The following is a 72,089-nucleotide window of genomic DNA, read 5'->3' as shown; positions in this document are numbered from 1 at the left end:
GTTTAGCAAAACTACTGTGTGTAGCATGAGTTAATGACATCCATGACATCGCAACATGGCAGTTTCTATTAAAAAAACTCACCAGTGGCTTTTGGGTCCTTGAAACGATCCACGTCACCCTGCGTGATGGGTCGCCGACCATCTGTGAGTGAACAAAAATAAATATGTGTCATTGCATGGCATCCAGAAACGTTACTAAAACATGAGGAACAACATTTCTGTCACAGTAAATACAACATCACTTTGTAGGGACTTGACACATTGTACAAATTACTCTGTGCACTTTGATTGCCATGCACACATGGGCTTGCTAATGCAGTGGTGGAGAAACATAACATTACCGCAGTCATACATGCACATAACAGTTGTGTCATGCAAATTTCTAAGCACCATGTCCACACAGGCATCATGTGTAAGTTGTGCTGCGTATGATGGTAACTATGCATTTATTAAGATGCTGATACGCAGTCCTTTGGGATGTAAAACACTCTGGAGATGTCAAACTCCTGCATTGCATCAGCACCTGCCAAGGATATATCTACACATGACCCATGTACAGGGGCCCTGTAGATACAGTCCTGCTGCTCATGGATTTGAGCATCTGTCACACTGTGTACTGTCCTGCACATAGGTCACACACACACTGGCTCTGCTCTGATATGTACAGTTACACATACAGGACACACACACACCATCCTGCACACAGTCGCTGCTCACATCTCTTTGACTGACTACACCTGTGATGGGCTCATACATGCTAACATCCTCTGTGCCTTGCCACCCTTACTGGCATGTGGTCATTCACCATCACATAGTAATGTCAATGCAAGTGACACACAGGAGACCTCATTCCTATATCTGATCTTCACACTGCAAATATGTGTTCACACCTCAATGATAACGTGACAAAACACTCCAACTGTCAATTCATGGAGCTATACAAATAGGGCCTTTTGCATTGACTACTCACACACCTACTCCACTGTAGCGCACAAAGGGACAGTATTACAGGTAATGGTGCTTTCCACAAAATCAACAGGGAGGCAGGAGTAAATGTGCCCCATGGCCCAACTCGCATGATGAGCTGCATTTCCCATGCTGCGCACCATGGCCCATATGCATCAAGGGTTGTTGCATTCGCAAATGGTGTGAATTGCAAAAATCGGCCGTATGCAAAAGCAAATCCCTTTTTTGGGATGCATTACGGTTTAGGCTTTTTTCTCTAATTAAGAAATCGCAATTCATTAGCGATTTCGTAAATAGCGATAGCATGTAAGAAATCGCAATTCATAGCCGATTTCTTAAATAGCGATAGCATGTAAGAAATCACAATTCATAGCCGATTTCTTAAATAGCGATAGCATGTAAGAAATCACAATTCATAGCCGATTTCGTAAATAGCGATAGCATGTAAGAAATCGCAATGCATTTGCGATTTCGTAAATAGCAATAGCATGTAAGAAATCGCAATGCATTTGCGATTTCGTAAATAGCGATAGCATTTAAGAAATCGCAATGCATTTGCGATTTTGTAAATAGCGATAGCATGTAAGAAATCGCAATTCATGGCCGATTTCTTAAATAGCGATAGCATGTAAGAAATCGCAATGCATTTGCGATTTCTTAAATGCAATGCATGATTTTAAAAAAATAGAGAAATTGCAAATTGGAAGTGGTAAATTACTATAAAGTTAACCTTCATGGTAATGTTCTAAAACTTTCTAAAATGCACAAAAGTGCATATTTGTAAGTTAAATTTGAAATACACGGGCATGTATGTGTGAAAAAAGCACATTAAGGTACATTTCTGGGGTGCAGGGGGGGGTCCTTTGGACCCCCCCCTGCACCATTGAAATTGCATTGTCTATTTGCAAATCATGAATTGCGAATCGCAATATGAGAATGCCTTCAGGTTCATTCCTATGGGCCTGTAGGCCCATAGGAATCGATGGAAAGGGATTCCATAATTGCGAATTGTGAATCGCTATTGAAAATTGAGGAATCGCAAAAAAATTGCGATTATTGAAGTTAAATAATGGCTTTTGGACTTCCCACCCTGTATGCCTGGCCTCACGCCGGTATAATCTAGAAGGTCGGCCTCCCGCGCAGTCATGTCCTGCCAGCAGTGCTTCCACTGGTGCACGGTGCGTGAAATCTTGAAGTAGTGTTCCATTTGGAGCTTCACCCGCTCCCAACGCACATTCCGAACCCCCACAGCATACCCCTGCAGGATCCGCCCCCGCCTCCAAAATAGATGGAAGATAAAATGTAATCAACCACAAAAAAAAAACAATGCCTCCTCACTCATCCTCCCTGACCTCCCAACAGCAGGCATCTCCCTGACCCCGTAACTCACTTAAAACTAATAAATAATAACCCACTAAACTTACTATCTATATGAATATAACAACTAACCCCAAAACAAACTCTACAAAACAGAGGACTGTAGACACACAAACAGTTTACAATACAATAAATACAACCAACAGACACTTCAGACAAAACAGAGGACAGTAGACACACAAACTGTTTAAAATAATAAAAATACAATAAACAGACACTTCAGACAGGACACAGCACGCAGCACCACTTTCAAAATCCAAATCCCAACACAGCAACCACCATACACCTCCTCCTCTCAGCACATGCACCAGCAATGTGCTGAAAAGAGAAAGTGAAAGTAGAAACACCCATGTGATAGGAAGCAGTAATACACCACTTCCTGTGTTTGCTGCAAAAAAATCCGACTTTGCGACAAAATTTATAGCGTTAGCGACGAAAATCGGGTCAGAAATGCGTCGCAATGTGAGACATACGATTGTGATGGGAATGCGGCCCGTTTTTCTGATTAGCGACGGAAAAATACTCGCTAAATATTAATTTTGTAATTCCAAAGTAATCAATTCATGGATATGCATCAATAAAAAGTAAAAAACACAAAAAAAATAGGAAAAAATTAGGAAAATATTAAACCAAATTTTTTTTTTTTTAATCAGATCAATAGGTGGAAACAATAATAACAGTAATAAATATTTCAACAAAAAAAATCTTTTTGGAAATAAAAAAACAGAAAACTAATGTGTACAGAAGAGATAGGGGGCCAGGGAATGTGATCATGCACATATTTCATAAGGGACCAATCTTACAACTGAATGCTACAATGCTGAATAATCATGGCAATGTTGAAAAGTATGCCAGGACGTTCAATGAATCACTTCCTAATGCATTTTAATAGACGTTACTCGTCAATATATTTGTTTTGCCTCTACATGTCATGCATTGCGTGTTACGTCAAATACCAGCATGCAGACGTTGAAAGGCAACACACAATAGGGGAGATCATGACACCACAAACCATACATCATGGTGCAGATTTACAATTCCCTTGCGCCTCTTAAAGTCAGCATCAGCGTCACATTTTGTGGGGCAGCTGTGGTGCAAACCATGTGCTGCAGATGTGGTGCCATGGATGCCCAATGCTGTGGCCTACCCTCAAGGTGTTGCCTCATAAAGATATGTACCGTCACTAAGGGCTGCCACCGGGGGTGGCAGACATGCACAGGAGGTAGTGTCCTGGTGGTGCTACGCGTCATTCCATTGGCTGAAGTAATTCTGATAGATACCAGCCACTCACTCATGGACCAATGCTGCGTCCTATCTCTGCACTTGCTACAACATATGTGAGGCTTCATGCAGGGCGGTTGTGGGGTCACGTGGTGCTTTCATTGATACCCGGGTGCTATTGTACATGTCTTGTGCCTCTGGTGGTGCTGGCTCGCACTGGGCCAGTGTTTGAATGCTGCTGAGGCCTTCTGTATATCCCATGGCTGCTTCGTTTTGCCTGGCCTCTTTCTGCCTTTGGTCCTCCTGAGGATGTCGATGTTCCGGTCACACTGTGATGGTGGTGTGTAATTCCATCTGTTTGCTTTCCCCCCGTTTGCACTGGATTTGTGGATCCTGCTGCAGATAGGACTGGCTCGAGCCTCCTTTGTGGACATGCATCCAGTTTGGTTGGGGTGGGTTTGGCTCCCGCCATTGTGTTTGGCAGTGTGGCCTTGCTGCTGATTGTCGGAGGTCCCTTGTTTCACATCTGTCTGGGGGTGTCATGTCTGCTTGTGGGGTGGCTGTGGTGTGTCTGGACCTCCTAGCGTTGGCCTGTCCTCCTACTGTGGGTGAGTTTGTGTCTGTGTTCGGTAGCCCTTCGCCTCTCGGGCCCCATGCCAGTCATTAGGCAATTTTACCTGGATTGCTGTCCGACACGGGGTGTATCCGCATTTGAAGCCGGGGGGTGTTTAGGATTACGTGGTGTTTGGCTTCAACTAGGGTCGGGCACTGTCCTCCCTGCAAGCTCTGTGTGTGGCAGTATGGCCCTTTGGCGGTTTGTGGGTTGAGCATGTGAGCCCCTTGTTGTCCAGATGGACCTGGAGTTAATTCCTCCCGGGGCAGGTCTTTACTTCCTTTGCTCATTGTCAGAGTATATGGTTCTACTATTGGTCTGTTGTGTACTCCTTTCTGATGTATATGTGCAGGTGCTCTGTTTGGCGTTTGTGCAGCCTCAGGAGGTGTGCCTCCTTCATGCTGTGCCTTTGTTGCAGGGTGGTTATCCCTTTTGGTTCCCATTGGCCTGGCTGGTCATTACCTGTGGTCTTCTGTGGCTACTCTCCATCAGTGGCTGTGTTGGCTGTGGGGCCTGTGTTTGGGCTTGTGGTGTGTTGGCACATCGGTTGTATGGAGATTGCTTGCGTCGGGTTTTGCAGATCATTGTGCTTGCTCCTGGAGGGAATCCCTGGCCATGTTGTGCATGGATGCCGCTATGTGTTCTCAGCACACTTTCATGTCATGTGGTCATAGGGTGATGTGTGTTACTGTGTCTCCTGGCTTTGGGTACGCAGTGTTGTTTTATGCTTGGGTTCTGTAACTTGCTGCTTGTGCTGCTTCAGTCTGTTTCGCTACAGTGGGAATCCAAATCTTGTTTTGCTATCAGCACAATTGTAAGGAGTGGTACATGGAAGCCATATGACTCGGTGGGATTTTTATTAGCATTGAGTAACCGGACAATACTAATCCCCAACTGCATATGTCAACACTCTGCAGGTACTCCCACTTGCGCCAGCGCCTGGCTGACTTGCACTTGCAAACACACTCCAGCAATGCCACACATTTACGGCATAGATGGCACACACATAATGTTAATTTCCGGGCCAGGTTGCACAACATTGTATACGCATCACATCCATGCTGGCTGCGGCGTTGTGCCCAATTACTGTGGCATCCCTGCAGACATGCAGGGAGCCTACAGTTATTAGAATTCTGCACCTTCTTGTCGGACACTGTGGGGCATAGGAGACATGTAGTACGCCATAACGTAATGCAGGCAGCCATGGCATGGGCATTGTGGCTAGCTGGACAGATTGCAACTCCCCTAGTGGAATACTGATTGCAGAATGGTTGGTAGGCTTGGTGGCCAGTGTAAATATGCATCACAGGCCAAATAATCAAGCACTGTGTAAACATACACTCCCCACTCAAAAGGCTATTTCCTTGTGTCAAAGCAGAGCCTTTTTGGTATGTCACATGTTAAATAGGGCACTGTGAGCCCCCCATGTACCACTACTACTTCTCATGTGAAATCTCCTCAGATCATTTGCCATTAGTCAGCCACAAGTCCTCTCCTCAAAACAAGTATGATCAGACGATGTCCTGCTGTATCAAGGTGTAATTGACAAATGCATGATTGGTGTTGGCAAACAGTGATGTAATTCATCTCCCATCTCACATTTCAGAGGCCGAGACTGCACCTCCTGAAGAGCAACCTAGCCTGGCACCCACTGATGACATGAATTGACATCGACGACCTGCAAATCCTGCTCAATGTCATTGCCTCCCCAGCCTCTGGTGCAGGGCAACCCAGTAGCCCTCGGCTAGCCCACCCCCTGCTCACACACCGAGCAGCAGGCATCCACCACCCCAGCCGTTTCCCTGGGGCCGGATCCCGCAACACGCGCATTCCAACAGCGGATCATAGAGCTCCAGGAACGGTTGGGGGATAGGGTGGAGGTGGGCTTCCAGCTCACGGCAGCCGGACTCGCAGGCCTACGTGGGTGTCTTACTGACACCCACAGCTTCTTCCCCTGCTCACACACCGAGCAGCAGGCATCCACCACCCCAGCCATTTCCCTGGGGCCGGATCCCGCAACACGCGCATTCCAACAGCGGATCATAGAGCTCCAGGAACGGTTGGGGGATAGGGTAGAGGTGGGCTTCCAGCTCATGGCAGCCGAACTCGCAGGCCTACGGGGGTGTCTTACTGACACCCACGGCCCCTTCCATGCTCCCCAGCAGTCCATGACTGACATTGCTGGAGTCATGATCCAGAGGCAACATGCTTTGTCTGCTCAGGGTGGTTCCAGGAATGTCAGCAGGGATCTGGGCAACATCAGAAAGATCCTGGAGAGCCAGGGCTGAACACATGCGCCAGGTTACTGGGATATACAATGCCCTGCACCTTCTTGTCACCTCCTTGCTGCCACAGGGTTTGGGGCAGATGGATGCTGCAGCGGCCTCCACATCCTTAGCTCCAACACCAGGGGTGTCAGTGCCTCACATGGCTGCTGCCACAACACCCACTGACACCTGTGAGGCACATGACCCCGATTATGATGGAGATGAGGATGACAACAAAATTCTGCTGAGGAGGAAGCGATAGTATCCCTCTGTTCCAAAGCCCCAGTTTCTTTGGTTTTGCTGCACCCTGAATCGTGTCACCCATGAACTTCTTGCACTAACTTTCACTGTCCCCTGGAACATCTTTGGACTGCCATATGACCCCATTCCTTGCCACTTCAACCAGCCTGTGAAGTGAACTATGCCTCTTCCCTTGGACCTGAAAACATCAATCGTCTCAGTCTGACCATCCAATGGGCACCCTCTGCACTAGCCCCATATCCTCACCACGTGTATATACTGTAAATAAATATAATTTTTTCTGTTGCAGATGTGTTTTGGTCAAATGTTGCAAAGGTACTAACTTGGCATTTAGGGCCCGGAGACTGATACCTTAGAAATGTACAACAATGTCAATACAAGCAGTGTACATGTTGAGACAGATTCAGAGATGGTGGCCAATAATGTAGATATGTGGTGCCACCATTGCACCAATGCAATGCTATGACAGTCACAATCTCAATAGGCCATCATGTAAGGTCATCTATTGGGACATGCCAGTGAGCATTAATTTGCTATATGTGATAGGAGAATGCCCCCTGGTCCATGTTTGGATGCAGCAAGGCAAGTACTACTGTCCTCATGTCTAGTATGCCATGCACTGCTACATACCACTGGTTGACCTCCATATTGTCATCCAAAATTTTAAAGGGTACACACTGTCGGATTCAATATTTGTTCCACTCCTGCATACACTGAGTATTCCCTGCCCTTACACTGTTATGTGTGTAGTCTGTGAATCATGAGAATGTGGCTCTGACGTGCAATGAGCATGGCTTTAATCAACATTAAATTGGGCGGAGGTCTGCAGCAGGTGTGTAGTTGGGCCACCACTCACCAACATGGGCAGCAGCTCGGCTTTCTACATGTGTAGGTACAAGTAGGAAGGTAGCTCCAGGCAGCGGCAAGGCTGTCTGTACTATTTGTACACCACACATGCCACGTCATGTTTTCAATGCTCACAAGTGGTCCATGAGTGATGATAGCCTCGTCTTACATGTGCTACTCAGCCGTGACATAGGGCCATCACTTTCTGTAAACTTCGAGGTGTGTGTACCTGCATGTGTAATGTCAGATGTTTATGTCACGATGTCACGTAGTGATTGATATGCAATGACAGATGTGTCTCACTGGAATCTATGAATGAGCCAGGGGTCAGTGTGTATCCACATATACTTGTCTGTCCAGATGTAGGAGGTGTCTTCACCCAGCCATGTTTTTTATTGTGGATGTTGCTGCTTTGCATGTCTTGGTGATGGTTGTGGTCCATTGGTTCTGCAAAGTAGCTGGTCAGCATAGTGATGTTTGCCCTTGTTGATTTGTAGGCGGTAGTTGTTTCCATGCTGATGTCTTGTGACAGACAGATAAATGTTGTACACTCATTAGACGCAACATCAACGTGTTACTCCAATTTGTCACATAACCCTTAAAGTGGTCTAATATATAGTCCCTTTTCCCTGTTCATATGGTGCCACATTTCACAGGCCATTTCAATATTTCCTGCCATTACATGCCCTATTTGCAGGTCTAACCCCATTCCACACATGCATCTTTGAGGCATTTGTTCAGGAACCTCATTGACAGTATGTCCATCTGTAGAGATATGAACTTGACATTATACAGCAACGATGTGCTTGGTAATATGCAGGATATGTTTCATATACAGGCCCTGGTTATGTATCCTGCACATCCTGTGCATGCTACCATATGAAATGATATAGGCTGACAATCAGGAACATTGTTCACATATTTAGGGACAGTTTACGGCTGCAAAGACTGATATGTTTTGGACAAGTGCCTGGATGACTGGCGCCATTGTGTATTGGGATGTTGCAATGACTATTGGCATCATTTACACCATTTCACACACTCCTAATTTTTGGGATTCACACAACATACACAATCCATCATACATGGATTGGGGCAATGTCGTCAGTATAGGAATGTCATCCTCACCACAAACAGCAGCCTAGTTTGCTAGTATTTGAAGCATGTGACACAACCGTTTGACATAGTGTAGCATACGTAGCACCTTGACAAGTAGGGTGTCACACATTTGACACAGTGCAGGGCATCTCTATACTCCACACACATTCCCAACGCCCATGGATAATTGGTTTCACTAACCACTCATTGGGACACGTAACTGTTTAATGGGTACAGTGCCCGTGGCAAACAGTAACACATAGACATGTCATGTGTTTAGAATATTTTATTGTACTAACAACACGTGTCTGACTCAGTCAAAATAATTGTTGATGATGCGGTTCCTCCATGCCTGTCCTGCAGCATTTGGTGTGGGGTGTACAGCACCAGCCTCTTCTTCTTCCTCATCTTCATCAGGTGGTTCTGGCACTTGGATCCATGGTGCTTTGGTACGGACACATATGTTGTGCAACACACAACATGCCAGGATAATTTGGTTCACCATTTCTGGTCTGTACAGCAGGCTGCCACCTGAGATATCCAAGCACCTGAACCTGGACTTCAAGACACCAAATGTCCGCTCAACAATGGACCGTGTGCGTATGTGTGCCGCATTGTACTGCCTCTGGCCTGGAGTGGTGGGGTTTCGTACTGGTGTCATCATCCATGGTCCCAGTGCATATCCTTGGTCCCCTGTGAAACATAAGGGAAAGCGGAATTAGTCATTGGTTGTGCTGCATTTGTTGTTGATGAGCATGGATTTGTGTGTTGGGATGTATGTCAAGTTGTTAATCAAGTTGGCCATGTGTTGCAGCACAATGCTGTAGTGCATGTTAGCAAGTGATAACGGCTCTCTGCTGTGACTCCATCCAACCTCATGTTTTTGTGCAGATGAGTTGCATGTGTGGCTCTTATACTATCTGCCACTGACAGTGATCCACCTATTGCACTGCACATTACCTCAGCTATGTAGGTGGCATGATAACACACATCACATACTTGACCTTATGTGCAGCAGCATTCAGCAAGCCTTCTGTAGAACACTAAGCATGCTTTTCACGGTCATGGTCTGAACCAAATCACCAGTTAGCTACCCGTTACATGCATGGACCATTGGGGCCTTGTTACGTTCACCAACTACATCAACTTCTGCATGTGCAACACCATCCACTACCTGTACTGTGTGCTCCTTCCTGTTTTGGACTCCAAATCAAATGCCATGAGTGCTCAGCATACATAATCTATGTAGCCATATCACATCAAGTTCAAGTTCAGGTATTTATATAGCGCACTACTCACCCAGAGGGTCTCAAGGCGCTTGGGGAAGGGGGTTCATTTTATGTCGAATAGCCAGGTCTTAAGTTCTTTTCTGAAGGAGATGTGGTTTTGAGTAAGTCGGAGGTGAGTGGGGAGTGAGTTCCAGGTCTTGGCCGCCAGGAAGGAGAAGGATCTGCCACCCATGGTGGATTTTCGGATGCGTGGGACTGCGGTGAGGGCTTGATTGGACGATCTTAGTTGGCGGGAGGGTGTGTAGAAGGACAGTCGAGTGTTGAGGTATTCGGGTCCTAGTTTGTAGAGGGCCTTGTGTGCGTGGGTGAGAAGACGGAACGTAATTCTCTTGTTGACGGGAAGCCAGTGAAGGTCTTTTAGGTGTCCGGTGATGTGATCTTGGCGAGGGATGTCCAATATGAGTCTCGCTGATGCGTTTTGGATGCGTTGGAGATTTTTTTGTAATTTTGCTGTGATTCCGGCGTATAGTGTGTTACCATAGTCCAGTCGACTCGTGACCAGTGCGTGGTGACAGTCTTTCTTGTCTCGAGGGGGATCCAGCGGAAGATCTTTTTGAGAATACGAAGTACGTTGAAGCAGGAGGATGAGACTGCGTTGACTTGTCTGGACATCGAGAGAGAGGAGTCAAGGATGAAGCCAAGGTTACGTGCATGGTCTGTGGGTATGGGTGCTGTGCCCAGAGCGGAAGGCCACCAAGAGTCGTTCCAGGCAGAGGGGGAAGATCCTAGGATGAGCACCTCCGTTTTGTCTGAGTTGAGTTTTAGGCGGCTATGTTTCATCCATTCGGCTACTTCTTTCATGCCTTCGTGAAGATTGGTTTTGGCGGTGGTAGGGTCATTCGGTGAGGGAAAGGATTAACTGGGTGTCGTCGGCATAGGAGATGATGTTGAGGTTGTGTTGGCACGCGATGGATGCAAGTGGGCTCATGTAAACGTTGAAGAGGGTGGGACTGAGTGAAGATCCTTGTGGTACGCCACAGATGACTTCAGTGGCCTCTGAGTTGAATGGGGGAAGTCGGACTCTTTGAGTTCTCCCGGCGAGGAATGAGATGATCCAGCCCAAGGCTTTTCCTTGTATGCCGATGTTGCTGAGGCGTTGTATAAGGGTGCTGTGGCAGACTGTGTCGAAAGCGGCGGAGAGGTCGAGTAGAATGAGGGCCGCTGTTTCTCCGTTATCCAGTAGTGTTCGGATGTCGTCTGTCGCTGCAATGAGGGCTGTTTCGGTGCTGTGTTTGGCTCGAAATCCGGACTGAAAGGGATCGAGGGAGTTGTTGGATTCAAGGAATGCGGCGAGCTGGCTGTTGACGGCTTTCTCAATGACTTTGGTGGGGAAAGGGAGGATGGATATGGGTCGGTAGTTTTTGAGTTCAGAGGGGTCTGCTGTGGGTTTCTTCAAGAGGTCGCTGAGTTCGGCGTGTTTCCAGCTTTCTGGGAAGGTGGCAGAGTTGAACGAGCAGTTGATGACATCACAGAGATGGGGTGCGATGATGGAGTCAGCTTTGTTGAAGATGTGGTGGGGGCAGGGGTCGGTTGGCGAGCCAGAGTGGATTGAGTTCATTAGGCGGATAGTGTCTTCAGTGGTGATTGGGTTCCAGGCGCTGAGGTTGTTAGTTGGCGGTGTAGGATCTGAGGGAGGTGGGGAGGGTTGTTCGCAGGAAGTGTTCTCGAAGCTGTTGTGAATGTCGGCAATTTTGTTGTAGAAGAAGGAGGATAACGCATCGCAGAGGTCTTGGGAGGGAGTGATGTCGTTAGATGCTGCGGTGGGGTTGGTGAATTCTTTGACGATGTTGAAAAGTTCCTTGCTGTTGTGGGCGTTGTTGTCGAGACGATCCTTGAATGCTGATTTCTTGGTGGATCGAATCAATTGGTGGTGTTTGCGGGGTGGCTGCCTTGAGGGTGGCCATGTTGTCGGTGGTTGGGTTTTTTCTCCATGTTTCCTCTAGGGTGCGGCAAAGCTTTTTTGATTTTTTAAGGTCATCATTGAACCAGGGAGCCTTTTTGCTGCTTGATTTGATCTGGTGCTTTTTCAGGGGTGCTAATTCGTCAGCGCTGTGGGTGATCCATTGCTTGAGTTTGGTGGCCGCTTGGTTTGGGTCCAATGAGAGGGTGGGAGGGTTTTGGTTGAGTGATGTGAGGAGTTGGTCGGAGGTGATTTTGTTCCAATTTCTCCGAGGAATAGGTTGTGGGCGGTTGTGGGTCAAGGTAGTTTTGTAGCTGAAGTGAACACAGCTGTGGTCCGTCCAATGGAGAGCTGTGGTGCGATCAAAGGAAATGTGCTTGCTGGAGGTGAAGATAGGGTCGAGCGTGTGTCCGGCTACATGGGTAGGGGTGTCAACAAGTTGTTTGAGTCCGAGATTGGCCAGGTTGTCCAGAAGGGAGGTGGTGTTACTGTCGTGTTTGTTTTCAAGGTGGAAGTTGAGGTCTCCTAACAGAATGTAGTTCTCGGAGGCGAGGGCATGTGAGCTGATGAAGTCAGTGATGTCATCGCTGAATTGAGTACGGGTTCCTGGAGGCCTGAAGATGAGGGTGCCTCTAAGTGTGGTCCTAGGGTCGGTGTGGATCTGGAAGTGGAGATGTTCGGTGGTTGCAAGGGTGTCGTCGGAGCTGTTCGTGATTTTGATGGCGTTCCTATGGATGATGGCGATGCCTCCTCCTGTTTGATTGGTGCGGTCTTTTCGGATGATCTTGTAAGCATCCGGTATGGCTATGGCGATGTCGGGTGCAGATGATGCGTTCATCCAAGTTTCTGTAAGCAAGGCAATGTCCGGTGAAGCAGTGTCTAGTAGGTCCCAGAGTTCAGTGGCGTGTCTGTGGACCGAGCGGGTGTTCAGCAGGATGCACTTCAGGTGGTTAGAGTCGGAGCTGTGTTTGGAGGAAGTGGATTTGGTGTGGGTCCTGAGGCAGGTGAACTTGCAGGAGTGGCAGGCGAATGGACCGTGGGTACGTCCAGGGGTGGCTTCGCAGCATTGTGGTGTGCGTACGGGGTTAAGGGCTAGGAGAGTTGCAGCATCATATGTGAATCTAGTGGGTTGGGTACGGTGGGGGCCAGGGGGTATGGCGCTGGGCGCGGTCCAGGCGCGGACGGGCGTAGACGGGCCTACCTTTGGCGCACCTTCGGCGCGCATGGGGCGCGACCGCTGTGCGTGAACGCTGCGCGGAAAGGCATCTGTCATATGTGGATAGTGGGAGGGGAGGGGCGCGGGAGGGTCAGCTGGGAGGCGGGAGCGGGGAGGAGACACGGGCTGGGAGTGGACACAACAACAACAACAAAATGGCCTCCTAAAAAGAAAAACGAAACGGGGCACAGCCGAGGACCGGCAATCACATCAAAATCCAAATGAAAACAGTATCAGGCACAGAGCAGCGCAAACGTGAACAAAAGCGAGCAGCTTGTTCAATTATGAATCCCCAACAGGCTGGCTATGTAAAATGAAAATGTCAATGTAGCGCAGGAAGGGCACTGATAGCGCTTAGCGGTAACGATACCAGGCGCTGAGGGAGTGCGCTCGATCACGGGTCCAGCAGGGTAGCAGGCAGCAATGAGGTAGGCAATCTGGCAGCAGGTGTGGGAGTGTGGGTGAGCGACCGCTTCGGGGCAAGCCCAGTTGGTCACAACGCTAGGAGGGGAAGAGGGACGGTCTTACTCTGTCTGTGGGCAGGAGGGTCAGCTGGGAGGCGGGAGCGGGGAGGAGACACGGGCTGGGAGTGGACACTACAACAACAACAAAATGGCCTCCTAAATCAAAAAACGAAACGGGGCACAGCCGAGGACTGGCAATCACAACAAAATCCAAATGAAAACAGTATCAGGCACAGAGCAGCGCAAACGTGAACAAAAGCGAGCAGCTTGTTCAATTATGAATCCCCAACAGGCTGGCTATGTAAAATGAAAATGTCAATGTAGCGCAGGAAGGGCACTTATAGCGCTTAGCGGTAACGATACCAGGCGCTGAGGGAGTGCGCTCGATCACGGGTCCAGCAGGGTAGCAGGCAGCAATGAGGTAGGCAATCTGGTAGCAGGCGTGGGAGCGTGGGTGAGCAACCGCTTCGGGGCAAGCCCAGGTGGTCACAGCGCTAGGAGGGGAGGAGGGACGGTCTTACTCTGTCTGTGGGCGGGAGGGTCAGCTGGGAGGCGGGAGCGGGGAGGAGACACAGGCTGGGAGTGGACACAACAACAACAACAAAATGGCCTCCTGAATAGAAAAACGAAACGGGGCAGAGCCGAGGACCGGCAATCACAACAAAATCCAAATGAAAACAGTATCAGGCACAGAGCAGCGCAAACGTGAACAAAAGCGAGCAGCTTGTTCAATTATGAATCCCCAACAGGTTGGCTATGTAAAATGAAAATGTCAATGTAGCGCAGGAAGGGCACTGATAGCGCTTAGCGGTAACGATACCAGGCGCTGAGGGAGTGCGCTCGATCACGGGTCCAGCAGGGTAGCAGGCAGCAATGAGGTAGGCAATCTGGCAGCAGGCGTGGGAGCGTGGGTGAGCGACCGCTTCGGGGCAAGCCCAGGTGGTCACAGCGCTAGGAGGTGAGGAGGGACGGTCTTACTCTGTCTGTGGGCGGGAGGGTCAGCTGGGAGGCGGGAGCGGGGAGGAGACACGGGCTGGGAGTGGAGACACGGGCTGGGAGTGGACACAACAACAACAACAACAAAATGGCCTCCTAAATAGAAAAACGAAACGGGGCACAGCCGAGGACCGGCAATCACAACAAAATCCAAATGAAAACAGTATCAGGCACAGAGCAGCACAAACGTGAACAAAAGCGAGCAGCTTGTTCAATTATGAATGCCCAACAGGCTGGCTATGTAAAATGAAAATGTCAATGTAGCGCAGGAAGGGCACTGATAGCGCTTAGCGGTAACTAAGACTGGACACGTATGCAATAAGTAATTAAGCATATGAACCCCCATCAGTGCTTATGCTATCATGCCCAGCCCATCAATGAACCACAATCGTGCCTGAATACAGGTTCACAATTCATGAACGCCCCATCGTTGGGCCCGCACATTGACCATCAACTCCCATCCCCCCAACCCTGCTGCTGGTGCTGTTGTGTAAAATATAAGTCTTGCAAACATCTATACTAATGTGTGTCATGTACCAATGGGTCAGCGTACGCTCCATAGTAGGATTCTCTATAACCTCCTATGTTGCTAGTCCCTCTCAATCCGAATGGAGCCACTCATGCTTGTCCCACCCCCACTGAGGACACTGAACTCGTATCCTCCTCCCTGTGTAGTATCCATTGTTCCGCCACCAGGGCCTCCCATGCATGTGAAGCTTCCAGCACTTTATCATAATAGGACCTATGAGCCTGCTGCATTCAGATGGAGCTCTCACTCCCCGCCCATTAGAGTATAGCTGCCTTCCACCTAACAAAGCTGGGCCCAGCCGCTGCCTTCCAATGTGACGTTATTTCCCTCTTCTCAAGAATGATGCCCAAATCCACAAACTTAATAGTTGTCATAATTTTCTAGTGTGTGGGTACCAGTGCAGCAGGCACGTCCCCTTGTTCGTATCAATCTGCCATCCAGTCACCTCACAGAGCACCACAGTCACCTCCTCCCAGTAAGTGCCCAGCCCGGGGCAATCCCAGAGCATGTGGTTGAGGTCAGCTCCCTCAGCTCGACATCGGGGGCATATCGCGGTTTTGTTTTGGGAAATATTGATTTATTTTAGCAGGTGTGAGATATGCCCTATGTAACACGAAGAAATGGATCAACTGGAAATTAGCATTCCTAGTACCCTTCCACGCCCTTCGAACGATCTGTGACCAGCCCATCTCCGGGATGTCCCTCCCCAGGTCCTCGGCCCATAGCTCCCTCAATCTTTGTAGCGGGGTAAGTCCATCCCCCAACATCAGTTTCTAGAGGCTGGTAATTGCCTTGTATGTGCCTGCAGCCATCACCACATTTTGACATACTTTGCTCAGCTGGGGTTCTGAAAGACCAGCTACCCTATGTTCTTGCAGAGCGGCACTCAAGACTGCGTGCATCAGTAAGTGGCCTTGCAAAAGTCAAAATGAATCTTGCAGTGCACTGTAGGGAAGCAGTGCTCTGTCTGCGTACAAGTTACCCACCATCTGCAGGCCTAGTTCCTCTCACTCCGCCAGACCAGACCAATCACCCCCATGTGGCAGCACTGTGCACATGCTCAGTGTTATCCCTGGTGCATAAGGCCTCAGCACTCCAATCCTGCAATGGAAATGTTTCCAACATTATCGAAGGGCATTCTCCGGCATGGTAAAATCAGCTATCCCCAGTCTCTGCTGCTGTATCTTGAATGACAACACATGTCGCAGTACATTTGGCACAGTCTCCCTCTCCGGGCCTCTGAACTCCAGCGCTATTGGCTGAGTGAGGGTCTGGAACTGCGCAGCTAGATAGTATGACTCGAAGTCTGGAGTAGCCAGGCCTCCCTCCTTCCGTGGCCTCATCAGCGTCTCCAATGCTACTTTACGCCCACCCTCGCCCAAAATAAATCCTCCCGCCGCTGTACGGAGTTGACGGAAGAATGCCGCCGGTATTCGTATCGGTAATGTCCAAATGAAATACAAATGGCGCATAAGCGCAACCATACTCAGGAGGGCGACCGCCCCATTACCGACGACGGCAGAGACCCACAGATTCACATGCTGCTTCTTAAACCCCTCATCGCTCTCTCAATATTACCCTCAAACAGATCCTCCAGTATATGATACACCTGTGTTACTAAATAAGGCAGGCAACACGGCTCCCACTACAGGTTGGGCGGTAAAACCGGCGGGGCACATGCACTTGATACTGGGGGAAAACATGTCTTTGCCCAGTAGACACTAGCCCCGAAATGTCCCCTATATGGACGAGGAGGTTATGGGCCCTGCTGCGTGCGTCCCCCGCGACATTCTATAACATAATGAGGTCATCTACGTGAAGGGAGATATGGTGTTTGTGGCCTCTGAGCTGAAGGCCCCGGTATGCTCAACCCATCCTCGCATGCGCCGCCAGGTGCTCTATCGCAAGCACGAAGGACAGTGGCCAGAGCGGGCAGTACTGCCTAGTGCCCCGCCCCACAGGATAGGGGGAGGAGAGGGCCCTCCCCACCCGAACTCTAGCGGTCACTGATGAGTTTTGGATTTTAGTCCACTGAACATGACCAGCCCCAAGGCCAAACTCTGTCGTAACAGAGAACAGATAGGGCCACTCCAGGCTATCAAATGCCTTAGAAATATCCACCGAGAGCACCACCGACTGACCTTGGCCTCCACGCCCCGCATCCAAGACCCCCAGCAGCCAATGAACACTACTGGCAGTTTTGGGTGTCGGGATGACACCAGCCTGGTCCGTATGCACCCGCCTCGTCATTAGTGTAAGGAGCCTAGTAGCGAGCACACAGCTCAGTATTTATTCATCTGTGGTCATGTAGAGAGGCCTATACGCTGCCGGGTCAGTCGGCGCCTTTCCGGTTTTAATGAGCGGTACAATGATTGCCTCCTTAGTAGACTCCGGTAACATCCCTGTCTGTTTAGCCTTCCGGTACAGCAGCAGTGATCTCTGAGCCAGTATGGCTATGTAGTCCAGGTTGAATTCAATAGGTGGGCCGTAGCTCCCAGGCGTTTTATTACGTGCTAATTGCCTAAGAGAGCACCGGATCTCATCCAGTGTAAAATCTTGCCCAAGTGCATCCGCCTTGTCCTCCTCTATCGCTGGCAAATCTAAGCCCTCCAGGAACGCCTGCGTTTCTGCGTCACCAGTCTGCAATTGGCTGGTGTATAGGTCTGCTTAACAGGAGCGGAACAACTCATTGATGCTACTTTGTTCATATTCCAGTTGGCCAGCAGGGGAGCCCAATGCCAGAATAGGAACGCATCTAGGGGCGGGGTCCGCTAGGCAAGCCAATGAAGTGCCAATCTTGTTCAGTTCCGCATGTGCACGTACCAGATTGCCTTGTGGTGAAAGCACCGGAGCCGCTCCACCCCTTCCGCTACCACCTCCTTCCGAGCTAGCACGTCCTCACGTATCCCAGAGCTGTCCAAATGGGCCCTTAGAGCTGTGCGCAGGTCCATGTCAGCCTTCTCCATTTCCTGCAGGAGCAGTTTCCTAACCCCCACCCACTGGGCGGGACAGATCCCACGGACCACCACCTTAATAGCATCCCACTCTAGGGCCACGTCAAAGGGGTGCCCGTAGTTTCCGCAAAATAATGCTCTATCCCTTCGCTTATCTCCGCACGGAAGACCGGATCCTCCCACATTTCCCGCCACAGACTCTATTGAGGTATTCTAGGCCATTCCTCCATCCAACAAAAGTTCACCAACAGCTAATTAAGGTCCATTATGGTGTGCGTCAGGTACTCGCTGCTGGCCGCCAGGGAGACCAGACCAGAACTACATTGGACTACGTCTAGCCGAACATTTGTATGTCTACTACCTTTTACCTTTGTGGCCAAACACAGTATGCATATTACTGGGTACAACAACATGCCTTTACGCCTCATGTAGCCATAGTAGACGGGGATGCATGTCCTACCCCACTAGGGAGTGTACTTACACATGTGAACACACATACCCGATAAACAGGAATGAACACAATAGACACCACTGTAGCAGCGTGTCAAGCGAATAGTGAGCGGAATAACAAAGTACCATCATATGAACCTGCCCTCCCCCTGCCATGTCACGCAGCACTGTCCGTTACACAGGAGAAAGGTCCTTTGCAGTCTCTCCGGGAGGTTAGCATTGTGCAGATGGGGGACTTATATCCTGAAGGGCACTACATGACAGACATTGACTTAGGCTGTATACATACGCCCTCTACCCTTTTTCACTATTCCTTATTTTGCCTACAGCGGCCTATACGTGATCAATACCCAGACTTCCCCGCAGAACCACCAACACTACAGGCCCTGCAGTTGCTCCTAGTCTTACCCACAATGCAGTATTTATTTACCTACCTTTAGAAGGCGGTGCAGGAGGAGACAGGCAGGGGGCCAGACAAAGGCTTACACAAATGGAATACCGTATTTTATCGTCCTATATCTGAGGAGGAGTGGGTGTAAGTCAATGAAAATAATTTGTATAGCGCGCTACTCACCAGTTTGGGCCACAAGGCGCTGGGAGGAAGGGGAGCCGCTACTGCTTGGACAGCCAGGTATTGAGTTTTTTCCTGAAGGTGAGATGGTCCTGTGTCAGCCGTAGGTGGGTGGGGAGGGAGTTCCATGTCTTTGCCGCCAGGTAGGAGAAGGATCTTCCTCCAGCGGTGGCTCTGCAATTTTGTGGGACAGTGCCAAGGGCCAGGCTGGCAGATTAGAGCTGGTGGGTGGGTGTGTAGAATGTGAGACGGATGTTGAGGTATTTGGGGCCCATGTGGTGGAGTGCCTTGTGTGCGCGGGTGAGGAGTCTGAACGTGATCCTCTTGCTGACGGGTAGCCAGTGCAGGTCTCTCAGATGGGCAGAGATATGGCTGTGACGGGGGATGTCCAGGATGAGTCGTGCAGAAGCGTTCTGTATGCACAGGAGTTTGGCTGTGGTTCCAGCGTAGAGGGTGTTCCCGTAGTCCAGTCAGCTGGTGACGAGGGCCCGGGTGACCGTCTTCCTGGTTTGGGGGGGGATCCACCGGAAGATGTTTAGGAGCATGCGCAGGGTGTTTAATCAGGATGAGAAGATGGCGTTGACTTGCTTGGTCATCGTGAGGGGGAGTCCAGGATGAAGGGTCCGTGTGCTTGGGGGCGGTGCCCAGTGCAGATGTCCACCAGGTGTAATCTCAGCCAGAGGGGGATGGTCCCAGGATGAGGACTTCCGTCTTGTCTGAGTTCAATTTCAGACGGCTGAGCTTCATCCATTCTGCAACGTCTTTCATTCCTTCCTGGAGGCTGGCTCTGGCGTGGTTGTTGGTGAGGGAGAGGATCAGCTGGGTGTCGTCAGCATAGTAGATGATGTTTAGGTTGTGTTGGCGTGCAATGACTGCGAGGGGGCTCATGTAGAGGTTGAAGAGGGTGGGGTTGAGTGAGGATCCTTGAGGTACACCGCAGATGACTTTGGTGGCCACAGATTGGAAGAGGGGGAGGCAGACTCTCTGGGTTCTTCCGGCGAGGAACAAGATGATCCACTCAAAGACCGTCCCTTGGATTCTGGTGTTGCTGAGGTGCTGTATCAGTGTGAGGAGGCATACGGTGTCGAAGGCTGCTGAGAGATCCAGGAGGATGAGGGCAGCTCTTTCCCCGTTGTGGAGAAGGGACCTGATGTTGTCGGTAGCTGCAATGAGGGTGGTGTCTGTGCTGTGGTTTGCTCGGATACCGTATTGCGAGGGGCTGAGGGATCCGTTTGTCTCAAGGAAGGCGGAGAGTTGTTTGTTGACAGACTGCTCGATGACTTGGGCAGGAAAAGGGAGGAGCAAAATGGAGCAGAAGTTCTTGAGGTATGTGGGCTCCACCATGGTTTTCTTGAGGAGGGCAATGTGCTCGGCATGTTTCCAACTCTCAGGGAAGGTGGCGGATGCGAAGGAGCTGTTAATGATGTCCTGGATTTGTTGTGCGATGATGAAGTCTGCTTAGTTGAAGATGTGTTGTGGACAGGGGTCGGTTGGAGAGCCGGAGTGGATGGTGTTCATCATGCAGGTGGTGTATTCAGTGCTGACCGTGGTCCAGGTGCAGAGGGTGGTGGTGGGTGGCGTTAGTTTGGTGGTTGGCTGCGTGGTCTGTGCGCTGCAGCTGTTGTGTATGTCGGCGTACTTCAGGTGGGAGAATGAGGCGAGTGATTCACAGAGTTTTTGCGACGGTGTGATGTCGTTGTTGCAGGTGCTGTGGTTGTAGAGCTATTTGACGATGCTGAAGAGTTCCTTGATGTTGTGGGTGTTGTTGTCTAGTCGTTCTCTGAATGTTGTCCTTTTGGTGGTTTGGATCAGTGGAGAGGCGTGGCTCATTGGTCAGAGATGCAGAGTATAAAGACAGCAAGACTCTCACACACAAAAACAAGGTATGACAAAGGTAATGGGGAAATGTTAAACAAAAGACATATATGGCCCAAAGTAGACAGATGCAGTATTTTGAGTATATCTTTCACGTAGGTTTAATAATTGATTCCACAAACAGCCAGCCGACACGTGTTTCGTCGTGTGATCATCTAACAATAAGTTTCACTATGCAACACAGTAAGACCAACATGGAATTCTTAGACCTAGAGTTTTATGTCAGAGACGACAAATTACACAGTAGACTATTTAGAAAACCCACCTCTTGCAATTCCATTCTGCATGCCTCGAGTTCTCATCCACAACATCAGATATGCTCAATACCCTATGGTGAATACCTTAGAGCCGGACGCAATTGCAGTGAACAAACTGAGTTTGATGACTGCATCACTAATATGAGAAATAGATTTCTTAGGAAAGGTTACCCTAGGGAGTCCATAATTAAGGCTGAAAAAAGAGTCAAACGTACCAATAGACCGGATTGTTTAAGGACACGCACAGAGCTTAAATCCTCCAACAATCTAGTGAGACTCATCACAGATTTTAACGCGATACATCGAACAGTAAGGAAAAGTTTTATCAAACATTGGAATCTCCTCACAGCAGATCCAATAGTTAAACAATGGATACCTACTAGACCATCAATTACATACAGAAAAGGGTACACATTAGGGAACAAACTTAGTCCCACTGTTCCCCTTAATGCGACCACCCAGAATTGGCTTACTACATGGAGCGTAGGATTCTATCGATGTGGATTTTGTTCCATGTGCAGATGGGGCAAGCACGGGACCAAAACTTTCAGGAGCTTTGATGGCACTATATACAACATCAAGCATAATATTACATGTTTGACCAACTTTGTGGTATACATCATAGAATGCCATTGCGGCAAATGTTACGTAGGCAGTACTATCAGGGCTCTGAAAGACAGACTTGCGGAACATATGAGGGCAATACAAAGAAGAGACCCTAAATATCCAGTGGCTTTACATGTGGCAGAATGCCAACCTTTGGAGGACGACATCAAAGTGCGTTTCTTTGGAATAGATGTGATTCCACTGAATATTAGAGGTGGAAACAGAACTTACTCTTAGACGAAGGGAAGCCATGAGGATCATACGCTTACAGTGCGTGGAACATGGGCTTAACTTCGACCAAGAACTACAATTTTTTCTGGGAAATTGAGATATGTTCCTCTTCGAGGGGGCTACTGATTACCATCAACCTCATTTATACCTAGTGGTATTGACATCTATGAGTCAACATTCACCATCATGTAACTTATGCACACAGGTATACATTTTTTTAATTGAATTGTATTTTTCCTTGTAATACTTATGAATGCCTACTTGAAGTTATGCGATCTATACATGTTATGAATAGAACAACTATCCTATAAGATTTTGTTTTTGATAATTGTAAGTAATGGTTTATTTTAGTACAGCCTATATGAAAGCTAATACATATTTTCGTATCATGTCACTAAACCCACTAGGATGTGGGTATATGTCACTCTAAGAAGATTACCGTAAAACACCTATCATGAGTTAGCTCACCGGCTCACTGTGCACACCTCCGACGCCAACTGTATTTCTCGTAATGCCTAAATTTAGGGATGGACGCATCCGTTATTCAGGCACGTATTAATTCATTTTAGCCGTAAATACCAATTTTGACTGGCAACGATCAGACTTATCAGACACACAAATTGAGTGGGATCACTGAGGATCACACGTTACTGCCGCCTGTCATTATCTCTCGATAATGAGACCCATTGTTTCTTTAACATACACTTTCGCAATACATGCGTTATGACGCATTAGATTTCCATTGAGACTAGACACACTGGGCGCATGTTTACACTTGGTTCCCTTAACGATCCTGTTTTAGTTCGGACATTAACCCCTTCGAAGCTCATGACCAGCTCAGCTCGTCATGAGGTACACCTCTCGCACACTCATGACGAGCTGAGCTCGTCATGAACAATGGGTTTTTAAAAACTTCAGCGCAAGGGAGGAATCTGCACAGCACCGATGGTGTTAAGATTCCTAACATGGCGGCTGTTGGAGTCACTTTAAGTTCTAGTCTTTCTGTGACTTTTTTCCTCAAATACCATTTCCTGCTTCCGGTCACGTGTCCGTTACAGGGAGAACGGCGACCGGGAATCACAAGAGGAGGGATACCACAAATCTGGTGAGTGCAATTCTCAACATAAGCGCAGCATTTGGTGCCCATTCTCGGGCATTTAAAAGATCGTTTAATTTACGATCGAGTCTTAAACTTCAGACTTATACTAGCTGCCTCTAATTGCTTCGTTGGGTTTTTCCCTTTCTGTTTTTTGAAACAGAGGATACGCTGATTCCATAGCGATACCTGTGGCTTTCTTACGGAAGGTGGATCCCCTCCCGGTACCGTCTTAATACTCACACGTATTAAGGTACATGTCTGAAACTTTCTACCTCTTTCCTTTTGCCTTTTGAGAGAGAAGTGTATTATTTTAACACTGTGCTAACTGGCTATCTCATTACTCCATACCTTAACACTGGGTTTTACTTTCATACAGTGCACACCAATAAAGTACCATCGTACTCTGGTTGTTCCAAATCGACAGAGGTCCATACCTATAATCCCTATGGATTCCTGACCTGGAATCTTACAAGCACGAATAACAATAAAACGATAGGTAAGCCATTGACTCTTAATCTTTTCTCTCTCAACCACGAGATGTGTCATAACCACATTACCCTTTTCTTATGTTTCTCACATTTTTGCTTTAAATAGATTCCTACTGAAAACGAATCTTGCTCTTCTAGACCTACACACGTGTAGGTAGTGCCACAAGGTAGGCACTGTTTTTGGTCCCTAGAATTTCAGTTCAATTTATTATTTAGTGCACCTTATTCTTGCATGCAAACAATTATTCGTTTTAATTTCGGGCCACGTTGCACCACTACGTCTTTGTCACCTTTTAGTTGAGACCTTTTATGTGATGGATTATGTTTAATACGGCATTTGATATACTATGGTGATTAGGGTGTTAATCCTACGTTGTAATGTTGCCTAAACTAAAAAACCCCGCCTTTTGATTGACTGTACTTGTCGTATGAGAAAACTGAAATACTGAGTTTACTAGATCTTTTGGATATTCTTATTATTTATTATTTATTATTTCCTACTATACAGTCACTCAACTCACACGACTCACTTCTATTCCTTCCATGATTTATGGGGAGTAGCGGCACTGTGGGGGTGTGGTAACAAGTCACCTTGAGTCACCATCGCTTTCTACCCTAAAGTGCTGTACAGTTATTTTAGATAAATTCTGGACACATTCCATTATGTTTTTTGTTCCCAGCCCTGAAGAGTCGTTGTGATAGATGATCACACGACAAAACACGTGTCGGCTGGCTGTTTGTGGAATCAATTATTAAACCTACGTGAAAGATATACTCAAAATACTGCATCTGTCTACTTTGGGCCATATATGTCTTTTGTTTAACATTTCCTCATTACCTTTGTCATACCTTGTTTTTGTGTGCGAGAGTCTTGCTGTCTTTATATGCTGTGGAAGTCGTTTAGACTCTTCCTTTGAACGGTTAAGGGCTTTTCCGTTCACTCTTAACGCACCATACCTTTACCCTTCCTATTTATACATTGTTAACGTACACACTAGGTAGCGTGCCTATTTATCTGAGATTCCTTAAAATAAACCGATAGCTGTTTCTCATTGTCACTCAGTTCAGGCGCCTCCACGTTTTAAATACCTAATTGTCAACCAGTTGATCACTTTTGGTTGTCTTCATGGATAGAGCCAAGGCAGCTGCAGATCTTTTTGAAAACTTAGCTAAAGGCATGCCCACACACCAGGCATCAGCCTCCACAGGTCCACCACGCTCAGAAGGTCTCAAAAATAAATTTATCAAACTTGAGAAACTAAAAAAACAAGAAAACTAACGTTGGTGGGATGGTACCACCATAAAGCATTACATACGGCTTGAACAGATGCCTAGGGGACTACGTTCCCAGGTTTTCCCTACGTATGACGACCTAGACCTAGATCTAATAACCAAATGGGAAGATTCCCTTAACCAGAATTCCATGACACTAATGGATATTCCTATTGAAAGTGCTGATCGTAAAACTGCCAAATTACAAACGGAAATCTCCACTGTAGAACAAGAGATCAAAGACCTCAACCTATCAGAGGCCACAGTAAAAAATTACACCATATTAGATGAAATTCTACTCAAACATCAAGCAGAAATTAAAAACAGGAAAGCACGTCAAATTAAGAGAGATGAGGCAGATTACAAAAATGGCAGGGTTTACACATATGAACGGAAATATGATTCCATGATCCCTAGCCAAAAACAACGGTCACAAACTGGCAGATCCACCACCAATAGCTCCATCAATTCCAGCACCACTTCATTGAGCACAACGGGACTCAGTGAGCCAGAAACTGAACTAACAGAAAATCAGGACACTACACGTTCAGCTTTTTTATTAGAAATGAAGCGGATCAGGAAAGGCAACAGATTACAATCGCCAAGAGGCGCGCCAGACCCAAAACCCACAGGGGCAAGCGCAGGAACAAACGAGGATTACCGAAGGAAATTGAGATCAGGGACGCAGAGGAACTAACTACAACAAACCAAGATGTACAGGTCATTAACCTTTCCTCTTACCCGTTAACAACAGATATGATATCTTTGCTTGGTAAAGGTCTTAGCTTTAACCCCTATGCTACTGGTGATATCTGTCAAACCAAAATTGATGTCTTTAAATTTGTGCGTAATCTTAAAATAAAAAAACACTTTGCCGGACAGGTAGATTCTGCTAGACAGCTGAATAATGTTCCCAATGTTTTTGATAATGAACTGTTGACAATAAAGGATGTGCAAGCAACACATTTGCTTCTTTCTTTGACTGATAGAAGAAAGTCCCTATGACATGGAGAAACTTTTGGAGGAGCTTGATGTAAGAACTGATTATGGTTTAACTAGTGGTCTAAAATGTAAATCTAAATGGACGCCCACCCTACCAGGGGGTAATGCAATAGACACGTTCTAGAAGGTTTAAACAGAACCAATACTAAATCTTTATATACAAAATTCAAATATAGGGACAACTTGACCAAAGGAGAACGCTTGGCACTTTCCACTTTGAGCAATAACTCCGACATTATCATTAGAGAAGCGGACAAAGGGGGTAATGTAGTGGTCATGAACCTCGTTGATTACAACAACGAGATTCAGAGCCAATTGAGTGATGACTCCTGTTATGAACAACTGGGTCAAAACCCCATGGGTCCTCTGACATTGCTGATTACCGAACATTTATTGAATTGGAAACAATCTGGTCTTTTGGACGACAACGAGTACCTCTACCTTAAAGTTTTTAGACCTACTTTCCCTTGGTTATATACACTACCCAAGGTACATAAGGATCTCTCCAATTTCCCCCAGGTAGACCTATTGTCTCAGGAATAGGGGGTCCCACGAAAAGACTAGCAGAATATGTGGATCTCCTTCTGGGACCACTTGTCAAAAATTTACCATCATACATACAAGACTCGAAACAGATACTGAGCGTCATGGCAGATTTGGAATGGCAAAAGGGCACCACATTAGTAACTATGGATGTGGTGTCATTGTACACCAGCATTAACCCTAAATTAGGTGTGGAAGCTGTTAGTAAAATACTATCTAATAGACCTGCCTCATTATGGGCACATACTCAAATGCTGTTAAGCATGATGGACCTAATCCTTGGCATTAATTTTTTCATTTTTGACTGTAAATGGTATCGTCAGACAAAGGGAGTGGCCATGGGTTCTAAATTTTCCCCCTCCTTTGCTAACCTGTTCATGGGTGCATTGGAGGCTGATTTGATCTGGGGTACTAAGGGAGCTGATTATATTGACTCAGTGATTTTCTTGGGTCGATATATAGACGGCTGTTTTTTACTCTGGTCTGGCACTGATGAACTACTACTTTCCTTTTTTAATTATCTCAACAGAAACACTTGGGAAATTAGTTTCACTATGCAACACAGTAAGACCAACATGGAATTCTTAGACCTAGAGTTTTATGTCAGAGACGACAAATTACACAGTAGACTATATAGAAAACCCACCTCTTGCAATTCCATTCTGCATGCCTCGAGTTCTCATCCACAACATCAGATACGCTCAATACCCTATGGTGAATACCTTAGAGCCAGACGCAATTGCAGTGAACAAACTGAGTTTGATGACTGCATCACTAATATGATAAATAGATTTCTTAGGAGAGGTTACCCTAGGGAGTCCATAATTAAGGCTGAAAAAAGACTCAAACGTACCAAAAGACCTGATTGTTTAAGGACATGCACAGAGCTTAAATCCTCCAACAATCTAGTGAGACTCATCACAGATTTTTACGCGATACATCGAACAGTAAGGAAAAGTTTTATCAAACATTGGAATGTCCTAGCAGCAGATCCAATAGTTAAACAATGGATACCTACTAGACCATCAATTACATACAGAAAAGGGTACACATTAAGGAACAAACTTAGTCCCACTGTTCCCCTTAATTCGACCACCCAGAATTGGCTTACTACACGGAGCGTAGGATTCTATCGATGTGGATTTTGTTCCATGTGCAGATGAGGCAAGCACGGGACCAAAACTTTCAGGAGCTTTGATGGCACTATATACAACATCAAGCATAATATTACATGTTTGACCAAGTTTGTGGTATACATCATAGAATGCCAGTACTATCAGGGCTCTGAAAGACAGACTTGCGGAACATATGAGGGCAATACAAAGAAGAGACCCTAAATATCCAGTGGCTTTACATGTGGCAGAATGCCAATCTTTGAAGGACGACATCAAAGTGTGTTTCTTTGGAATAGATGTGATTCCACTGAATATTAGAGGTGGAAACAGAGAACTTACTCTTAGACAAAGGGAAGCCATGTGGATCATGCGCTTACAGTGCGTGGAACATGGGCTTAACTTCGACCAAGAACTACAATTTTTTCTGGGAAATTGAGATATGTTCCTCTTCGAGGGGGCTACTGATTACCATCAACCTCATTTTTACCTAGTGGTATTGACATCTATGAGTCAACATTCACCATCATGTAACTTATGCACACAGGTATACATTTTTTTAATTGAATTATATTTTTCCTTGTAATACTCATGAATGCCTACTTGAAGTTATGCGATCTATACATGTTATGAATAGAACAACTATCCTATAAGATTTTTTTTTGATAATTGTAAGTAATGGTTTATTTTAGTACAGCCTATATGAAAGCTAATACATATTTTCGTATCATGTCACTAAACCCACTAGGGTGTGGGTATATGTCACTCTAAGAAGATTACCTTAAAACACCTATCATGAGTTAGCTCACCGGCTCACTGTGCACACCTCCGACGCCAACTGTATTTCTCGTAATGGCTAAATTTAGGGATGGACGCATCCGTTATTCAGGCACGTATTAATTCATTTTAGCCGTAAATACCAATTTTGACTGATCTGGCAACGATCAGACTCATCAGACACACAAATTGAGTGGATCACTGAGGATCACATGTTACTGCCGCCTGTCATTATCTCTCGATAATGAGACCCATTGTTTCTTTAACATACACTTTCGCAATACATGCGTTATGACGCATTAGATTTCCATTGAGACTAGACACACTGGGCGCATGTTTACACTTGGTTCCCTTAACGATCCGGTTTTAGTTCGGACATTAAGATTCCTAACATGGCGGCTGTTGGAGTCACTTTAAGTTCTAGTCTTTCTGTGACTTTTTTGCTCAAATACCACTTCCTGCTTCCGGTCACGTGTCCGTTACAGGGAGAACGGCGACCGGGAATCACAAGAGGAGGAATACCACAAATCTAGTGAGTGCAATTCTCAACATAAGCGCGGCATTTGGTGCCTATTCTCAGGCATTTACAAGATCGTTTAATTTACGATCGAGTCTTAAACTTCAGACTTATACTAGCTGCCTCTAATTGCTTCGCTGGGGTTTTCCCTTTGTGTTTTTTGAAACAGAGGATACGCTGATTCCATAGCGATACCTGTGGCTTTCTTACGGAAGGTGGATCCCCTCCCGGTACCGTCTTACTACTCACACGTATTAAGGTACATGTCTGAAACTTTCTACCTCTTTCCTTTAGCCTTTTGAGAGAGAAGTGTATTATTTTAACACTGTGCTAACTGGCTATCTTATTACTCTATACCTTAACACTGGGTTTACTTTCATACAGTGCACACCAATAGAGTACCATCGTACTCTGGTTGTTCCAAATCGACAGAGGTCCATACCTATAATCCCTATGGATTCCTGACCTGGAATCTTACAAGCACGAATAACAATAAAACGATTGGTAAGCCATTGACTCTTACTCTTTTCTCTCTCAACCACGAGATGTGTCATAACCACATTAGCCTTTTCTTATGTTTCTCACATTTTTGCTTTACATAGATTCCTACTGAAAACAAATCTTGCTCTTCTAGACCTACATACGTGTAGGAAGTGCCACAAGGGAGGCACTGTTTTTGGTCCCTAGAATTTCAGTTCAATTTATTATTTAGTGCACCTTATTCTTGCATGCAAACAATTTCTAGTTTTAATTTCGGGCCACGTTGCACCACTACGTCTTTGTCACCTTTTAGTTGAGACCTTTTATGTGATGGATTATGTTTAATACGGCATTTGATATACTATGGTGATTAGGGTGTTAATCCTACGTTGTAATTTTGCCTAAACTAAAAACCCCCGCCTTTTGATTGACTGTACTTGTCGTATGAGAAAACTGAAATACTGAGTTTACTAGATCTTTTGGATATTCTTATTATTTATTATTTATTATTTCCTACTATACAGTCACTCAACTCACACGACTCACTTCTATTCCTTCCATGATTTATGGGGAGTAGCGGCACTGTGGGGGTGTGGTAACAAGTCACCTTGAGTCACCATCGCTTTCTACCCTAAAGTGTTGTACAGTTATTTTAGATAAATTCTGGACACATTCCATTATGTTTTTTGTTCCCAGCCCTGAAGAGTCGTTGTGATAGATGATCACACGACGAAACACGTGTCGGCTGGCTGTTTGTGGAATCAATTATTAAACCTACGTGAAAGATATACTCAAAATACTGCATTTGTCTACTTTGGGTCATATATGTCTTTTGTTTAACATTTCCTCATTACCTTTGTCATACCTTGTTTTTGTGTGCGTGAGTCTTGCTGTCTTTATATGCTGTGGAAGTCTTTTAGACTCTTCCTTTGAACGGTTAAGGGCTTTTCCGTCCACTCTTAACGCACCATACCTTTACCCTTCCTATTTATACATTGTTAACGTACACACTAGGTAGCGCGCCTATTCATCTGAGATTCCTTAAAAAAAAACGATAGCTGTTTCTGACCCGGATGCAGAGGTCTGGCCAGGGACCAGGGTTGAATTCCCGCCTCGGCGGATCTTGGACTCAATCTCACCAGACCTGATGATTCTCGCATCGGTGCCTAGTCTAATCATGGGTCCCACTCTGTGACTCTGGGCATTAACTTGCTTAATCTCCACAACGGCCCCACCAGCGCTTGGATGCCTGGCTTTACCTCGGGGGTGCCCAGGAGTGGACACTTCACATGGAAAAGCCAGGAAGCGTTCCTCAGCGGTATGAGTGCAGCGCCGGGACGGCCAGTCGCATGGGCAGCCGTGCGCTTTACAAAATACAACACTAATACAACACATCAGCTGGTGTTGTTCGCGGATGTCGCTCTTGAGGGCTGTCATGTTTCCTGTTGACTGGTGGTGGCACCAGGCTTTCTCGAGGAGGTGGCAGGTTTTCTTGGAGTTTTTGAGGTCGTTGGTGAACCACAAGGCTTTCTTGCTGCCGGGTCTGCTGGGGGGATACTTCAGCAGTGCAAGGTCACTGGGGCAGTTGGTGAGCCACTGTGTGAGGTTGCAGGCAGCTTCGTTGGGGTCCGTCGTGTTGGTGGGAGTGTTCTCGCTAAAGGAGGTGGTGAGCTGGTCGGCGGTGATCTTGCTCCAGCCTCTATGGGGAACCTGTTGCAGGTGGTGGTGGGTTGTGATTCTCCTGAAGTTGAAGTGGACGCAGCTGTAATCTGTCCAGTGTGGTTCAGTGGAGTGGCTGGAGGAGATGTGCTTGATAGAGGAGAAGACGGGGTCAAGCGTGTGGCCGGCGTAGTGGGTGGGGGTGTTCACCAGTTGCTTGAGTCCGAGGTTGGCGAGGTTGTCCTGCAGGGTGGTGGTGGTGTTGTCATTGTTGTTCTCCAGGTGGAAGTTGAGGTCCCCAAGGAGGATGTAGTCTGAGGGGGTGAGTGCGTGCGGGCTGACAAAGTCTGCAATGGGTTTGCTGATTTGTGTGCCTGGTCCCAGGGGTCTGGAGATGAGAGTGCCTCTGAGGGTGGTCTTGGGGTCGGTGTGTATCTGGAAGTGAAGGTGCTCTGCGGCGGTGAGGGTGTCTTCAGAGTTGGTGGTGATGTGGATGGTGTTTCTGTGGACGATGGCGATGGCTCCTCCGGTTTGGTTGAAGTGGTCCCTCCGGGTGATCTTGTAGCCATCCAGAATGGCAATGGCGATGTAGAGGGCTGAGGGGGCGTTCATCCAGGTTTATGTGAGAAAGGCGACATCTGGTGATGTTGTGTCGAGGAGGTTCAAGAGTTCTACTGTGTGCCTGTGGACGGAGCGGGTGTTAAGCCGGATGCACTTCAGGTGGTTGTTGCTGGTGCCTGGCCTGGCATGTGCGGTACTGGTCCGGAGGCAGGTGAACTTGCAGGCTTGGCAGGGGAAGGGTCCGTATGTGCGTTTCATGCTGGCTTGGTGGCAGGTGGGGTTCCAGCCGGCGTTGAGTACGTGGAGGGTGGCGTCGTCGTAGTTTAGACAAGTGGGCTGGTGTCATTGATGGCCAGGGTTCCTGGCGCGGGGCGCGGTACAGGCTCGGATGGGCGCAGATGGTCTTACCTTTGTTGCGCCTTCAGCACGCCAGCGGTACGTCCGCTGCGCGGAGGTGCTTGCGTCGACAAAGGAGCAAAATTGTCAGTAAAGTTGAACCAGTCAACACTCTTACGGGGTACCAAATAAAAAGGGATGAGGGCAGGCACACGGGGACACAGAAGGCAAGGGGCACAGGCAGTCAAGGGGGCCAGGCGGCGATAACGCAGGTGAATGAGCGTCAATCTGAGGAAGGGGCATAGCTGGAAGAGCGGACAGGGCAGGCTGAGCTGCAGCAGTGGGTAACTGACCTACCCAAGGGTCATGGCTCGCTGTCTCCGACGCGCAGCGGCTGTCAAATGAGGGGTGGAGGGGTAAGCTGGGAGGCAGGAGGCGAGGACAGCAAAAAGGATCCGGGGGGCGGGGCCGCACGGGAGGCAGCGGGGGAAAAAACGAGCCCAGAGGTGGTAGCAGCGGCAAAGTGTGACAGATGACGAGCTGACTCACCCCCAATGGCAACTTTAAGTTCATTCATTTACAATTTGTGCAGCATACATGCCACACACCCGTTGAGCTCCATAGAATGTGTCTCAGGGAAAATGATCTTTGCAAGCGCTGTAAACAATCCAGGGAAGTCTTTATTATTTTGTCCTGTAATCCTGGTCATCAAAACTGGGAGGAAGTAGTGGGATACTTGCACACCATGATGGGTTTGCAGTTGACATGTACGCCTCTGGTTTGTCTACTTCCTCATACTCTGCACATTAAGGGGACGGTGGGCAGGTTGGTCAGAATTGCTCTCAGGCTGGATAAACGTCACATCTTATGTACATGGGATAGTAGGGCGAAGCAAGGTATAGAGTGCTGGCTGGAAGACTTGGATTGCTGTAGGGACCCTGTCTACTTATGCTAAGGTACTGCCGATGACGTCTAAACCCTAGTACATCTGGGGTACACTGGTGAGTTTCATTTCTCCTCCATCACCTGTTAGTGTCAACATACATTCTTCCACGAGTGAGTAATTTCCATTGTTGATTGGGAACCGTGGTTTAGGCGACACCTATGTTAGAAAGCAAGAAATAATATGAGGTATGAGCGTTTAGATTTTGTGCATGCCCGTGCTGTATTATCCACTGACGTCTCTTGTTTTTCAAGAATGTACTGCCGTAGATTGCAGTATTACTGTGTTATGTTGTCACAATGTAATGAGGAAACAGTCCTGTATCAGCTCCATATTAGAGGGTCATTCTACATATACCTAGAGGTGTACCAGGTGGTCTGCATCTGCCTTGCATATGTCGGCGTTCTCCATACAGTCTTTGCAATTTTGCACACATTGTAGTGTGCTACTGGGCCACTGACAGTAATTGACATGGACCAGTACTACACTTGCACACTAAATGGCAACATGTCAGTCTCTCCTGTGGTATTCATCATGCCTGTTCAGCACAGGACATGTACAGTGGGAGTTGTGTAGCAAGTGTTTGTGAGTGATGTTTCTCTGTCACACGTGCATGTTTCACACATCTTGCAACTTTGGGGAGGGGGACAGGGGTGTAGAACTTGCAGTGATTTTGGTCTATGTATCTGGATCCAGTGCCCACAATTCATGGTGTTAATGTGTCAGGTGTGGGGTGATGTTGTTTGACATCTTGTATGTGATATGATGACAATCAGATTGGTACATTTCTGTTTGCATGTATGTGCTGCTGATGCAAGTGGTATGTTGGATTGCTACTTACCAACTAGGACTGCATTCCCATATATTCCATCCTGGAAGCGCTGGTTGATGACTGACTGCTTGAAAATATACAAATCATGCACACTCCCTGGGAACTTTGCGATGACATTTGTGAACATTCCACGGTGGTCCACTATTGCATGCACATTCATTGAGTGAGTGTGCTTTCGGTTTCTATATATGTGTGCACTGTCCGCAGGTGGCACTAATCTGATATGTGTACAGTCTATTGCAAAACAAAACATATGTGTGTGGAGGGTCAAGGGGAATATTTAAAGACCTGACTGCTCGCTCCCCTAATAACTAGATACAAAACAACAGAGCAGAACAGGTCAAGAATGAAGTGTGTAACTATGTATGCGACTGTGAAGCAAATGGATGCATGTGTGAATGAACGTTGTCGAAAGCTGAAAGCTAGAATGAATCCCATCAGACCACCCATTTGGTGGATTTCACGTCATGTGGGAGTCTGCTGATCATTCTATCTCGCGTTCGACCATGTCGTGTCGGTGCGAGGATGAATGTCAGTGCTCTAGCTATAATGATCAGCATAGGGTGATATGAATAATAAAGTGCAGTGCTTGAGTGATGGAGATGAGTGAAATAAAATTGACTACTTAGACTTTAGAATACATTCAAAAAGAAGTCTATGTGTCAAGGATTAAAAACGCGCCAAGTAGATAAGCTACCCTCTGGCGTTGTGCAAAACGGTCGACATGTTTCAGCCTAATGGGGAATTACCCCAGGCTTTCTTCAGGACCTTGAACTTAGGATAGCTACTGCAACTGCGAAAATTATGTAAGGTGAAAAATAACCCAAAATGTAAAAAGGTTATACATATCTACCAGGAACTTCAACACTTAAATGTCCTCTGGGGGAAGAGAAGCGTATCTTCTTCCTATCAAGAAGCAGAAAATTACTTACAGCAACGTTGAATATCACACAAACAGCCACATGAAAACACTGAGACCAAACAGAGATACACACATGCATGAATGATTGACATTCTGCATTGTAAAGAAGCATAATAGCTTTATCACCTAGAGGCATTTCCTCTTAGCGATACTTACCCAGCTTTGTGTGGGTAAAGACCTCACCTCACCCGGCAACCGCTCTACACTGTAGAGCGGGGCCTCATACTCCCGAGCGGTTGCCGGGTGAGGTGAGGTCTTTACCCACACAAAGCTGGGTAAGTATCGCTAAGAGGAAATGCCTCTAGGTGATAAAGCTATTATGCTTCTTTACAATGCAGAATGTCAATCATTCATGCATGTGTGTATCTCTGTTTGGTCTCAGTGTTTTCATGTGGCTGTTTGTGTGATATTCAACGTTGCTGTAAGTAATTTTCTGCTTCTTGATAGGAAGAAGATACGCTTCTCTTCCCCCAGAGGACATTTAAGTGTTGAAGTTCCTGGTAGATATGTATAACCTTTTTACATTTTGGGTTATTTTTCACCTTACATAATTTTTGCAGTTGCAGTAGCTATCCTAAGTTCAAGGTCCTGAAGAAAGCCTGGGGTAATTCCCCATTAGGCTGAAACATGTCGACCGTTTTGCACAACGCCAGAGGGTAGCTTATCTACTTGGCGGGTTTTTAATCCTTGACACATAGACTTCTTTTTGAATGTATTCTAAAGTCTAAGTAGTCAATTTTATTTCACTCATCTCCATCACTCAAGCACTGCACTTTATTATTCATATCACCCTATGCTGATCATTATAGCTAGAGCACTGACATTCATCCTCGCACCGACACGACATGGTCGAACGCGAGATAGAATGATCAGCAGACTCCCACATGACGTGAAATCCACCAAATGGGTGGTCTGATGGGATTCATTCTAGCTTTCAGCTTTCGACAACGTTCATTCACACATGCATCCATTTGCTTCACAGTCGCATACATAGTTACACACTTCATTCTTGACCTGTTCTGCTCTGTTGTTTTGTATACAGTCTATTGCACCCAGTACTTGTGGGAATCCAGCAATGACGTGGAAACCCTGCTTGACCAGGCGCTGTTCACACACAATATTGGGGAAGTGTAGTTCCTGGGGTATCAGGCAGATTATGCCTTCCAATACAATTGGGAGGAATCTAGAAAAGGCTGCCTGTGAGACTCCACCCACTCTGGATGTTGTGGGTTGAAATGTCCCTGAGGCCAGGAAATGCAGCACAGCCAGTAGCTTTGTTTGCGGGGGGATATTGGTTATCCGCTGGGTTGGTGGTGTGAGCCTGTGGCCTATGTGGTTCAGTATAAAGTCAATGGATGTTCGTTTGAGCCTGTAGTGGGCTATGATATCCTGTGGTTGTAGATCTCCAAGAAAAAGTTGAGTGCGCATTGGCCGCCATCGTCTTTGGCGCTGCCTTGCTGGTGGTCCTGAAGGCGGTGGTGGTAGTGGCGGTGGGGGCTGTGGCCTTTGTGGGACTCCAAGCTGTATGATTACTGCCTCCATGGCGTCTGCAGGTCCTCAGCTTTGTGGTGGGGCTGGGCTTGGCTAGGTCTCCTTTTATAAGGTCTTTTTATATCCAGTTTTGCATTTTTAGAACTGGTTTTAGCAGTTCATATTTATCTCCAGTTAAGGGGCCTTAGCAGGAATTTTTTTGTCGCTAAGCATGTCTAGGCGATAGTTGATAACAGTGCGCTAGCGTGTTAGCGACTTTTTTAGTGAAATTTAGTGAGGGTACGCCTACCTCGCATATCATTAGCGATATTTATCGCTTCCGCGCATTGCGATAATTTTTTTTGTTGCTAACGCATGGAAACTGTCGCTAATAGTTTTTTCGCCGCTTAGCGGGGATTTTCCCCGCCAAAGCGGCGATAGTACCCTTGGTAATATGCCCCTGTGTTCCTTTCACTGGTCTTTCTGTACAGACTTGTGTATAGAATGCCCGCTTCTGCCTTGATCAGGATATCGAGAAAATTGATGGACACATTGTCAGACTCTAATGTGAACTGAATATCATCTGAGCGGTTGTTAAGCCATCCATGAAACACTGACAACGCCTCCTTATTCCCCTTCCATATTAAGAGAACATCATCAATGTATCGGCCACACAAGGAAATGTGATTCCGATACGGGTTGTTTTGATTAAGGACAAATTTGTGTTCGAATTCGCTCATGAAGATTATTGCCAAATTTGGCGCAAAGCTAGCCCCCATGGCAACGCCCCTTGTCTGGACGTAGTATTTGTTTTGAAACATAAAGTTTTTTGTTATTGCTATAGTGAGCAGATTGATGATAAACTCTGTAGAAACTCTATGGGGTGCCGGTCTCTGATTTAAAATTCTCTCCATGCAAATCAAAGCAGATTGTTGGGGGATGTTAGTATAAAGAGCTGTAATGTCCATAGTGACTAACAAAGAAGTAGTGTGGTCATAGGCCCGTCCATCTACCAACTGGATGGTTTGAGTGGTATCTCGTAAATATGTGGACGTAGATGTAGCTGGTATTATTCTGTCACAGAGAGATACGAACACGCCAGAAACATTACAGATGGTAATACATCAGAAAGATAACCATGTTATTAATCTGTCTGACCATGAACTCACCCCTTTGGAACATGATGTTCTATCCAAGGGTCTATCATTTGTCTTTGCATCTATGCCTAACAATTTCAATTTGAAAATTGAATTACATCAGTTCTTCAGAAAAGTGTGACTAAAGCACTATTTTTCAAAAAACCCCTACAATCCGGTCTTCTCAGGGAGTGGTTTAAGACCTCCATCTAGATTTAATCCCCCTGTTCATCTGTTGGACCATAAAATACTAGCATTTGAACAAGTAGTTCTACAGGATATCGACAATGCACTTGCTAGCTGTCAGTATGTCCCTTACAAAATGAGCAAGCAAGAAAAAGAAGCCCTATATGCCTTAAAGAACAATGGCAGTATCGTAATAAAACTCGCGGACAAGGGTGGAGCGATAGTTGTCCAAAGTACGGCTAAATATAACGATGAGATGCTCTCACAGCTTGCGATAGAGGGCAATTACGCCTTAGTAAAGAAAGACCCTACCAAAGAAATCAGCCAACTCATTAAAACCATCACAAAAACAGCTTTGGATGATGGCTTGATCAGTAAGCTAGAACATGAGTTTTTGAACAATAAACACCCACTAATGCAAACTATATACACCCTCCCGAAGGTACATAAACGGATGACTGACCCACCTGGTCGCCCTATCATTTCAGGTTGGCGTTCCCTGTTTGAACCTGTGTGTAAATATTTAGACGTCTTTCTAAAACCTATAGCTACATCTACGCCCACATATTTATGAGATATCACTCAAACCATCCAGTTGGTAGATGGACGTGCCTATGACCACACTACTTCTTTGTTAGTCACTATGGACATTACAGCTCTTTATACTAACATCCCCCTACAATCTGCTTTGATGTGCATGGAGAGAATTTTAAATCAGAGACCGGCACCCCATAGAGTTTCTACAGAGTTTATTATCAATCTGCTCACTATAGCAATGACAAAGAACTTTTTTATGTTTCAAAACAAATACTACATCCAGATAAGGGGCATTGCCATGGGGGCTAGCTTTGCGCCAAATTTGGCAATAATGTTCATGAGCGAATTCGAACACAAATTTGTCCTTAATCAAAACAACCCGCATCGGAATCACATTTCCTTGTGTGCCCGATACATTGACGACGTTCTCCTAATATGGGAGGGGAATAAGGAGACGTTTTCAGTGTTTCATGGATGGCTTAACAACCGCTCAGATGATATCCAGTTAGAGTCTGACAATGAGTCCATCAATTTTCTTGATATCCTGATCAAGGCAGAAGCGGGCATTCTATACACAAGTCTGTACAGAAAGACCAGTGAAAGGAACACTCTCCTCGGATACACGAGTCATCATCCCCGCAACCTCAGAGATAATTTGCCATTTGGCCTATTTCAGAGGGTGCGGAGGAATTGTACGAAAAAGGAGGATTATTTCGAAGAATCCTCTTTGTTGATTGGTAGACCGACAGAACGGGGTTACCCACTACGACTCCTAAAAAAAGCATGAAAACGTGCGTGGCACAATCACCGGGAACATCTATTAAATGTACAACCAAAAGAAAAAAGTGCTGAACGCCTAGTGTGTGTGACAACATTCAACACTAAGAGTAGTGTAATAAAAAAGTTGATAAATCAACACTGGCACCTAGTCAAAGATTAATTGGGGGGAATGTCCCCTCCGCTACATGCATTCAGGAAATCCGACAATTTGGGATACGATCTTAGAAGAATTGAACGCCAAACTCGATCGCTACAACCGTGAATTAAAGGAAGGGAAGATCAGGAAGTATCGTCGAGATACTATAGACTATAAATTAAACGAAGTCTATACGTGGGCCGAGATATACGCCAAAAGACGTTTTACTCCTCATAAAACGATGACTTCTTCGAGGATTAGTATTAGAGTTTGCCCTATTTACATATTTTTACAGTAGGTCCAGTCAGGTTATGTATGTTGTTACCTGCCAGATGATATACCATATTTGTGTAGTTGGTTAATTAGCATGCAACAAAGGAGTTTCTTTTCACACTAATATGTCATCAATGTAACCAAAATGTTTGCATTTTTTTCCCCTTGAGTGTCTAGCATTTTAGACAGCTCACACTATGTTGAAAATATCTAGTTTCTAATATTTCGCCGATTAATTTTTTGTACGTTTTAGGATTTTTCCCCTGAAGAAGGGTACCTTTTGGTCCCGAAATGCATTGGGCATCGTGTCTTCGGAAAATTACCTCAGACTGAATTATGCACTAATATCAATTGTGGTTATTGAAAAGTTTTCTGATATATGTAAATAGAAAAATTTGTTATGTACAACGTCACAGCTTCATGCAAAACAAGTTGTTTGCTTAGTAGTTAGAACAGATGTATAAACAGGATACATGAACACAATGTATTAATGCATCTATGCTCTATCAAAGTTTAATGTACGAGAATTAAACAAAAGAATGTGATAGTTCTATCTGGTTATTATTTGAATCAAGTCATACGAAGTTTATTTTATATTGTTGGAAAAGGTTCCCTTTTTCCCAGAAGGAACTGTGCTCACCACAAGTAGATTTTTTCTACTTAACCATTGTCTTTCACTTGTTGTGCAGCCAACACAACACTGTGGTGATGCACCCTTGGACGAGATTAGTCAAAAATTTAGCTTAAGATTACACTGTGAGTGCTCCTCTCTTTTCACACTTGCTTTTTAACTTTGGCCTTTTGAGGTAGCACCAATGATCTAAATTTGTATTAATTGAGCAACATTAGAGTGAATATGGCATCTTTCGATAGCATTACACACATCACAGAGAACAGGGCCAATACCTTAGAGTATACAGCAGAAGAAGCTACTGATATATATGCTCGGGATGAGGGACGCATTTGAGATCAGCCTGTTTAGAGCAGCCTTTGCCATTGCCTTCTTCGGGGCCTTCCGCATCAGCAAACTGGTGGCCCCGAACAGGGATGGGCCCGCTGAAGACTGCTTACAAGCCAGGGACATAACAGCGCAAAGGGCCAGATTGAGATTCGGCTACGGCACTCCAAGACTGACCAAGTTGGGGCGGGGAGCACAATCCGGCTGCACTGCATAGAGGACCCAAGGTATTGTGCAGTATGCTGCCTGCAGGCTTTCATGGCAATCAGACCAGTAGGGTAGGGGCCCCTCTTCAGACACATGATGGCAGCCATTTAAGCAAATTCCAATTCACAACGGTAATGCGCCTGGCCTTAGGCAAAGCAGGTCTCTCGCCTGCATCTTTCGGGTCCCACTCTTTCAGGATTGGGGCTGCCACGTCAGCAGCTCATCACGGGATGTCAGAGGCCGGGATAAAAGCAGTAGGCAGGTGGCGGTCTTGCGCATACGTCAGGCCCCACCAGTGTAAAATCAATTCATCGTCACAACGGGTATCAGGGGCACCACCCCAGCAGCAAACTGACTATTGTGAACATTAATCCAGCGGGGAGGAGACCACGGCTAGTGCTGGTGGTGGGCCATTTGTTCGTGTCTAGGATGCTGCCTTGGTGGCAGCAGGGCGGCTGCAAGCGGAAAGAAAGGCCGGTGGATACATGCATCCGGTGGTTGGGCAGGCCGGGAATGAGATGGGAGCACCTACCGGCGGCGCTGGAGAGAGTGCAAGCAGACACACCCTGGCTCCCCGATGTGTTGTCATCCACTTGGAGGGGAAAGACCTGGTGAGCAGGGGAAGGAAGGCGCTCCTACATGACATCCAGAGAGACCTCACAGAGACAGCCAGGTCATTCAAGAATATGGCTGTCATATGGTCGGAGCTCATCAGCAGACAGAAATGGCGCGGGCGGTATCAAAAAGAGCAGTGGAAAAATCTAGGAGGAAGCTGAACATAGCGGCAAGCAAATTCTGCAGAGTCAACGGTATGGAAAGTGTGAGGCACGGGCTCATCCACCCGGGCCGCCCCGACCTCAATGCCAGCGACGGAGTCCACCTGTCTGATAAAGGATTGGAGGTGTTTTGGAACAACCTGTGGGGTGCGATGGCACTGGCTGGTTCTAAGAAAAAAAAAAAAGAGAGAGAGCGCCTTGTTTCGGACACAGGGTGGGAACGGCAACAAGACGCAAGCCTCCCTGGCGGCGTGGCGGAAATAAGGAGACAATAGTTGCTACGGAGACACACCGATGGGCGGTGTGTAAGAATTGGGACCCTCAAACTGGGATGCAGGACGGCAGGGTGAGGGGCCAAACAAGGAGAAAGGGGGTAGTAAACGGAGACGGCACTCGCTGCCCAGCCCCCCCGCCGGCTGGCAGGGCACAACAGTGACCAACAAGGTGCGGAGTAAGGTCCTAACTCCGGGAACGAAGCTACCCACGTGCAGAGTAAGGGCTGAGACAACCCAAAAGAGATAATGAACGAACCGCCAGTCCAAAGGGAACGGACAACAAAGTGATCAGCAAACACAGGCGGATGATTTATGACCACGCATGACAAGTCACAAATAGTACTGTATGGCAAATTCCATATGACATATGACTGATAAATATGCATGTATTATAATAAAACTGTGGCCAACATTGACCACTAAGAAAATAAAATGGTGTTGGCTTATTCATTCAGAGGACCAACAAAGGTCCCAAACATATGGGTGCATGCACAGGAATGGGGGCGCAGTGCGGGGGTTAATGATTTAACAATGAGCTTTGGGTGCTCTTTTTGGATATTAATCTATTCTACGCTCACATTGGATCTTTTCATCTTTCTTGCGACTTTTCTGTTTTGACTTTTGTATCTCGGTGAAATGTTGGTTGTTATCAACTTCTTTCTATACCTGAAACATGCTTTTTATCTTATTTCCTTTCACTTTTTTCCCCCTTCTCTCCTGTTTTTGGATTGTTACCTACTAAACTGTTGACTATGTGTAAAAAATCTAGATTGATGATGAACAATTGATGTCTACCTATCACGATTGAAATCAAGTTTGAATATGTCATAAAAGGAATATATATTTTTTGAAAAATACTTGTAATAAAAAATGTGTATATTTTATTTGATTGCAATGTTTGTTATGTTGATGTATATAGATCTAATGTATGTTTTTTGTCAATAGGAGGTATGTAGGTTGTCTACTTTTAATTCATATGTTTTTCTGGTCTGATGTATAGTTTGTGTTTATGTAATGGTTTTTTTGGTGTTTGTCCCAAATTAATTGGTTTTTATGTCATTTCCACAGCCCTGAAGAAGTTCCTTGGCAATAAGGGACGGAACGCAGTGGTTGTTTGCTGTTCTCTGTATGATTTTTTATGGAATAAAAGAAGATAAATGGAAACCACTTCCGGCTCTGATTGACTCTTGCTGAGTGCACCTTCCTTATTTTGTTAAACTGATGAGCAACTGTGTGTGACCCAAAAAACTTCAATAAATGTGGATTTGAACAGATGTACAAGTTTCCCCAATGATTTCAATACTGATTTTGTTTATGGACACTGTCTGCTGTTGCAATTTTCTTCTTGGAACTCTCTGAATGCTCTTAATTGACTATATTTATGATATACTGTATGCTCCTTTTTAATCGTTCTGTTTAGTATCAAATCTTGCGCTAAATTAAATAACACTGTTTGCCTCTGCACTCGTTTGTGGCTTCTTGGACAAATAAATTCTCTACAAACCCTGTAATCAAGTCTCCTCTTGATAACCAATTAATAAAAATGTAATACGTAAAATGACACCAAAAGAACAGAATCCAGTATGGGGAACTGAATATCGGATTTTAAAAAAATGTTACATGAAAAAGTCCCAAGAAAAATAAAGCATTCAATGTATGTCAATGGTTGCTCTCAACAGGGATGAAGGTAAGGTACAATTTCAGGCTAATTTCGATGGGGCTCAGGTCGGATACACAGGTGGATTATTCCCAGAGAAATTCTGGAAATCAAAAAGTTCAAAAAATAAGTCTCAGTAACAAATCGGAAAATGATTCTAGGTCATAAGCTCAGAACAGTATTGTTACTTTTTGTGAAGAAAAATCCTCATCCAGTCTCGCTTCAGACAACACCAAGAGGAAAGGTTTTCAGAAGTTTCTAAACTTTTTTCTAGTGCACCAAAAGTCAAGGCAGCGCTAGGACAGCTAAGAGTTCGAAACATACCAGGCCTGTTTGCTCACATCAAAGATTTTCTGGAGCGATGGGCATTAATATCCAATCGTTGCTCCAGAGATTATATGATGCTGATAGTCGAAACATTCAAAGATATGTTGCAGCAATTAGCACAAGAGATACATGATCTAGAAGAAAAAATAAAAAGTTCCGGGATAGTAGAAGATGTCAAAAAAAGCTTGACGACATAGAGAAAGAACTGAATTCATACTCGTACTACCTGATAAAAAGGAAAATGGATAAGTTACAAAAAAAGACATCAAGTTCTATAAAAAAGAAACAACTTACCCTTATTTATCAGAAAACTACTACAAAAATGTAGATGGAACTAATGACACCTCAGGGTATAAACAGACAAACTATGGTAAAAAGTGTACACATTTTCAGAATCGTCTGACTCAGAAAATGAAGGGTCATATTATGACGGTGGATATCAAAACTCTAGATCGAATGGAAGACAATATAACAGGCAGCCTTTTTTAGGAAGGCGCCAAATGAGGCGCAGCAATTGCAGACCGCAATACCAACCATGGTTTCAGAATACAACACATCAGGAATACAACCACTTCCAGGAAAATCCACTAATGACCTACAACCAGTACCTAGTGACCCGCAACAATCGGTACTGGAGAAATTAGAATCCCTACCTATATTTAATCTGAGTAAAACGGCTTTATCAACAGCCTGTGTATCTGTCTTATCGAAGGGCTTGACTTTTGCTCCCCACTCCGGGCTAAATAAATTTGATCTATTCAGAGATCTTCAAAATTTTCTATTCAAAATACGGTTAAAGATCTTCTTTATGGGACAAGAGGAAAATCAGAACGACTCGAATCTCTATGGTTTAAGACCAAAGTCAAACTTTACTCCCATGTCTGATCAACTTCCACCTCAAGTAGCCATCTTTGAGCAAATCTTGTTTGATAAATTCATGCACATAACTGCTCACGTCCCTAAAACACCATTCAATTTGAATCTAGAGGAATACAAGGCCTTAAATAAAATTAAATTAGATAAAGATCTGGTAGTAAAGGCATGTAACAAGGGAGGTGGAATCGTAGTGTATGATACCACCACCTACATAACCAAAATGGTAGAAATGTTGAGTGACACCCACTTTTATACACCTATTCCTAGAGATCTTACATCACAAACCATGACTAAAATAAAAAAAATAACAGATAAGGCACTCAGAGAGGGAGAAATTAGTGATAAAGAATGGAACTACTTAAATGTAAAAAATCCAAAACTAGCAAGTATATACGGCATACCAAAGGTACACAAAAGCATTCAAAACCCGCCCCTGAGACCTATAGTTACAACAATAGGCTCAGTAACTGAACCGCTAGCCAAATATATTGATGCAATTCTTTGTGCTTATGTCTCACGTACCCCAGCATTCGTTCAAGATACCAGACATATCATCAACTTGATTGAAAACACCAACTTTTATACAGACTCACACTATCTAGTAACTATGGACATTGAGGCCCTGTACAGCATTATACCTATCATGGGGGCTCTGGAAGAGGTACAGTGGTTCATACAGAAGTACAAAATTCAATGTCCTAAGGTCTTTGTCCTAGAGTGCTTAAAAATAGTCTTATGTGACAACATTTTTTAATTTAACAGCAAATTATTCAAACAAAAACAGGGAGTAAGCATGGGGGCATCTTGCGCGCCAACAGTCGCGAATATTTACATGGCCAATTTTGAAGACCGCTTCATATTCAATGAAGTGGCACTGTTCTATGAGTCTGTGACCAAGTGGTCGCGGTTCATAGACAATGTTTTCTTTATTTGGAATGACAGTCTGGAAAATGTACACCAATTCATGGAGTGGATTAATCTCTGTGACAATACCATCAAATTCACGAATCATATAGACAACCAACAGGTCGAATATCTGGATGTCATGATTAAGCATGAAAGTGGTGTCCTTGCAGTTGGCTTATTTGTTAAGCCAACTGCAAGGAACACATTACTTCATTATGATAGTTTCCACCCAGCCATGCAAAAAAACAGTGTTCCATCCGACGCAATTGCACTAATATCACGGATTATGACACCAGAGCAGCGACCATGAAATTGAAATTTCATGCTCGAGGCTACCCCAAAAAGATTGTGCGGGACTTGTACAAGCGGGCCCGCTTCTACGATCAGTAACAGCTTTTAGAGCCTACGAAAAAGAAAAAAGATCCAGGACTAGTATTCATCACAAAGCATTCAGTCCTATATGACAGAATCAGACAGGCGGTATGTGCAAGTTGGCACATACTTAATGTGAATACGCCTAAAGAAAACCAAGTAGACAGACCCATGTTTGCGTATAAACGTAACAAATCACTGAAAGATCACATTGTTAGATCCCGCATGACCCAAAATATAGTCAGTACACAACAGGATCTAAACAATATGCAACCAGTCTAAGGGACTTACAAATGCGCCAACTGCAAATCATGTAACTCGGTAATACAAGGCCCTAATTTGCACTTTAACAACCAGGTCATAAGTCCACAAGATTTAAATAACTGTAGAACCACCAACGTGGTTTATTTAGTGATTTGTCCATGCAATAGTAGGTCAGACAGGAAGAGCCATGAATGTGAGGCTGACCGAACATCGGTCAGCCATTAGAACACATAAAATGGCAGCGCCTATGGTTAATCACTACGTGGAGAACAATCACGCACCCGAAGACATGAAATGGTATATCCTAGAAAGGATTATCAAAAAAACAGGAGTAGATTCAGACAAGATCAGAAAAATGCATGAGGTATATTGGATTTTTATTTTGGAAACAGCAAAAAAGGGATTAAATATGGAAATACCATGGGAACAGGTTCTTAATTGATAGTCCCAGGCCTACCATAAATCCCTTTTAAAGCCATCTGCACAATTTGTAATGAGATATAAAAAAAAGGGACATAATAATTACTTAACAACAGATGTAAAAGGTTAATCTCTTATACAACCAGAATATATATGGAACTGTGGTTCACAAGTTTTAGAGTTGCACCTAAATATTTCTTTGTTTAATTCTCCTGACAAACCTATTGAATTGATATCAGTATTGGCGAGATTTGATTACAATCAATTATATCACCAACCAATACAGGAGACACTAAAACCAGTGGATCCTATCTGGTATTATTAGGTGGAGTAATTTAAATATTTGACACAGTATAACCAACAGAATATGATAGAGTAAAGGGAAAGGTACCATAATGATGAACGATCCATCACAAGATGGAGACATCATTAGACATAGAGGCCATCAGACCCATACATAAGATTAAGTCGAAAATACAACCCTTGGGTTGAGATGAACTGAAAGTATGTTTCAGGAGTATAATATTCCAATAAACCCGGAGTAAATAGATTCTAATACTGCAGCAAAAATTAGATTCAGCAGGTAACTGCGAGAAAATTTACGCCATGTGGTATAATCATTACCAGTTATAATTGCATTATTTTTGTTGACTAAAATTATCTAGAGGGTGAAATAAACACATCCCTGGGTTACAATAGATCCCCTGTATTTGATGGACACCTTTACAAGATGGCACCTAACATAGAATATATGAACCAAGGGCAGAGTCCTTGACTCGTAACGTTAGCTCAAATTATCACGAGACTACGCAGTTAATGGTGCGTATCGAGCAGAGTTAAATGTCTCGCTCACTAAACGTACCGACACTGACGGAAACATCACGTCGTGTGGGGTCACGTCGGTGAGATCGATAACACAAGTGAGTGAAGAAAGAGCGTTCTCGCCGGGATATATCGTTTTAACATGGGGTTGGGGACCGTACTTCGAAGTAACTTATAGGTAGACTCTATATTTGATACCGTCACCCACTTCCCCATTTATGGTGGACCAGGCATATAACCGCGATATAATTTCCCTACTATTGCGGTATGCCGATTATAATGACTGGCAATAGGCGGACATCATAGATTTATTACTAGAACCCATGCTTCCTTTTTTATTATGCGAAACAAAGTGTCGCGATAAAAAATAAACACGATATGCCCAGTATAATCATAACAACAGATGGGTGTAGCGGGTCTTTAAAACACGAGCGCGTATTTGGATTAGCCACATATATTAAAGCACGTAAGAACATGGGAACACCTTTTTCTAGGGATATGCAAAACTGGACATGAATACTGATATCATTGATACCATAAAGCCTACATGGCAGTGTCGTTGCCTTAGACCTTTTAAAAACACAGACGAATTAGGATAACCATACAACATTTTCACGTTTCGGTAAAAATTATTATTGCTTCTTATCCTTAGAGTCTACAGATTCACCTCTTGAAGAGTTGTGCAGTTGGGGAGTCCTTATTCCTTCCTTGATCATTTGATATATGGGCCAAACAATTAAAAACAGGTACTAAGTTTGTTAGAACTATTCGGACAATATACTCTGCAATTATAATTAAACAATACTTATAGGTACTCCTCTCATTATACCACTTGGTCCACTTTGTCTTAACATTTATAGAATGAATCAGCATTGCAAAGGAAGTACCACCCATTTTCTGATTATCCTTTAACTCCAAGGAAACGGGCAGATAACACCAGAATAAAACTTTTTGGGGATATGGAATCATGATTGAAATCCTAAAAAAATAGGTATGTAGTTCACTGCATGACGGCCTGGCACAGTTATTGTTTAATATATAATGGCAGGACAAATGGGTTTATTGTCTTCTTTCTTTAAATTAAGGTGTAACTTAGACCATTAGAGTCAAAGTGTGAAGAACTTACCAGCGCACTTGAACGTAAACCGACCACTATAGAAATACCCACATTACCTGAACAACAGTATATAAATACAGGTAACTAAATATAGATTACCGGACGCAATTTAGTAAACAGTGTGCCCATTAATTATGAAACGAAAAAAGTAAAATAGAAAATAGACTCTGCAGGCATTAATCTATGCTATGGGACTTTTTCATACAGGTAATCAACCTCATAACCTTTGGACAGATACAGGCAGAGAGCTAATTTTACGCTAACCGACATCCTCATATGGATTTGTGTAGATGCCAGATGCCAGTAGTTATGGCCTGGACATCCACATATAACCATGGTACATGTTTTACCCGGATAAAAAACACACACACACACATGTAGAAGAGTATTCTCTTTTCAGAAATCCAGTCAGGTGCCAGATAGCGTTGAGCAATGTAGTAGAAATATTAAAGTACACCTTTTTTGTGATAACATATTTTTTTTTAATGCAATGTAATGTGTAGAAATTGTATAAAAGTGTATATATGATAGAAATGTACATATGAATTGTAGATATAAAGTTAGAAGTTTAGCACTGTGAAAAAATGAATATTGAGAATTAATTATCCAGTGTTGTAAGCAAATTAAGTTTTGATTAGCAATAGTCCTCCCCATCCTGTGTTCAAGTTGTCCCCACTGCAAAATTAGAAATTGTATAAACAAATCGTTTTCACTTAATAGTAAGTAATGTATGTATCTTCTTGTTCCATAGTTATTATATTACGTCTATACAGAATTCCTGAGGAAGGCTTTCGCCAAAACGTGTTGAGATTGGACATAATCAATTCTGTATATTATCAACTTGACTGTAATTTAGATTTTGTATTTATTCATGCTGATGATTGTTGTATATATAATTTGGTATGAAAATTGAATTATGTTAAAAAAATACTTATAAAGTGATCATTATAGTTAAGATCAAATCAGATGTACAAAAAGTTTTAAAGAAAAGATGAGAAAAGATACCTATAAAGAAAGAATTTAATAAAAAGAAAATATTTTTCTAATAACTTATGTTGTCTTCACAATATATTATTGAGTGAGCAACGGCTTGTTGGTCTGTCTTCATCCATATGCACAAAACCCGATGCTGTTGCGTTATTTCAAACAAAAATAAAAAAATGCGCTAGGACAGTGCCAAAAGTCAAGGCAGCGCTAGGACCGTGCGATCGGTGCCACCGCACTGGGCGCTGACTTTGGGTGAGGGCACCATTTTTGCAAGTGTATTACAGTTTTGAAAGCATCTGCTGCCAAGTTTCTGGCCTCCAGCAATTTTCAGGCAACAATAAAAATGTCAAGATAACTACCTTGATTGATGTTCTTCCTGAAGGGAGATCACAGTTTTGTCTAATGGAAGTTTTGACTCATCGTACGGTAGCGCAGAGGGCTATTAAGTGTCAAAGAGATGCATGCAAACTGCAAGCTATAGATTACTGCGTTATGATGTTTTCCTCATTTTTCGTTATCATAATGTTGCAAAAAGGGTTCATTTGAGTAGAAAGCAATCTATGCTTCTCCAGACCAAGCACTCAAACTAAACTACCTACTAGTATGGATGACATGAGACTCCCACAACTTATAGTTCTCTGTCTTATGTAACATTTCCGATACACTGATTTACACAGTCATGCTTTTCTCTCTGTAATGTGTGTGATCTAAAGTGTTCTGACACCCTCCACTGGTGTGAATGGCGCTAAAAAAAACCAAATTCAATTAATCAAAAATAGAGTGGTATGGAGACTTGAGGGACACTGTTAAAGGGTGGTAGTAAGGAATCCATGGCAGAGGTGGTCATTGGGGGCTCCAACAAACATTGTTACACCTAGCTCCACCAGTGCTAAAGCTGGCCTGCCAACAGTCATAGCAGTACACCTCTAAGACCCAAAGGCACATATGCCAAGGCACTAAGAATCTCAGGATGTCAGACAGTGGCCAACAGCAGGGTCCAGTTGCTGCTGGTTAGCCGGGCTCCTCTGGGAAAGGTCTCTTGGAGCTTGTTACGTCTCTGTAGCCACTTCTAAGGTCATTTAATGTGGAATCCACTTCTTTGTCCTGAGTGCAATTGAGAGTAGGTCCAGCCCTTCCAGTTCTTCCACAGGTCCAGAGAGTGTTTTTAAGAGGTTGAATTGAGGTGCCACATTAATGGCTGGCACCAGCTAGTGAGTGGGGGTGCCTCCTGGCTCTTCCCCAACCAATGGGGTAAATGTTCAATGGGGTAGATTTACTCACTTTTGCAACACATCCTGGCTATTCTACTGTCCTAAAGTGCAATGTATGCCATTCATAGGGTTATGCGGGAAGCTCCCCCAAACCCCCCCCCCCCAAAATAGGTTTGGTGCCAGCTTGCCTAAGGGGGATAAGACTAGGCCCTTTCCAGATGTTAAGTAACATTTACTTGCTACGTTAAGGTCATGAACATGATTTACAGCTGCTGGAGCAGTAATTTAAGTTAGCCTCAAGGAGCTGCTTCTAAAAAAATGTGTTACTTTCCCTAAATAATTGTTAAAAATACAACTTTGCCATTGAATTCGGCTTTGAATAAATAATAAGATTGATTTTTCTAGCTTGTTTTAAATCCAAGCTACTGAGTTAATATTGTAATTTGTACTCTAGTTCTCATGGGACAGCCAGGGCCTTCCACAGTGAAAATAGATTTTCGGGGCTTGTCAGTGCAGGGTCATGGTGACGTTAAATTTCTACATGTACCATTTTTTAATTCTATGGCCCCCATTAGGATGGCGGGCGGATCGCCCCCGCCAGGCCGGCGGTAGACACCGCCGGTCTGGCAGGGGTGATCCGCCTGCCATCTGTGCCGGAATGACCCCCGCCATATTATTATGGCTGGGGGTCCGCGGTGGACGGAAAGACTGTCCGCCGCTTTTCCGCCCCGGTCGCCTTGCGACCTGGCAGAAAAGGGTTCTCTATGGTGGCGGTATCCATCAGACACCGCCAGCCATATTAGTATGGGCATTTTCCAATGCCTTTCCGTGGCGGCATTGCTGCCATGGAAAGGCATACGAAGTCTGCTTTGGGGGCCTGAGCGGGCCCCCAGGGACTCTGGGGGGTGCACATGGGGGGGGGATACCTATGGATATCCCCAGCATTTCAAAGAACATTGTGGCAGGCACCGCGCGGTGCCTGTCACGTTGTGCTTTGAAATGCACTACATGTATTTTTACCATTGCGGCGGGTGGTGCTTTCAGCATCGCCTACACAATGTTAAGAATACAGGATGTGCCCGCCACTGTGGCAGGCGCATCCTAATTTTCCCCACGGGACCCCCGCGGGCGGTCCCTTTCCGCGATGGGATGGCGGGCAGGCCCGCCAGCCTAATGTGGGCCTATGATCCCTAGTTTGTCAATCAGGCTACATTGGAATGCCTGAAGCCATGTTTTCTTTCTCACATAAGTGGATGGCACAATAAGTGCTGCAGTTCAGGGGTGACATTTAACTGCCAATGTAGTAGGTGTATTTTCTGAAAATTATACTATCGCCTTATAAGGAAGTTAAGTAGCCAATTTAACCCTTTTAGGGATCAAAGTGCATGCACTTCGTCCTGGACAGCAGGCTCAGTGCACATAGTAAAACAAAAAAACACAGCAGCATCAGCCCAAAAAAGTAGGGGTGACCACACAATAAAGGAATTCTCACAATTTATTTTATACTGTTATCTTTGTTGCAACATGCTTATGAACATTTGTTTAATCCAAAACAGTGATTATATGTTTTCACCATTGCTGTGGTAGTAAACATTTTAATTGGATGTCTGAGCCAGAAAATAAAATAATACCCCAAACTGCTACCCTCAGTCTCTCTCCGTCTTTACCTCTGCTCTCTTTAGAAATATCTATTGAGTGCTCAAACGTTTCTGCCCGGGGTTTAAGTGGGATGAAAAAACTAGGGGAACTTGCAAAGGGGCGTGACCAATGTAATTAAGGGCGTGGCTTAAAAACAGGTATGCTAAAATCAGGGCTTAGCATAGTGTGCCAGCCCGGCTTGTATTTTGCCGTTTCTACCATTGCATCCAGATATATGTTACAAGTAACATCATACCTAAAAACAAGTCAGGACTATTGGCTTTGTCAATGGTTATTAATTGCATAAGATAAATAAGCAGCAACTATGGTTTAAATATAATATTGAAAAATCTTCTACTTAAAGTCCTGGTGACACCACAACAATGTTGCTGCTCCTGATTTTCAAAAAGAGAAGGGAAATCCATAGAGAAAATTACTCTTATAAAGGATTTCCCTTGCCCTACAACTCACCTGGCATGACATCATGCCGGAACTTCTGCACTAGTGAGAAGTGAGCAGTGTGAGCAGCCACATGGATGTGCCTGCTGTCACTGCAGTCCGGGGAAAAAACGGACCACCTGTGCCAGGGCCCAAGACAGAGCCCGATAGAGGCCCATTTCGAGCCCCCTAAAAACTTCCAATGCTCAGAACCGGTGAGACCCGGCCCACTTAAAGCCCTGTTCCTGCCCTATCTTGACTTACGGTTGACAGCTCCTCTCCCAAGTCACACTGAGCTAGAGACCTGAAATTATTGAACAAACGCGGTTTTGTGCGTGAGAGTCGTACTTGACTTGACCGTCTTCTTTAAAGTGTCCAGGATGTGGGGGCAATAACTCGCGAAAAAAATACCCTAACTGAAGATCTCCGATTATACATGACGTTTGATTAACGGAAATACTTTATTAACGCATCAAAAAAAATAATGCCCCTTCCTCCGAAAGTCGAAATAATCAAGATTTGTAAGCCTAGAGGTTAAGTGCCCCCCCCCCCCCATGACCCCCCCACATGACCCCCTCCCCAAGAGCCCCTCCCCCGCGTTACCCTCGGCCAGCTCTGGGATTTTTTTATAAGCCGATTTTTGGTATAAAAACAAAATTACAACCCCCAAAATGCAACAAACTTTCGTTAGACAGCGGTTTCGAGTGTCACAAGAATGGGTTACGTTTCTAAACGGTTCAAAACCGAACGCTAAACAGTTTAAATGGACCGTGTGCAATTGTGCCTGTCTAAATAAGGAAAAAAACGGACAGGTGTCTCGATGTTAAACGCAAAACTGGAGTTATCATTTTTGTTTTTAATATTAAAACACAAACACTTTGCATAAACATTTCTGAATCTACCCCAACATGACCAAGACCGCATTTGTACGAGTCACTCATTCATGCTAAATATTCACTCAATTCGAATTTTTATTTCCTTTAGCAAAACCGATCAAAAGTTGTGGAGAGAAAAAAATAAGAAACCTCGATATTGCCATTCCTTTTCATAATACCCTTGAATAAATAAATGTAAAAATCGTGGCCTGTTCTAACCGTGGAAAACGACATATTTTGTATTTTTATATAGCGTAGAGTCGACCCGAATGTGTCAGGGCGCTTTACATGGGCACCAGCTGCTTTATAGACGGGCACATTCATTTTTTTAGGCACGGGAGGAGAGATTGAGTGATTTTCCCAGAATCACGGGAGGAAATGAGCCTCCGCCAGACCTGAGCCTGGTTCTGCTTCAGCTGCGCTACAAACTTTCCAGCAAACATTCTGACACAACGAGCAAATACGTAACAAATGGTACTTTAAAAAGTGAAAAATAGATACATGTGTTCTAAAACGCACGTTTTATTTCTTTAAAAAAATATATGAACAGCAGAAGCACTTGCTGATATGTTTTCAAATCATCCCTAACAAGACACAACTGTCAACTCCCTTTCCGGCTCGCGCCAAAACAAAATTGATAAAAAAAAGAGCGACACAGAGGTCTACTTATAAGGGAGCCAGCATGAGCCAATCAGGTCAATCTTCCTTCTTAAAGTCACCATGGCCACTTCCTGTTCAGTGGTGAATTTGTAAAATAAGAAGTGCCGGGGCTTTAGTCAGGAGGCAGTTTCGGCCAGCCTATTTTCCCTGTTGGCGCTTGCCTAACACAGAACTAACGAACCCTACAAGTGGGTAGGAGATGTAGCGTCATGGCTAGAGCTGCTGACCTCGGAGCTGGGAAACCAGGCTCGAGCCTCGGCTCAACATCCTGTGATTCTGGGTGAATCATTAATCTCCCTGTGCTCGCCAAATGTGTCCTTAGCTAGTGCCCAAGCGCCATTGTTGATCATTAAGGGCCGGAAACCAACGGCTCAAATTAAGTAGTGTATCCTGTTAGAAGCTTTCTGTGAAACCAGTTCGGATTTGAAACTAATAAATACGTGTCTAAATGGGTAAATATGGGTTTCCGGCATTGAACATGCACTACGCCAGGTTAAAATAATCGTGAAAAGATTAACACACCCATCACATAGTGGAAAGCAGAACCAATCTTTAACACAGAGGTGAACGTGTTGAGACAGATAGAGTGATCCATGTCAGGTGCCTGCTCCGGTTATTTCTTTAACAAACCAGTGCATTCTAGGAGTTGTAGTATTCCCTTGCTGTAATTGCATTCAGGGGCGGCTCTGGGCTCATGGCGGCCCTGAGCAGGGAGCGTAGGTAGGGGGCCCCGGAAGAGGGGGTACGGGCGGGGCGGAGCGGAGCGTGGAGGCCAGTGAAGAGGGGGGGGGGGAGGGTCAGAGTGTTTGGAAGTGGAACAGAGCCGGACACCGCCACATCCCTGCCAGGGGCCGCCATGCAAATATGTCTCCATCCTCAGAGGATTATTATATTAAGGATATATATTGGTGTGGTGGCCCCTGGGGTTTGGTGGCCCTGTGCAGGTGCACAGCTTGCACATGCCTATGGCCGCCCCTGTTGCATTACTGTGATGCTAGCTAACAGTGAATTTGTGAAAGCAAAGTCCATGAGTGGAATGAGGATGTTTCCCGCCCCCATAGAGCGAGGAGGCAACCCCCCATGCGATCAATGACGCAGCCGAATTTGTTCCTGTCAGGCTAAAGTTGATTGCCCATAACTGGTTTTGTTCTTGCATCATTGCACTTTATGCTCTGCTTTTCTCACTATAAGAAATCCAGATCTCGTGTTTCCTACGTCACGTTTCCTAGGTAGCTTATCCAGTCCAAATGTTTGCTTTGCATTCTAAACTCGTAGTCCTGATTTTATAATGGGATGACTAGGAGCCTCGAAAAACAAAGGAAAAACCGGACATGATCTACTACTCACCTGGACATGGGTATGGACCTAGGAAACTCGAGAGCTCTGGGTATAACTCCATTTAAAGACAGCATTAAAAGGTAGCTTCATTTAACCCGTTGCCAGCGCTGAAAATATTCCGCACTAGTGCGGAACGTTCCATTGCGCTAATGAGATTGGAACGTTCCGCGGACGTGCGCAGCACTAACTAGGTAGTGCACGCGACGACCTCTGAACGTTCCCCGCACTTAAGGGGTTAAAGTCAAGGGCCCAATTCACAAAGCCAATCTGTCACAATAATCTAACTTTATGACTTTTGGTATTCACAGAGGTCATTTAGAAGTCATAGCTTTACGTTCCCAGTCGGGCCGTCAACACTACAGTCAACACTGAGGAGAGCGCAAATTGTGGATTGCATTGTACCATGATGATTCAAAGGTGGAAACCTTTCTGGAATATGATGTAGTCAGGGCACAAGCCCTAAAAAAAAGAAGTGGGGGACTGACCAAGTGACATCATAACGCGTGCTATCAAAGCACATGACATCACAACGTGTGATATTCCGCGTGGCATAAAAGGAAGTGACCTCACTGGAAGCGATGCTCTGATATGTGTATGTTATAACATGTGCCAACTGAAAATTCAATAAAATATGTTTTAAAAAAAGTTGTCTCCTGCAAAGCATATCATGTAACATGCAGATCATAGATTTTAATTTTATGTGGATGGGTAACTGGATTACTGCATTGAACACAGAGATTCTTTTGTTAGCTTCAGTTATTAAATTATAATCCTTCTACTGGACCACAGTGAGCTATTAAGGGTATTTGACTCCTACACCTTGCGACCCTGACTGTCTTATGTAACACATCTTGTACATTAATTTACACACTTACATGTTTTATTTGGAATGGATAATGTGTATGTTATGTAAAACGCTCTAACACTCTGCATTGGGAACAGTAGCGCTATCAAAGAAATAAAATAGTGCTATATTAATTGTTACTTGTGTGAATACTGAGAAAGACCAACCAATCTGACATTCTTACTGCGCATGCACTTATATGCAACAAAGTAAAAGGCATGCAACTCTTAAGTACATGTGAAACAAGATGTGTGGTTTTTTTTTCCTCGCCCATGCTGTTGCATTTGTGAGATTCCAGGGCGCCTCCATTCCGATACTCGATCAAAAGAGGCCTGATGGCCCCTTAACTTCTGTCGTTATCGGTGCCCAGCTGGAGGTGAAAAGAAAAAACACCCTTGCTGCCTGCCTGCTGTGAATGGTAAGCAGACAACGGGCAGGAGCTGATGAACGTGTCCCGGTTTCTGAAAATTACACTGGGACACGTTCAGCATATTTCTGTTGGGATCAACTTCTTAGCAGGGTGACAGCGTCCACCCTGTGAAAAGAGTGGGTGGATGCCAAGTACCTGCGTGTACCCCTGACTTGTGCCCTGGATGTAGTGTCTAGTCACACCCTTTTACTTACCCAAACGGAATTTTTATGACCTCCTCTACGATTTATCACACGTTCCTAATGTTCCTTTTTGCAAAAATTGCATTCCAGCCCATTGATTACACTTCATCTAGCCCGAGCTGGAGAGTTTGGCCTGGGTGCGGAGAGTATGACCCAAGCTGGAGATTCTGCCTAACTGTATATGTAAAGATACAACTCATTAATGAACTCTGTAAATACGAAAAGTCATAAAGTTAGACGTTTGTTTCAGATTGCCTTTGTGGAGGAGCATTTCCCCACAGAAAAATTCAATGATAACGCAATGCTATTATCATTTTATTTTTCACTATTGGCTCTGTTTAGGTGCAGTGTGGGGCTGGCCACAGAGCAGAGGGAGGAGTGATGAGCACCTTCTATGTGCGCATGATGGTTTGGCCGGCAGTCTTGGGCTAGCCAAACAGTCATGCACACTTAGCATGTTCTCCACTGGGTTGTAATGCACAGCCTGGGGGGAGAACATGCTGGAGAACATGCTCAGGCTCCCACTTTCTGTGTGAGCGCCGAACCACGACGCTCAGACCAATCATGACGCTGCTGTCATGTTGATGACAGCAACGTTGTGATTGGCTAGGGGTGTCTGGGAGCCTGTGTGCTTCCTGCTTTGCCAACCGAAGATGACGGAGGAGAGGGGACCGCCGGGAAAGTATGTGCAATTTTGCCCTTTTTTTTAACCCGCCCCACCACAACTGCACCATAGCAGTCGCTACTGGTAGGATCTGTGAGAGATGACATGCCCATACTTTTTAAATTGCAGAAAAAAAGTTTGCCTACTTTTTGTGAAAAGACAACCATCCCATTATGTTTAATTAGAACAATTGAAATGCTTCAGCTGAAGTTTAAAGCAGGAGACTCATCTATTGTGAAAACCAAGGGAGAGCCAGCCCAGGGTATCTACTTCCGTAAAAGAAATGTAAAAGTGCGCAAGTCAATCTGCAAATGAAAAGAGTGTTTGGAAGCCAGTATTGTCTTTATGGGGTTACTTGAAGCTTCCTGATGACACAGGTTTATTCTTTTTGAGTGGTATTGCAAGAAAGTTACCAGCTGATATGTGAAGTGTGTTCTTTTAAAAACAGTTTAAAGACAATTGCACTGCATACAGTCTGGGTGTTACTATAACCCACATTTTGAAGCACTTTTTCCTCTCAAACTGTTTGTGCATTTTGTAGTAGTCAATCTTATACTGTGTGTAATGCAAGTTTAAAATGACTTACATTTTTTCTCCAGTGTTTTGACTTTCCCCTGATTACCTGCTCAGTTGTGTATAGATCACACAAGCATTGAAACTGAGAAGGAAATAATCAATGTGATCTGAGTAATGCCAGAGTTTTAAAGTTCAAATTTTAAAATTAATTTCCTCTCATATTGGGTTTATATTCTATTTATGCATTATTTTTAATAGTGGGTTATTGCTCTTTTTACAGTACCTATTATTTGATTGGGCTGTGGATGTATCGAAATAAGATGTTTTTAATCTGTTTTACTGTGATTTTATTGTTCTTTTTTGGTCAATTCACCAAATAAAGTTGTTGAACTCGACTTACATATGCACAGTGCTTTCTGCCACAGACTGGGGCCTTAAAGCACTAAACATATACAAGTCGCTAATTTCCACTGCAACAACCAGGATTCAATTCTGTGGCTCTCTGGTTACACACACAGACATCAGCAGTGAATTATCTAATAGAAATGTCATAATGTATGGTATCATTTCATTTAAGCTGTGTGTTAATTCAGATGTAGTTACTTGAAGGGAAAAAATGAAAAAAATACAGAATATTTCAATTTTTAGCCGTGGCTTTGATCCCGCCCCCAAGCTCATCCACCGCATCCCCATTGCAAGCAGCATCACAGTTCCCATAATTCTTTTAATGCTCTTTGACCACTGCTAAGCAGCTTGGGCTGGGTGAATATTTCACACACGACATGGGGCAAATCAGGAGCAGTGACATTTAACTTTGTTTTGTTTGCAAATGACAGGATGATTTGGAAGTGCATAAATCGGTATCAGGAATCTAGGCACAAAGAAGCAGCTGCTGTCAAGCAGAGACAATGCACACTGTTGTTTTACTGCGAGCTTTAATTCATTCAGTTCCACATTATTCCATGCAGGAGAAAGGAAGCCTGTAACAACAGAGTTGCATGTTTTTTTCTTCTGCCCCGGCTATAGAAAATCAAGATGATGTTTGATCCAATTATGTAGAAACCTGTGGACTAAACACTGTTTAGAGGCATTTAGATTACTAAAATACAATACTACATCCCCAGTTGTATTTGCAGTGTCATGCTTTCTACTTTAGCTGTGGAGTCTGAGTAGGTCCCCTCAGAAAATCACTATATAGGGAAAGCTGACAACATTTTCTTTATTTTTTGGTTCTTCTTTTTTAAACTGTTTTTATATTTGATTTGAAATGTTATTTTAGCATTTTAATTTTATGAAATGTACTAACGCTATCTCTGCCCAATAATTGTACATTTTCTTTTTTAATCGTAACCTCGGACTTTGGGGTTTTAAGATCATGCGCTTGATATATGTTTTTACTTACTGTTAGTTATTGCACTTGCACTTTTATGGTCTATTAACTGCAATCAAGTAATTTTTTTATTGAATTGAATTGAAAGGGAGCATGGGAAACAGGTCCAGTTTCAAAGGGCACTTTAGAATCTGCAGGTTTTGTCAGTGTTTTGCATGATATGTATATATGGTCATCCAAGGAAGACGTGTACGTGTAAGGGTGGAGTCTTATTGACATTGTATAGGCCAGCAGGAAGAGTGCTTCTCCGGTTCATGCACTAGTAGTTAATATGGTTGGTTTTATATCTGTGCTTTCAAGGCTTTGTAGTTCCGATTTTATAATCAGGACATAAACAGGACTACAAATCACAGATTGAATACAGAGAAAACAACTGGACTAGCTGAAATATTTAAGCATGGACCTGGGAAACTTGAGAGGTTTCGGCAACAGCCTGACAAACCCACAGTTTCTGTTTTAAAATTTTAGTCCCTGACAATGCACGTGCCAGGGGTTGGTGGGGGACTCGGGCTGCTGCATCATAAAGGCAATCAATTGAAGGCTTTCTCTGCTGCAAACAAGGCTTTGGGGAATGATGGTCCTCCCACAGATTTTGGAGGAAAGGCCTTCAGCACTATTCCTAACAATGAAACAATGAATTTGGACTTAGAGAATTGATGCCTGCCAGGTTGTAGTGTTGCCACCTTTACCAGAGAAAAATACTGCCATTTCTTCATGTTGTAAGGTTCTGCAAATGCTTGGTTATGATATTTAATTAGGACTTTATATAGAAGCATCCCTATATATTTTAACCATGGATTTGCTCTATTTGTTTACGTTAGCTACCAGTCACAGTTACCTGGTTTCCCTCTCCTGGCTCCCTCCAACAACCTTGTTGCTATGCCCGCACCTTGGACCTTGCCACGCTGCTGCCCTGAGTGCGGCGGTGAAGCTGCCTTTTTTCCCCACCCTCCCATCCCCTTAGACAGTCTTGTTCCTTTGTGGGGCAGGGAAGGAGTCATGTTTTGTCACAAAACAGGTGGACAACCTTCGCATCAGTAAAAGAACTGCAGGCGAATTCTGAACTAGGAAGCATTTGGCTTAAAACCGTGGCTGGGGTTGCAGTGGGGGTGTAGAGTAGGGTTGGGACTCCCGCTACAGCGATTGTCCCTAGTCTCTCACGGTACTACATTACATGGCCTGGAAGATGTCGGGGGGATGGCGTCTGCGCCAGTGGTCTAAGGTATGGCCGGGTTGCTCAGGCCAATCCCTATTGGGTGCTAGAGGGGATCCCCGTATGGGTTGGCTCTGGCATGGTGGGGGTCCAGTTTTCATGCTGGCCCACTCTTCCTCTATCTTGAGGGGGAGGTGAGTTTGCCTTGTGATATGCAACTTGCGGTATGGAGACTACAGTCCCGAATCATTTGGAATAGTCAATGTCATGGTGCCTGGGGGGTGGCCAGCTATGACTCCTTTTGAGGACCTGTTGCTAGGAAAGGACACATATTAGTTCCCCTTAATTAAAGTCTCTTGATGTTCATATGGCAAATGTTATGTGAAAGCTTGGATAATCAAATTATTTTGTTGATATAAAATGTTGTGTTTATGTTGATTGTAATAAATACGGCTTGAGAATGGTACATTCTCTAATGAAGTGATGGTGCCTGCGTGTCTCTGTCACCCTTAAAGGAATTCCCATTTGAGGGGAGGGCTGATTTGGGTAGGTCTCGGGCCGGTCCCCCACCTGTGCAATATTTATGGCCGATCTCTGTAGAAAAAACTTGTTTAGTCTTAATTTGGGTATAAATGTGTATATATTAATACATGTGTTACTGTAACTGAATGTACTTTCTGGACAGAATGAAGGTACCAGAGACGAGAGTTGTTTTTCTGCTTCATCCAGTGTAACACCTGACAGATCGATCACTGTTTTGTCATTCGCATGTAGTGTTACTGCTTTCGTCTCCTTTTGAAGCCTGTTTGTTTCTTTCCTTTTACTGGCTCTCTTGTGCTTTCCTCTCTCTCTGCGCCTCACATTTCTTCTCTGTTTGTTGCGATTTGAACTCTTGGTCGGAGAGTTTATCGTCTGTCCCGCCTCAAAACAATCCAACTCTTCTGCGAGAGTTAGTTTGTTGGTATTACCCGACAGAGAAGTTGCTGTTCTGCTTCCATCCGAGTCAGATTCCCTCTTGAGCGCAGAACACGGAGGCCGTTGCTGTTATTGTTGTGCTGAGAATCAATAAGTGGTTGGACACACACAACCTGTGTACATGGATGGTGGATAGTTAGATTGTTGTCGCGTGCCCTCGGGGCTTCACTGTCTGAGCCAAACAGTGTTGAGAACGAAATTGTCAGAATGCAACCCCAGGGTAGGGGGTGTCCCCAGATGCACAGCGTTGAGCACTCGAAAATTGTTACAGTTCAATTCACAAATTAATCAATAAGGTTGATGGGCAATCCATAGATGTGTAAAGTAGATTCTTTAATACTTTTTTCAATTCAATGATTTTTGTTTGCATCTTATGGATGTTGAACATCTCTTCAGATAATGTATAAAGAACTCAAAATGAAATCTCCATATTCAATTCATGATCCCAATGCATTTCAGGCATCAACGTTGCCCTTCATCAGGGGATACATTTGTTATAAACAAATAATCTGGGTCTTAGTTAAGAGACATCTCTATATCTGCTAAAGAGGTGAGTATAACTGGTGAGAACCGTGCTATGACTGGTGTCGGTTTAAGAGTGAGATGATGGTACCAGATGGTTCCTTAAAAACCATCATTTGACAGTGGATTGAGGTCGTCACAGTTCGCTAGCGGTGCGTGGATCGGACATGCATGAACGGGTGGGTGAACTACAATGGTCCTATTCCGGGGTGATAGTCTGTGAAACAAAGGTGAAGGCATGCATGGATGCCAGTGCGGCATTGATGTTGAACAATAAAAATAGACGGGGGAAGTTATTACCCAATAACCACGAAGATGCACGTGGTACCGTTAAATGCGGTGTTAGTATAGAACAGCTGGGATAAGTAGTGAAGGTTAACGCCAAAAAGCCACAGAAGGAAGACGGGGTGCCATTAAGTAAACCACGATGGGGCGGTGAGCTGCATGCATAACCGATGGCTTGAGTGATATTCGTAATATTGCCGTGTGTGGCACGGCAGAAAGGTGGAGTTCTTACGTGAATGCGCCGGTGATAAGATTGAGCTGCAAATAATCAAAATCATACACAGGGCGTCAGGTTGCTATCTAAAGTTTGATACACGTTGTATACATTATGGACGTCCGCCGTGGCGGTACTTACAGGTTTCAAGGGTTCAGGTTCTCGGTATTTATCAATAGCAGCGTGTGGGTCGTATTCGAGTTGAGGGGCTTGTGACCATTATTATAAGTGAGGTAACAATGAATAGTAAAAACTGACGGTGGACTAATGCGCTCTGAAGGAGCATGGACGCCATCTTGGAGTGTCAAAAAACGAAAGTGAGCAATATAAATCGGCTGAACTATCAAAAGGAAAGTGTGTTGAATTCACGATGCAGGGAAAAGGGGAAAATTAGGTGAATGAAAAGGGGAAAGTGAGGGGCAGGTGAGAAACGGATAAGTGAAATATTTTACAACAAAGATCCTATGAGGGTGCAGGCAACAGATAATAAGTAAGTTGTGTATGCAGACACTGCTCATACATCCCCTGGTGAGGCACTCCGGGGGTGATCAACACTTTGATTCACGGTGTAAACAAAAAATCTTAGTTCATTTGGTTCATTTGAAGGTTTATTCAAGTGCTTAGCTTTGATATTCACAGCATATCAAGAACAGCGTATATCCATAAGTTGCGTTAATGAACTGTCTCCAATGCATTTCGGGCATGAAATGCCCTTGGTCACGGAGTGCTGTAGAGGAAGGTAAATAAGAATAGGGTGAGGGGGAGGTTCACGCGTTGGAACGTAATGGGGGCTTAATAGTGCGCTAGGTGAAGGGGTATGTGTGTTTTTTGAAAAAAACGCCCGAGTGCTTACTCTGGTGCTCGGTAATAATATGTGGAGGGATGGGTGGTGTTGGAGAATAAACCGCGTGTGATTTACAGTTAACCGCGTGTGGTTTAAAAGGAACCGAGTGGTTAGCCGAAATGAAGTGGTAAGAAACTTACTTCAACATAGCGCGTAGCGGAGCCTGCTATCCTTCTGGTTCTACGATCGCTGTCGGGTGTGTTTGTGGGTGGAGGGTATTCATGCAATGTGCTCAACAAAAATAAACAAAGGACTAAAGCTAGGAAGTCGGGAAGCCGAGGGCGGCCATGTTGGAACGGGGTGATGAGACGTGTAAGGAAGTGTGCAAAAGAGGTGAAACAGTGTGGAACAGTGTAAAAAAAGACTGTATTACAACAATGTATCAAAAGAGACCATATTACAGTAGTATGTCAAAGATAACAACTATATTCAATTCGATCGTTGAGACCATAAGGTTTCAAGGTCTGCAGCCGATAGATCCATTCAAGTTCTCGTTTCAGTAATAGTTTATGGTTGTCAATTCCTTCTTTTTTAGTGACAATTTCCAGTACTATAAATTTGAGTTGTGCGATGGTGTGGCGTGATTCAACATAGTGCATGGCTACATTGGATTTTTCGAGTTTCAGTCGTATGTTAGACTTATGCTCGTTTAGACGTGTCTTGATTTTTCGTTCGGTTTTCCCAACGTATAGTTTACCGCATGGGCATTTTAGGGCATAAATCAAGTTCATGGAGTCACATGTTGCGTCAACCTGTAATTTGATGATGTGACCTTTCATGGGATGTTGGATACTATTGCCTTTGATGACGCAATTGCAATGATTGCAGTTGAGGCAGGGTTGAGTTCCACGGTGATGTGCACAGCTTTCTGTGGGTTTTGATAGGATCTCTTTAATGTTCCTGCTTCGGGTATGTGCGAAGATAGGAGGATTTTGAAAAATGCCCTGGAAGTCAGGTTCCAACTGGAGTATGGGCCAGTGTTTGCATATGAATTTTTTGTATGCTGAACTGGCTGTGGAGAATTTAGAGACGAGTACCATGCGTTGTTTTGTGTCTTTGCTGGTTTTTAACAGGCTGTCTTTTCTCGAGATTTTGTTCACACGAGTCTGTGCTTCACGAAGGATACTCTCAGGGTATCCCCGATTGTGGAATCGGTCCTGCATTTCTCTAATGCGTGTTTCAAATGTGACTTCATTGGATACTATGCGTTTAACTCGCAACATCTGGGAAAATGGTAGGTGTTTCTTCAAAGAGCCTTGGTGGAAGCTCGAAAAATGCAAAGTATTATTGCGGTCAGTGCTTTTTCTGTGGAGGTCAGTGACTAGACCTTGAGGTGTGACTTTAATGAGGACATCCAAGAAGGCAATGTCCGTGTCGCTGATTTGCCATGAAAGGTTGATCCGTGGGTCCTTGGTGTTGATCTCGGTCAGTAGTTCATTGAGTGAGTCTTTAGTGTCGGACCACATGATGAACAAGTCGTCGATGTACCGTACGTACATTTTAGAGCTTTTTGGAAAGATGGGGTTAGTGTATATGTATTGATTTTCAAAGTTCTCCATGTATATATTCGCATATGTTGGGGCAGCGCAGTTGCCCATCGCCATTCCGGATAGCTGTAAGTACCATTGGTTGTCTAGTTTGAAATAACTGTGATAAAGAGTAAAAATCATGAGTTCCATTAGGAAGGTTTGCATGGATGTATCAATATCACTGTTAAGTAAGGCTTGTTCAATTGCTTCGATGCCCCCTAAGTGGGGTATCGAAGTGTAGAGTGAGCTTACATCAGCTGTGCAGAGGATGAGAGATTCATTGTCACGTAGTTTGATTTGTGATAATTTGACTAGGAAGTCAGTTGTGTCCTTGATATAACTGGCTGATTTGGTGACGAGTGGTTGGAGATACTTATCAATAAGCTTGCCGGTGGTTTCATGCATCGATCCTCTGGTGGACACAATCGGTCTGAAAGGTGGGTCCATGAGGTTTTTGTGTATCTTAGGACACATGTGAATGGTCGGACTTCTGGGATGAGCGCGTAACAAATAATTTTTAGTGCGTTCTTCAATGGTGCCTGTTTGGTGAGCTTTGTTAATGATCTCTTTGAGGATGGTTTGGAATTCTCTGGTGGGGTTATTCTCAAGTACCATGTAGATCATGGTATCCTCAATGTGTTCATGTAATTTTCTGGTGTACATGCTGGTGTTCACTATGATCTTGAAACATTGGCCCCTATTAAGCAACAAACCAGATTTCATGGGATTGTTTACTGACAAACCTATTTTTGCATACACTTGAGGAAGCAACCTTAAAGAGTTACTCACTAAACCTACCGACAACCCATCTCCAATTCAATACACAGGCCTACAACCATGCTACAATTGTAGCAACTGTCATAACATCATAAAAGGAAACCATTTCAATCACCCCATGAAAGGCACTAAAATCAGACTCAAAGTGAACGCTACGTGCAATACCGCCAATGTGATCTATATGTTGAAGTGTCCGTGTGGATCATGTTACGTGGGACACACGGAAAGGAAAATCCGAATCAGAATATTGGAACATAAATCTAACATTCGCACTAAAAACTTATCCACTGTAGACACCCATTTTGCAGAAAAAAGACACAATGTCGCTCAATTGAAGTTTCTTATCCTAGAAACTGTTACTCCCAGTGAAGGCCCTTTAAACAAAAATAAACTGTTACGAAGAGAGAACTATTGGATCCGCTACTTGTGCACGATGCAGCCTCACGGGCTAAATGACAGGATGGAATATCTGTGCTACCTTTAATTGTTATCACTTTAAAGCTATCTGGTATAGGATGTATCATTTTGCCTGGTCTACCATCCACCAGTTTACATGTTTCTGTTGCCTGCACCCTCATAGGATCTTTGTTGTAAAAGATTTCACTTATGCGGTTCTCACCTGCCCCTCACTTTCCCCTTTTCATTCACCTAATTTTCACCTATTCCCTGCATCGTGAATTTAACACACTTTCCTTTTGATCGTTCAGCCAGTTTATATTGCTCACTTTCGTTTTTTGCCACTCCAAGATGGCGTCCATGCTCCTTCAGAGCGCATTAGTCCACCTTCGGTTTTTGCTATTCATTGTTGCCTCACTTATACTAATGGTCACAAGCCCCTCAACTCGAACACGACCCACACCGAGAACCTGAACCCTTGAAACCTGTAAGGACCGCCACGGGGGACGTCCATAATGTACCCAACGTGTATCACATGTTAGAGAGCAACCTGACGCCCTGTGTATGATTTTGATTATTTGCAGCTCAATCTTATCACTGGTGCATTCACGTAAGTACTCCACCTTTCTCCTGCGCCACACACAATGTTACTACGAATATCACTCAAGCCATCGGTTATGCATGCAGCTCACCGCCCCATCGCGGTTTACTTAATGTCATCACGTCTTCCTTCTGTGGCTATTTGGCGTTAACCTTCACTACTTATCCCCGCTGTTCTATACTAACACCGCATTTAACGGTACCACGTGCATCTTCGTGGTTATTGGGTGCTAACTTCCCCTGTCTATTTTTATTGTTCGCTATAAGTAGGGGGGTTATACCCAGACAGAGTTACGGGGACCTGGGTTATCAATTAAAGTATGGGAAGGGGTCCCAGTAAGCATGAAATAATAACCAAAAATGTGTGAACAATCAAAAAGACAAATCTTAAAGACACATTGTTTTATTCACAATGTGCTGATATCTTGCATATACTTCACTATTTCACATTCATTAGTCAGTGACTATTTACAGTGCCCCAAAAGTTGGGAAAAGGGGGAGGGGGAGTGGTATGTGTGGGTAATGAGTGAAGGAAAAGGGTTATAGGTGACAGTAAAATCGACGAATAAGACAGATTCAACAGAGTTACATATTCATGTCCACAAAACCGGACCAATAGGTTCATATGTATTGTTTTACAAAAATCATACTCCAAATGTACAGCAAATGAGAACAATGGGGTGTGGAGTTGACAGCAGAGAACAATATGTTGTCGACGTTTCGACCCTCGTACTCGCAGATATGAGTATTAATCCATTTGCTCACCAAATACCTCAAAGAAAACATCATCCCCATTGGACTACAAATAAAAATCGAACCAGCCATCTTTGTGGAGGTACCAAAATTCAGGGAAGGCTTTAGCCACGTCGCAAATAACTGCAGCCGTCACTGGATGGTCCTTGGCGTTGAAACAGCTGCTGAACAAATTCAAACCATCACCGCAGAGATTAAAACTTTAAAGGCTGAAATCGCGGCAGACGCCAACTTTGCTAGCGCCAAAGAAACTATCACCAACCTTGAGGCCACACTCAAGGACTTTGACCTGACCACTCAAAACCGCAAACTCGAAAAACTGGCACGCGACATCAGACTGTACGATAAGAAGAAAACCTACCCTTATCTACAAGAAGATTATTACCGTCAAGATAATCAGGAAAGATTTACTAACCGTGGGCGAGGAACATCGAGAGGCAGACGCAACAACTATTATACTTTCTCTGATTCTTCTTATAGCTCAGAGGGTGAGCAAGACCAATCGGGTCCTAACTACCAGCAGAACTACCCTGATTTTGGTTACAATCAACAATTCCAAAACAACTCTTTTTTAGGGCAACGCCAGGGAACATGGCGCCCACCCCGAGGCAGAGGCAATCCTTGGCCTCGCGGCCAACAACGTGGATCTCAACACAACACCGGCAATTGGAATGGAGGACGTGGCCAACCTCAGAAGCAGGTACACTTTCAGCCCGAACCACAACACGGGGAACGTGTTACCCGCAACAAAACCTACAGATGGTAACACATACCACAAACCCACAGACCGGTACAACGTCTGCAACTTGGGAGGAGCACCCCCTGTGTCTGATAGTCCGGTGGTGAACATTTCAAAACACAAATTGAACAATGATGAAATCCAGATCTTGGGAAAAGGATTATCATATGTCCCTACCAGACATCCAGATCCCTTCACCATCCGGACGGAACTGTGCAAATTTTTTCGTAAAATAAGGCTAAAATATTTTTCCCGAAACAGTGAACCAAGTATCCAATCGTCCATTACCGGACTTAGACCTCCTTCTACATTTGTCCCTTTCAACAATGCCATGTCACACAAGATCCTGGCTTTTGAATCGGTCGTACTAAGAGACATATTACAACTTCTAGGAACAAGAAGTTATACCAGATTCAACACCAGCAAAAAAGAGAAATTGGCCCTCATAACTCTGGCGCAAAATGATCAACTCGTTATCAAACCAGCGGACAAGGATGGTGCAATCGTGGTACAGGATGTCACCTCGTATGAATCTGAAATTCTCCGTCAATTGAATGACGCTACGAGCTATCAACTTCTACGGTCAGATCCTACACCGGCCATTGCTCGTGACATCCTTGAAATAACCCAAATGGGTCTTGAACAAGGGTTTCTATCGGAACTTGAGTTTAATTTCCTTAACAAACCACACCCACGTTTAGCAACCATTTACACGATACCAAAGATTCATAAGTCAATGACTAATCCCCCTGGCCGCCCCATAGTCTCCGGGTGTGGCCCTATTCTCGAACCCCTGGGCCAATACATTGATTTTTTCTTAAAACCCATCGCAGAAGCCACTCCAGCTTATTTGCGTGACACCATGCACACCATAAATGTTGTGGAAGGCCTAAATTTTAATCTGGATCGTCAACTGCTAGCTACCTGCGACGTTGTATCATTGTATACATGCATTCCCCAGCAGGAAGCTCTGATGGTGGTTACACGTTGTCTACAAAAGCGCCCTGCCCCTGTTCAAGTACCCACCGAATTTATTGTTGCACTACTGCGTATAGCTATGACCCAAAATTTCTTCATGTTCAAGGACAAATTTTATATTCAAACGTCAGGAGTAGCTATGGGGGCTCCCTTTGCTCCCGATGTGGCCATCTTGTATATGGCAGCCTTTGAGCAAGACACCATACTCAATCAGATTAACCCATTCAGAGACCATCTCAGTCTCTGGATGCGGTACATCGACGACATCCTCCTGATATGGCACGGTGATCTGCAAGAATTAACGGCGTTCTTCGGTTGGCTGAACGAACAATCCCATTTCCTAAAGTTTACGATCCAATCAGACAACCATCGGATCAATTTCCTGGATCTCACCATTTATGAGGACTCAGGTCAACTACTTACCACATTGTATCGAAAACCGGCTGAAAGAAATTCACTTCTGCACTGCGAGAGTCACCATCCACGTGCCCTCCGAGACAACCTGCCCTTTGGGCAATTCTTGCGTATCCGCCGGAATTGCTCTAATAAAGACCATTATTTCATCGAATCTGAAGAACTCAAACAGAGACTCCTATCCAGAGGTTACCCCAAACAACTGATTAAGCGCGCACGGAAAAGAGCTTGGTTTTATCCCCGAGAAGAACTCTTGATCCTGAAGACTGACAAAGATCAATCTGAACAAAAAATCGTCTGTGTCACCACATTCAATACGGCCAGCAATAAAATAAAAAAGATAATAAACCGTCATTGGGCACTCATCTCCGATGATATCCAACAAATTGACCTGCCACTACATGCGTTCAAAAAAGCGAGAAGCATCAAAGATCACGTGGTACGCTCTTTCCAAAAAACACCGGAGGATCCAACCATCTCAACTCTGTGGAATCTTCCTCCCATTGTGGGCCATTTCAGATGTGGCTGCTGTAAAGCCTGTGCCAGCACAATTCAAACAAAGGAATTTTCACACGGACGACACAAAATCGTTATGAAGTCACACACCAACTGCAACTCTGAAAACATCATTTACGCCATCTTGTGCCCTTGTCAATTGATTTATATTGGCCAGACCCAACAAAAAGCTAAATCAAGGATACTCCAGCATATGAGCAGAATCCGATGCAAGACACAGGGGGCACCACTAGTCGACCACTTCTCATCAGCAGGCCATGCACCAGAAAGCCTAAAGTGGGTAGTTATCGAGAAAGCCACATTGGGCCCACGGGGTGGGAATATCTCCAATATCCTAAACACCCGGGAACTAAAGTGGATATTTACCTTCAACTCGATTGAATCTGGGCTTAACGAACATGATAGTTCATTCTCCCAACTGGCCACTCTACCTTGATGCCTGGTTCAATGCGATTGCCTATGGCCTGTATCCACACATATGAAAAAATGAGCCTGAGATTCCACTCTCCTAACTGACTAATCTACCTTGAAGGGTGGTCCACTGCATATGGCCTTTATCCACACACACTTAAGACGCCTGTATTATAATAGTGCATCAATATCAGCAACAGAGTGTACATGGCCTTTACCCGCGTGTGTGAGGTACGCCATAACCACAATGTTGCAGTAAGTTTGATTTCTTGTCACTCTATAACTAAGCAATTACTGCGTAATCGACCTTGTCACTTCAAACATTAATATCGATGTGTAGGTTAATCCTGTCGCAATATGAGCTAAAGTGGCCTATACCCGCTTGTGTGAGGTACGCCATTGATTGGATCACTATGTCAACTTTATGGATGTCTGAGCTATGATACTGTTACGGTGTTATTTTGAAGATAGTACCCACTTTTGCATGTTCACATAACAGCCAATGTGTAACGAGAGATGTGATTATCTATGGGCGACTACAGTCATCCCTGAGCCGGTGCATTCCCTTGACAGTGGGAGGTGGTTTGTCCCTTCCACTGTCAATTACCAATCTACCTGAATTGGCTCCGTTATTATAATCCCTTGACAGTGGGAGGTGTGCTGTCCCTTTATCTGATATTAACAATCTGCCTGAATTGGCTCCGTTATTGCAACGAACGGCACCCACACGTAATTCCTGGCACCCTTAATGGCCTAGCTTTAATAACAATGTGTACTCATACGTGACCGCTTTAAACGGCATTGAGCAATATTTGCAATCCTTAGCAGTTTTTACACTAAGTGCGTAATTTTACTAAAATACCGGACCCCACGCTATCCAGTGACCGAGTTAGTCTTTTCACCGTGTTAATGAATCACGTGACCTGTTGCCTAGGTAACACCCTAGTAAGCGGAACTCTGCTTCGCCATTGCATCTGCGAGCAGTGATCGGCTTCGGATTCAGTCCACGACCGGTAAGCACCAGCACCCGTCTGAACCCGAGTTCATGCTCCGAACCCGTTTCCCACCACCAGACTTCTAACGCCTTGTAACCTCTTCTTCCCCTGACTCAGCCCTTCAACCAACTCAATGACACAGCGCGAGCGATTGCTACCCCACGCCGAATGTTGACGAATTACGGCTGCCGGGTAAGTCCATCCCTTGCCCCTCCGCGCATGGCTCTAACCCGTCTGGCTTTGTAATCAGTTTTTAATGTCTGACCTCGCACTTCATTTCTTTAGAGCAACTGCCCCATTGACGCCCTTTCGGACCCTTGACTATCAATATACACGGCGCTTCCGAGTGAGATCTCGGTGAGTTTTCTATTATGTGGCCAGTCTCGCATTTAATACACTAAGCACTCTCAGAAGTTTAAGAACTGTACATTTTAATTACAGATTCATTCTTTATACTAACACTCCACGAAACGGGTCCGGTGCACACCACTTTTGTGGTAAGTCTCAACTTCTCCTAGTTTGACCCAATTTAACCACAGTATTTAACAGTGACCAATTTGATATGTGAGTTTTTTGAAACTCTTGACCTATATAACCAGTCCGTACTTATTAGTAGGTGTTCTTAATTCACCAGTAGCCTTGAGGTGTCCGCGGATGGTCTGCCCCTGTGTGGTTTGACCTATTTTCAGACTGCTCCTTCTCTCCACCACAATATCGATTCAGGATCAATTAATAAAACATTAATTGGTTGCATAAGTAGCGCTTTTGACGACACAACTTTTGCATTATG

This window comes from Lissotriton vulgaris, chromosome 9, assembly GCF_964263255.1.
Source record: "Lissotriton vulgaris chromosome 9, aLisVul1.2, whole genome shotgun sequence".
Classification (NCBI taxonomy): domain Eukaryota; kingdom Metazoa; phylum Chordata; class Amphibia; order Caudata; family Salamandridae; genus Lissotriton; species Lissotriton vulgaris.
The sequence above is the reverse complement of the archived record's forward strand: the minus strand, read 5'-3'. Positions refer to the sequence as shown.